This window comes from Leopardus geoffroyi, chromosome A1 (genome assembly GCF_018350155.1).
Source record: "Leopardus geoffroyi isolate Oge1 chromosome A1, O.geoffroyi_Oge1_pat1.0, whole genome shotgun sequence".
Lineage (NCBI taxonomy): Eukaryota > Metazoa > Chordata > Mammalia > Carnivora > Felidae > Leopardus > Leopardus geoffroyi.
In genome coordinates, this window is record NC_059326.1 from 171,229,002 (window position 1) to 171,301,090 (window position 72,089).

At 39.9% G+C, this 72,089-nt stretch overlaps 1 protein-coding gene and 2 long non-coding RNA genes across 4 annotated transcripts; 2 read left to right on the forward strand and 1 right to left on the reverse strand.

Annotated features, from left to right (window-relative positions):
- The first annotated feature begins 7,379 nt into the window (after nucleotides 1-7,379).
- On the forward strand, nucleotides 7,380-13,349 carry LOC123609609. Its single transcript, XR_006717857.1, has 2 exons — nucleotides 7,380-7,489; nucleotides 13,039-13,349. It is a non-coding gene; the product is annotated as an uncharacterized LOC123609609 (long non-coding RNA).
- Nucleotides 8,827-36,933, reverse strand: LOC123609591 (neuronal regeneration related protein). Its single transcript, XM_045500724.1, has 4 exons — nucleotides 36,822-36,933; nucleotides 35,429-35,492; nucleotides 14,892-14,969; nucleotides 8,827-10,573 (listed from the first exon to the last, which is right to left on the reverse strand). The coding sequence occupies exons 2-4, from the start codon at nucleotides 35,429-35,431 to the stop codon at nucleotides 10,448-10,450; spliced, it is 207 nt and encodes a 68-aa protein (XP_045356680.1). The 5' UTR covers nucleotides 35,432-35,492; nucleotides 36,822-36,933; the 3' UTR covers nucleotides 8,827-10,447.
- On the forward strand, nucleotides 13,514-20,336 carry LOC123609598. 2 transcript variants are annotated; one of them, XR_006717849.1, is made up of 4 exons: nucleotides 13,514-13,673; nucleotides 18,080-18,265; nucleotides 18,374-18,509; nucleotides 20,091-20,323. It is a non-coding gene; the product is annotated as an uncharacterized LOC123609598 (long non-coding RNA). The 2 variants fall into 2 exon arrangements; XR_006717844.1 differs by having other exon boundaries at nucleotides 13,518-13,673; nucleotides 20,224-20,336.
- Nucleotides 36,934-72,089: the final 35,156 nt, after the last annotated feature.

Below are 72,089 nucleotides of genomic sequence, written 5' to 3' on the forward strand. Positions count from 1 at the left end.
GTTTTTTAAGAAACTGCCAAACTGTTTTTCGGAGGAGTGTACATTTTTGCGTTCCTGCCAATGAAGCATGAATGAGCCAGTTCTTCCTCATCTTCGTCAGCCGTCGTGTGACTATTTTTTAGTTTATATTCTGATAGTGTCTAGTGAAGTCTCACTGTGGTTTTCATGTGCATTTCCCTAATGGCTGATGATGTCGAGTACCTTTGTGTCTTATTTGCTGTCTGTATATTTTCCACATTGAAATGTCTCTTTGTGCCTTGTGCCATTTTCTAATTGGAATGTTTTTTTACCATTAAATTTTTTTAAACTTGAGATATAATTAATGAATGAAACTCATCTCTTTAAGGTGTGTAATTCAGTAGTTTTTAGTGTGTTCAAAAGATTGTGTAACCATCACATTTTATGTTAATCACCCTAAAAAGAAAGCCCATATCTGTTAGCAATCAATCTCCATTCTCTCCTTCCTTGGTTCCTGACAACTTCTAATCTACTTTCTATTTCTATAGATTTGTCCACTCCGGACATTTAATAACAAACGGAATCATACAATATGTGGCCTTTTGTGACTGGCTTCTTTTACTTGACATATTGTTTTATTTTTTTAGCATTTTTTAAATGTTTGTTTACTTTTGAGAGAGAGAGAGAGAGAGAGAGAGAGAGAGAGAGAGAGAGAGAAACAGAGTGTGAGTGGGGGAGGGGCAGAGAGAGAGGGAGACACAGAATCCAAAGCAGGCCCCAGGGTCTAAGCTGTCAGCACGGGACGACATGAGGCTTGAACTTGTGAACCAGGAGGTCATGACCTGAGCCGAAGTTGGATGCTTACCCGACTGAGCCACCCAGGCACCCCTACTGGACATAATGTTTTCAAGGTTCAACCTTATTGTAGGAGTGCTTCCTTCCTTTTTATGGCTGCATAATATTACACTGTGTGGATAAACCACATTTTTTTAGCTATTTATCAGTTGAGGGACACTTAAGTTGCTTCCACTTTGGGGCTAATATGAACAGTGCTGCTATGTATGTTTGTATCCAAGTTTTTATGCGCACCTATTTTCAATTCTTTGGGCATATTTCTAGGAGTGGAATTGCTGAGTCATATGCTAAATCCATGTTTTAACTTTTTAAAGAAACTGCCAAACTGTTTTCCAAAGCTGCTGCCCCTCTTGACGTTCCCCCAACAGTGTATGAGTGTGTAGGAAATGTAACGATTTCAGGAAAAGGCTCTGCCATCTTAGATAAAACATTTCTTTCTGGGCAGTGAATTATCCCTCAGCTGAACTACTGATCTTGACCGCGCAGTGCTGCAGAGGGTCCATATGTTTAGTGATATAAATGATAGCCCCTCAGGCATCCTACGCACACAATGAGCAAGGACTCTTTCATACCCTTTCCCAGGGCCTGCCACCGCAATTTTCACATGTCCCTCTGAGCTAATCATCCTCCTTCAGGAGAACTCCCATCAAATACTCCCTCATTATCACATCTGACAAAGCAGATCCTAGCTGTTAATGACAAATTAAAGAGTTCTAGTCACCCCTCTCTCCTAGAAAGCAGTGCCCCTCAGTTCTGTAGGGAACATCTGCTTTTCAGAAACGAGTGTTGGCATTTTAAGGCGTGAGCCAGCAGGGAGATCACCCCTGCAGGGGCCTGAGGAGGAACTCTTGCTTGCTACCCTCTCCCAGAAAGCCAGCCCCTTAGGCACAAACAGCTCAAGCAAAGAGCAGGAGGTGGTCTAGGGCCTCTGAAAAAGAAGGCGCTGACTCCCTCCATCTCAGGGGTGATGGGAACAGCAGCACTGTGGTGAGGAGCATAGTGGAAACTCTGTGTAGGACTGGGTGGCTCCCTACAGCTGTTAGGCAGGAACCAGGACTCCCACTTTCTCAGCTTAGCTGTGTCATAGGGGAAGTCTCTGCCACGGACCCTATCATTTCTGAAAAGAAGCTGGGTCAGCTATGAACAAGCGTTCTTGGCCCGAGGGCATTAGGGGTGGTGAGAGATCCAGAAAATGGATCACAGGGATGCTGGCTGAAGGAACTGAGGCAGTTTGGCCTGGAGGAGAAACAGGGAAGGGGAGCAGGACGTGAGAGGCTGCTGTGCTGAAGGAGGAGCCTGCTTAGTCTGTGCAGCTCTGAGAGCCCAGCTAGGACCAAAGGGTGGGTGGAAAGTAATGGAAGGCGTTGGGCTCAGAAAGGTTCCAACTAATAATTAAAGCTGCCTAACTCGAAGGAATCAGCAAATTAATGCATTCTTAAAATTCTCTATTCCATGAGGCTTTCACGTAGCCACATGGGTCTCTCGGTGACATAGCTAAGCTGTGCATTAATGGGACTGTGCATTGTGTGAGGGAAGAGATTAATTTCGTACTGCTTCCAGTAGCTATGCTCAGGGGTGAGCCTAATGGACACACGCAATAAAATAAACGGTGACCCCCTTTTTCTGCCCTGATTCCAGAGCTGCTTGCTGCTCTTTGGGCTTTCCCCCAGGAGTGTTGGGGTCTCCGGGACTAAAAGGCTGGGAGTCTGCTCTACAAGCCCACTTCTCTTACCGTCCCACCCCCTCCTCCTGTGACCGTTAACCCAGCTCTTTTGGATATCCTGGATAGAGATAGAATGACATGTTTGGAAGAATCTGGGGGAATAGGATTTTACCACTAAAGAGATTTGACCTTGTGAGGGAATTAAATAAAGGCTCTAAGAAGAATTGCCAATCTCTACAGACTCATGGAATTTGCAGCTCAGGAAGGTTGATATCTAGGCTCTCCCCCATGTGGTCGGTTAGTGCCTCAGTAGACCATCCATCGATAGGCAATCTGAATCTTTTACTTGCCCCTCAAAATTTTTTGGTGCTATGTCTTATCAGGGTTTTACCCTTTGCAGTGCCTTAAGTTCATGGCCAGCTACTTTAAAGGCTTCCATCAGAACAATGGGGGAATTCAGGCATTGTGGCGGGGTGGGAAGAATTTCTGGCCAAGAGTGAGTTCCTCAAAATAACAGTGAATAGGTAGTTTTCTAGCTCAGAGGTTTTCAAACTTTTTGGTTCTTATACTAAGAGAATCTTAGTAAAGTCTGTATCATCATGCAATTTTAAGTTAATAAAGTTTTTCTTCATAAGTTTAAATATTTTCAAAGGGTATAATTGGGAGCATATTATAAATGTTAACATTTTAAAATAAAAGTTGTCTTTTTTTGGTAAGTGTATATAATCAAATCTAAACAAGGCAATTGATAATCTATCATTCTATTTTTAAAAACAAACTTACTAGGGGCGCCTGGGTGGCGCAGTCGGTTAAGCGTCCGACTTCAGCCAGGTCACGATCTCGCGGTCCGTGAGTTCGAGCCCCGCGTCGGGCTCTGGGCTGATGGCTCAGAGCCTGGAGCCTGTTTCCGATTCTGTGTCTCCCTCTCTCTGACCCTCCCCCATTCATGCTCTGTCTCTCTCTGTCCCAAAAATAAATAAACGTTGAAAAAAAAAATTTTTTTAAAAACAAACTTACTTAACTTGCAGAAATTTGACTTCCTTTCCCCTTGAACTCAAATTTTCATTCCATTTGTCCTCCAAAATTTTACTTTAATATAATTTTTGTTTAAAAGATTTTATTAATTACACATTTACCTTTAATAAAAATGTATCTAAATTAAATTTTTTAACTTTTATGTTCTGTGACCATAAAACTCTAAGCATTAAAAAAAAAAAATCTGTGTGACTGGGGTACCTGGGTGGCTCAGGTAGCCCCACATAGGGCTCTGTGCTGACAGCTCAGAGCCTGGATCCAGCTTCAAATTCTGTGTGTCCCTCTGTCTCTGCCCCTCCCCTGATCATGCTCTGTCTCTCTCTTTCAAAAATAGACATTAAAAAAAAAAAGCTGTGTGATTGAATTATCACGATTAGCAATACACTACTGATTAAAACAACATGAATACATTATACTAATTAATAAATACAAAAAAAGCAAATGCATCGCTTGATCTATTGCAAATGCATCACTTGATGAGATGAACTTTCTTCAGTTAGTTCATGTATCTGTAGAGGAATAGTATTTCTTGCTAGAAGGAGATTGGTCAACTTCAATTCTATTTCTATTTTTTGGTGTTTATAGATGTAAACTGCAGGAATTTAAAGTATTTTATTATAGCAATGCAATTCAATAATTTTGATTTCTGTGTCAGATGCCAAAATTCATCTACTGCAAAACATATTTTTAATCTTCCGTCACCTGACAACTTGATTAGGTTCTTCTTCGTTTTTCTTACAAGCGGTGAATTGGAAAGCACGTGACTTGCAAAGAGCTTTGTTCTTTTCATTAGCATAATTCACTTTCTTAATTTATGGGAAGTACACCAAAAGAGCTCTGCTAAGACTTATCACTGTTTTTATGCTGTTAACACTTTCACTTAGACTCACCTTTTAAAATTCTGTGTCTTCAGAAAAGATAGGAAAAACAGGTACATTATTCATTTCATTACACTTTTGCCAAAATAATGCCCTTTGATAAAATGCTTCGACCTATTTTTTGCTTTAAGCATGTTACCATTACTCGAGGGCTGCAAATTCAGCTCCTTTACAGAAAATGTCCGTCACAAACCTTATTGGCAGAACGAGGCTTTGTTGCCAAAACCAAGTAGCCAACTCAGATATGCTTTCTGTCAGAAAAAACTTTGACTTCGCTTTTCAATTCACATGGCTATTTTGAAGATTATTATACAAATCAGTGAAGATTAAAAGCATATCTTGTGAAACTGATCACTGGAGACAAATATTAAAATTATAAAGATCTAATGCAATTATTCCATGTTTAAGTTATTAAAATAAGACAATCAAAAGACTCTTTTTCATAGAAAGTAAGAACAGTGATAAAAGGCATGGTAGATCTCTGGTAAAACCGTATATTAAACACTGCTGACTGGCTTTGGAGAAGAAGAACTAGTATAAAAATCAGAACTACCACAATGATGTAGAAAGGTCCTAGGCTACTAATCAGTCTGGCAGCACATAATTTTTTTGTTATGAAAAAAATATTAAACATTTAATAAGATAGAATCTGATGAGAATGGACTATAACTGGAATGAATACTTTATGTTATGGTTTGATGCAACAGGTTTTGACAACTGTATTAACTAACACGCATCAAACCTGAAAACGCACAGGAAAGTTTATCCTTGGTTTTACCCACTTTATCTTGTAAAAACCAATGGTATTCCCTAAAGCCTCTCTAGTTACATTGAAAATAGTCAGCATTGCAAACCTATGTTGCTTTAGCTGCCCTAAGTTGTTTGTCTTCCCAGTTAAGATATATCCTAGGGATGAGTAAGGAGAACTGTGGAAAATAATTGTTTACGAGTACGTGAAGAGGCCATTTTTGGTATTCCATGTCTCTGACTGATTTTCTCCATGCTTCATTCTCTCAGGGCTCTCCCTCAAAAGCAAGGGGTTCTTTGACAAGAGAGTAAGCATGTGGAAGAGGAAATGGTATGATATAAAAATTGTTACTATTTCTATCACTCCACTTTACCATATGTATATGAATTCTAAAAAACCATATAAGCATCCAAACACCTTATTTCTGTTTTTCTAATGTATCACTTTTAACATGTGTTTAAGAAGGGGAAGCCAAAAGTTCTATGGATTTGTGATTAAAGGAACCTTTAAAGGACCACAAAGGTTCCATTAAAGGAAATTTTCTCTTTGCCACATTTGGAGATTTGTGGTCATATTAAGGGCAATGTGTTATATTAAGATTTGGAATAGGTGAAACTTATATCTTCATTTTTAGAATGTGGGGAAAGGGCTAATATGAATACAGACTGATTCTCAGTAGATCAATTTTAGTAAAAAGTATGATAGGTTTAGGGGATTTGGAAATTAATTCCCTTAGAACTATCCATGAGCATATACTCCTTGGAAACACTTCACATGCCCTGAAGCACACATACCCTAGTTTAAAAATCATGAACTTATCAGACCCCTGTGTAGCCTAACCTGACCCAGTCCAAGATTTTTTTTTTTTTTTTTTTTTTTTTTTTTTTTTACCATGGTCTTCTCAGTCACTGAGGCAGGGTCATCAGAAGTTTAAAAGAGGACCTGGGAGTGCAGATGGGACTGCTGCAGCCCCTGTTCTGGGAACAGTAAAGGGAAGCCTGTTCCCAGTCTGGTGTTCATACAGAACTACGCGTTCCCCAGCTACCAAACTAAAAGGTCTCAGAAGGTTCCCTGGCCCTTTGTTGGTGAATAAGCACATCACCGTTCCCTGAAACCAGGAATTTGTGTTGCAAACCCACAAGCCAACGGTGGCAGGCACATAGTATAAGAAAAGGAGAGGTTATGAGCACTGGATCTTGGAGGGGTAGTGGCCAAGAGGGCCAGAGGTGGCCCTCCAACCCCTCTGCTGCCAGATCTTCCAGTTTTCAAGGGAAGACAAAAAGCTGCATTTTCACATAAAACCTTCCAATTTGTACATGCTGGCAATTTAACGTTTTTATAAAGCACCCAGCAGGCAAAACAAGTCTACAGGTCCTATCTGATCCATGGCTGTTGGTTAGCTATCTCTGCCCAAAGGTGACATGGTTGTTTGCCTCCAAAGAGAGAACAGAGTGGTTCCTAATCAGAGTTTGTGTTTCCCGCATGGACTCCAGCTAGCGCGCTAGTTTTTTACCTCTGCCTCAGCAGTTATTAACCCTTAGCTTAGCAAGTCATAGTTGGGTCCCGAAGGTTTCAAGTGAAGCGAATCTTTCAAGCTTCATGGAGGCTGAGGGAGTTGTCATCAGCAAACTGAAGTCCACTGAGTTGAATAGAACTTTAGACGTCATTTATTCTAGCTTTCCTGTTTTTACAGTTTCCAATACATTCTCCAAATCTTCCCTTCGGGGGTGACAATACTCGTCTTAATAAATGGAGGCCATGCAACCCCAATATTACAGTTCTTGGATGCTATCCTTAGACACCTTCAATCTGGAAAGTTGAAACTTCTCTCTGGAACTCTAAAGACTGTAAAAACCTCTTCAGTGAAAGTAGCTATGATTCTATTTCAACCTTCTCACTTGCAGCCCCTGGCTTACAATTACCCTGAGTGCTTTAACTTCAGATGGTATGCTGCTTTTAAAATGTGGCCATAAACTCTTCAATATTTTTCTCCTTAGGAGGTAGAGCATAATTTCCTCCCTGTGATTGTGGGCTATATTTAGTGACTTGCTTCTAATGAATAGAATATGATAGATGATAGTGACTTCTGAGAATAGGTCACAGGCATTGTGGCTCACTCCCAGCTCTCGAATTACTTGCTCTAGGGGAAGCCAGAGGTCATGAGGACACTTAAGTAGCCTTGTGTGGAGGCCCGTGAGTGGAGGAACAGAGTTCTCCTGCCAACAGAGGATTCTCCAGCCCTAGTCAAGCCTTCAGACGACTGCAGCTTGGTAACATCTTGACAGCAAGCTCATGAGATCCTGAGCCGGAAGCACTGGCTAAATTGTTCCTGACTAGACTAGAATCTGTGAGGTGAGAAAAGTTTGTTGTTCCAGGATGCAGGGTGTGGATGTCACGTGTTACGTGGCAATAGATAACTAATAGAGATGGGTATAAAGCAGCCTGGGCCGTACCCCCTCCATGGCCGGCCTCATCACTTCTGTTTCCCCTTTAGCAAGGGCAGGGAGACAAGATGGATCCCCTCCCAGCTGTGATAACATACAGGTGATGGGAAGCTGTTGGGCAAGGAAAATGGCAGTTGTTTATAAGGTGGAAGGTAATTAAGTTTAAGGAGGACTTCTCTTATGTTCAGAAATAGGAACCTCTGGATGGAATTACCAAAAAAGGTAGTGGCAGCTCCGTTTTAAGACTTTGCTTTCAGATTGGACAAATTCTGAGTCCATGGAAGGCAGCTGGGATTTAGTTCTGCCCTAAGGCTCCTTTATCTTAATAAAAGTTGAGGGTAAATAGGACACTTCACCAAAATCTGAGATGTGCATTAATTTCAAAAGTAACTCCCCAGTGTAAAAGTCCTTCCTGACACACACATGTCAAGACTCGAGATTTCTCAGAGAGCATCGGATTGCCTCTCCAGAAACTGATCACCCAGTTTGGGGCAAGGTCACCTTCTGCCCCTCTCCCTTCTCTCTGGCCTTTATCTCAGAGGCCTGTTCCTTAGCCTCTGTTCAGGTGAAACTCAAGTGTCTGAACCCAGCCAGCCACTTTCGCACCTTGTGGTAAGGCAATGAAGTTTCACTGTCATTGGAAGGAGAAGAGAGCAGCTGTGTTTCTCATACAGGGAGAGGATGAACCCCCTGAATCTCTGGGTTTCAGGGTCACAGGAGACCTCCAGGAGTTGTGATGCCATTTTACCATGTGCTAGATTCCAGGTAGCTGGACCCCTATGAATTAGTGACTTAAAATCATGTCTCAAATTTGTATCTTCTTCCAAGCATACGCCTTTTATCTGTGTATTAAGTGCAAATATGCCATGAAGACGTGAGGGCTGGTATCTTTGGGATAAAGAATGCCATAAGGTAGGTCTTAATGGCAGGGAGTAAGAAAGAGTAAGTTTTGAGGTGTGTGGGAGTACCCTGAAAGGGGAAAGAGAAAGTGTAGAAATAAAAAGGGTCTTGGTTTAATTCTTCTTTGTATCCAGAGGCAGCTCTCCAAAACCATCCCGACAAGCCACTGCCTCACCCCTCATCTCATAAAACCTTCAGAAGGGAACGCACATGAAAGGCAGAGCAGATTCTATCTCTTTCCAGATTTGCCCTTCGGTCTACTTTTGGGGCTCTGAGGACACATGAATTAACATGAACCAGGGAAAGCATTCAAAAGTAGGCCTCTCCAATGATGAGCCAAGCCAGTTACCTTACAGCTTGCATATTTATTGAACAAAGACTACTAAAATAGCTAAAATACACTGGGTACTTGTGAGTGCATCAGTAAAGATCACATTGTTACAAAAGCCTGCATTTTCAGCAGCGCACAACTGCAACTCTACATAAATGCCACAGATGCAGAATACTGTTTTCTTGCTCTATTTACACAGCTGATATACCTATTCTAACAAAGGAGGGAGGAGGAAAATGCACAAGAAACTCAGGCCAGTGGGGGAGCAAGAAGAGAAAGAAGAAGTTACATGCATCATCTGTGTTAACAGTCAGAAGCATGACAGGGCGGGACAGAGCCTGCCTTGTCAAAGGAAGAGCTACAAGACAGTTATATAAAAATTAAGGTGGGCTTTCAGACTGGCTAACACAACAACAATCCATGAGAAGATGGTATTGTCTGATTTTATTTTTGTTTTATCCATTTCATTGGGAGCAAGGACAAAAATGTAAAATCTACACCTTGCTTCTCAAAACTGCCGGAAAAGAGTGCTCTGCCTTTAAAAAAAAAATTTTTTTATAGATAGGTTTTCCACCTTGACTTTTGGGAACGGTGTAATTTGCATATACCTACTCAGATGCCAGTGTTTTGGATTTTTTTCTGGAGGGCATGTATTTTAAAAGTTTGCCCTTCCCCCCCCACCCCCCCCCCATATCCTTTCAAACAAAAAGAACCAAAAGAGACACCTAAAAATGCCTGTCAAATTATTGCTTGTCTTTCTCTAAGCTAGGCAGGCGAGGCTACCGGAAAGAAGAGATTTGGTAAGTAAGTTACAGTTTTGTGATTGCTCCCGCTCCACTGACTGCATGTCCATGAGCGCCAGCCGATGAGACGTGAGTCTCTTACTCTCTCTGGTAGCATTCGCCAACCTACCACGCTGAAGAAGAAAGCCACACTGAAGACACGAGGAAAACAAGTCAATCCGGTCTAGAGAACAACATTCAGGGAAACAGAGTACCAACACCTTCTTAGAACATGGAAATAAAATATAACTCCGTCAGAGCTACCTCGCCAAGGAGCATGTTGAAAGTCCAAAATAGCACCATTCATCAGTGTCTCAGGTCCTGTGGCAGCATCTCGGTCACTTACCACAAGGAAACAATGAGTTTCAAACTACTTCTATACATCAAAAGAGTACATGGATAAAATATAGAGATATACAGACAATTGATGAACATAAACTACTAGGCTTGTTACATCTAAATGAAAAAAAAAAAATGGGGACTCTCAGCCTCTGCAAGAAGCAGTAGGGAGCTGTGTGAGTGAAAAGGCAGGAGTGGACCGGTTGTGTGACAGCAGAGGGAGTCTGAGTTGTGGAAGACATCGTCATCGAGAACCAGGCCTGAAGGCCCACCTGTAAGGGTTGTAAACGTGGATTCACAGTGTGAAATTCTGAGCGTTTTCATTTGAGTCAGAATGATTAAAAACTGGTTTGATGATACCTATTTGTCCACTGTAAATTCTCTAAAGCAAGGCTCAGAGTCCCATAGTTTCTTCTTATACTTGATGATTTACACAGAAAAAAATCCCATATATGATACCATGACCTCATCAATACCCATACACCATATGTAATACAAATGGAGGTGTTAACGATTAAAAAGAGTGGAGGTAACTGATGCCTGGGGAGTGGAGTTCACTGCTGCCAAGTGGAGTCAGGGAGGCAGCCTCAATCTTGTCATCCTTCTTGCGGTTCACCTCCTTGGGGACAGGAAGGCTTCCCTGAAAAGCAGGTGGACCCACACACAAACAGATGGACACACACACACACACACACACACACACACACACACACAAAAGGCACTTAGTCATGCTTGTGAAACCATTTGAAATTTTTTGCCTCTCCCTCCCGCCTTTTATCCTTGAACTCCCGATGTTTTGCAGAGTTTACATATTAAACACAGTTCACCTGAATGTAAATATTAGGTCTGTGGGGGCATGAAGTAATTAAACACTAGCTGCCTTGGCTTCAGTAGAATCAAGTGCTTCTCTGATGGCTGTGCCCAGCCATGTGGGAGGCAGCATTCCCCAGAGTCAGGTTTCTGAGGACAGTTTCTAGTATCAGACAGGGCCCAACATGAGGTTGGGTAAGAGGTGCTCATGAGCGTTAATACATTTTGCTTAAAGCATTCAATGGCTGTGGAGGTGGGTAATTGCCTGTTTGACAACATATAATAAAAAAATGTTTAAAAGAATATCACAGCTTGTACAGATGTAATTTATGTATGGTTCATTCTCTGAACACCTGGCCCAGTCCATGTGGGTCTGATAATCAGAATCACAAGTGGTACCAAAGGTGGGAGTGGGAAAGAGGAAGACAATGTGAAACCCAGGCCAGGAGAGAGTGAGATCAGCGAGTTTGGCCTGGGGCTATTCTAAATCTGTCCTCACAAGCCTGGTAAGTGAGGTGTTTGTGCTTCTGTCTAGAATAATCCAACTGCAATGTGACTGATGCTCCATCAAGCACCTGCGAGGAAAAGCTCTCCATCATAACCAAACAGCAAGAGGGCAGGTCAAGGAAGCCCGTTTGCCCAAGGTGTAATTGAAAAATACAGGGCTAACCCTGTATGCCCCAATCAGATATGAAAATAGTGATTTGACAACAGTCTGTCTGTCAGCCAAACCATTAATTACTGTAGTTGTCTCAGGTACATTATCCAATATGGTTTTAAGAGATTTTTTTTGCCCTTTTTGCTCAGGTGACATATTCCAATAGGACATTTATAACAAGCTATTTTGACTGGATATGAGTAAAGTAATAATCTTGCTCTGAGGTCTGTAAATTATGGCATTTGAATTTCTTTTTAAGAAGAATTCAGAAGTCAGGGACTTTAAAACAACTTGAAATTGAATAAATGTTTTCAGCAGCCCCAGGATGAACTAAATGTAATAGATAATTTAGCTTTAATAAGTCTTATTTACTGTATAGATTTTTCATGTTAAACATCTGGTATGCCTAAATTTGGGTTTAAAAATTTCAGACTCTGCGAGCATACTACATTTCCGGATGTATAGAAAATCCACTCGGTATGTACTTCAGTGTTCCAGTCTTAGACTGTGATTTAGAAGTTGTTTTGGCACAACTAAATAGCAATAGGACAAAATCAGAAAATTGAATTAAAATATAATTACCACTCACACACAATTAAGGATCTAGGTAAGTTTCCAAAAATCATTATATTGGGCAGTCTTTTACAGTTGTGAAAATAAATTTAATCATGACGTTTTGGCATACAACCCCAAGATTTTTTTTAAAAATCCACTATAATCCTGGTGCTTTTAAAATGTGTGTTCTTGCTCCTCTATCAGCCATCAGCACGTTTCAAGATATGGAAGACTTAGGTTTTGGATAAATGAAGAATTCAATGGCTGCTAATTATCACAGGCCAGGAAGGGAAATCAAAAGTTCTTAAGTGTTATTTCACTCAACTGCACTCTATACGTGACTGGCCTTAAAGTTGCTTACTTTAGTTCATACTTTGTTCGTTAATATAGAGTGAATACATAGAACATTTGTCTCTACGTAAGTCTCTGTCTTACTGATCTTTTACCTCCGTGGAAAATACACAGCAAAACCAAATGAAGAGTTGGGTGGGATTCTGGGTAATTTGGGGAGAGGTCTTTCCAGACCAAAAAATACGAAGGAGATTATTTCAGATTTGAAAGTACCATTTTTACTGTTTTTTTCTCTTCTGAGCCCCCCCAAACATTTATGTTTTCTTTAATTTTTCATGTTCTGAGTGCCTACTGTGGCTTGAGTACTCAGGTTTTAAGGCTACCAAGATTAAAACAGAGGCAGAAACAGTCCCTGTCCATCCTGCCCTTCAGCAACTTGCTGTATAGGAGATACCCAAGTGACTGGACCCTGCAAGGAAGTGGCGGTAAGCCATGCAGGCAGGTGTGCTAGCAAAGCACCCTGAGGGACCACAACCCAACAAGCCTAGGGGGAGAGGAGCTCCTGGGGAGAAAAAGTTCTGCACATCCTCCCTTTGGAGGCTGGAATTTACTAGATTTTAGCCCTTAATCCCTGTCCCTCATTTTTTGAAAAAAAGAATAAAGTCTGCACCCACTGAAGCAACTGTAGGCTTCTGCAGCAAGGGGAAGACTACAATGTAGTCTTATTTCTCCAGAAGTTAGGCCTTGTAAGAATTCAGGCAAAACTAATCCTGTCTTCCTCCATTATCCAGCACATAATGGCTCCCAAGGACTGAGGATCTTCAGCAATCTAGAAGGCTGGAGAAGCAGGAACAGATGTGTCCAGTGACTTCCACAGACCGGTGCTCCTGGATGCTCCTGTGGCTCATCTACCTCAAGCTGGGTGGTCCCTCTCTGCTGAGGACTGTTAGTGTATGAATCCCCCAATTACTCAGTCATGTGGCTCGGATCAAGTAAGTCAAAATTATTTTTCTCTATTATGCAAAGATATGCTTTTCTACAAAGAAAGTGCTTGGGAAGGACAAATATGCTTAAAGTACTCTTCACATATGAAGAGAGGAAAGAGATTAACAGAAGACCTGAATCTCAGGATTCATTGTGCCAACCTCCTGGAGGATGCCTCAATGGAGGCAAGGCCGATGACCTGGATGGGCCTTCTAAGAAAAAGGGACGCATTGTTGACCTCATTGAAGAACTTGCCTAGTCTTGTCACTCTGGTTGATGTCACCAGTATCAAGGACTTCTAGATGGCTGAATGGGACAGAAATAATGAAAACACTATACTCTCTTTACCCCTTCCATTATCATGTCTTACCCTCAGCTGCTCGGAGGAATTATGCCCTGAGCTTCTCAGTAAAGGATGTCGAGAGTTACACTACTGCTGTTGGTAAGGTGACGATGTGGCAGTGTGGTAGGGTTGCGTTGAGGCGGTATGGTGCAGGGGCTGTGCTAGGGGGGTGGTTGAGTGGTAGGTGGTGGTGGGGAGGTAGTCTGGTGAGGTGGGGTGTGTGTGTGTGTCGTAAGTAAAGCTCCAGTACACTAGCTCACCTCCATCCCAGCTCTATAAGACAGCACAAGTGTATCTAGAGCATGGCCAGAATCATTTTGTTCACCCACTTTCCTAATAGTGGTTTCACTCTGCACCGTCAGAAGTTCTCTGAAAGACTAAAAGTGATTTAGAACTGTTTTCTCTTAATGCAAACTGCCAGTTGACACAATCTCTTGAAGTTCTGCCTGTCAGTAAAAGGGAACTGCTGAAACCATTTAGTGTAAGTAAGAATTTCTCAAACATTAAAAAGTCAATAAGATCTGGGAAGGCCTCACCATTTGTCAATTACACTTATGAAACTTTTAAATGGAAATTTTATTTTCAGTGCACTTTTTCTTTCTTAATTGCAAAATCAACAGGTCAGTGGTAAAAAGTACAGTCCTCCTCCTTAAGGTCAAATTGATATTTACCTTAACAGGAAAGTCCAAAGGTATCTACCCTAAAAACTGTTGCTGTTGGAAATGGTGCTAAAATCCAAAATGTAAATTTGACAGATTTTCTTAAGGCAGAAAATTGTCATACCTAAGATGTCAGAACAATGAAAGCATGTTTGTAGAAAATATTTTTAGGCCTAAAAATTAGAAGAAAGAAAAATAATAGTTTTTACGTTCCTTCTGTTTTGTTTCTTGGGGAATTTCATCAGACATTTGGGCACTATTACCAGACAAAAGTGTCATCATCTTCTACCTTTAAGATGTTTTTCAGTTAATCACCATACAGGAGTCTATCTACCCAAGTATGGAACAAATTGAAAACCTGTAAAATGTACATTGGATAAATTGATTCCACGATTCTTATATGATATGTATAAGAACCTTATATATATATATATATATATATATATATATATATATACACACACACACACACACACACACATACACACATATAATACATATATACACATATTAGTATATTTTATTTCCAAAGTTATAACAGTATCATGTCAATGGATTATTATTGTAGACTAGATGGATATTAAAAAAGACACTGATTTTTTTTAATTGCCTTGAAATTGAAAAAAAAAAATAACAAAATGGTAGGTAGGGATCTTACCTTAGGAAGCCTTCCCTCCATTTCCTTATTTGGAAATGGTTCTTGACTGACCCAGACAGAGAGCTCTGGGTAATAAACCTACAGAGACATAAAAGCACACACATTCAAATTAAAAACAGCATCCACTCTGAAACCACGCGGGATCAACTTCATGAGCTCAATCCCCCTCAGTGTCACTTATTTCCTGATGGCAACTTGGAGCACTGGGGAAGCCCATCACCTCTTTCAGACTGTTGTGGGCTTCCAAATGTATACTGCACTCAGGAGAGTTCTGGCTCAGTGTCTCCCAGGACTAAGTCCCAACAGAACAAAGATGTCAATCAGTGTTACCTTTAGCATGCTAAATGGCAGCCTTATGACATGACTGGCTGAGCAAACTAAGGTACTGGGGAGGCCTAACTTTCAAAGCAACCTACGATAAGTATGCTTGCAAAACTCCGTGAGATAAATGTGCCACGCACCCATAAAACACTGTTAGGGGTTATTCTGATAATTGATTATAAAGTTCAACATTATGCACAAAGCATGAGGGCAGGAACAAGCGGCCTGCATTCTCCCCAGGTCCATGTGGCCCCTGGCAACACTGTCCCGTGCCTGAAAGTAGCAAAGTGTCCAAGAGAGAGGCAGGGAGATGGGCAGCATCGCCATGAATGACTCAGAGAATAGCAGCTGATGAATCTGGGGGTGGGGGCAGAGCTGGGACAAGGTGGAGAGCGTGAGTCAAACTGAGTAATTCTTCTCTAAATATACAGAGGGTATTATCATAAGAAGGTTGCTGACCAGCTGTTCTCCATCTCTGGGAAAGACAGGAGTAGGGGGTTAGGAATTAAATTACAACATGGATTTAGGTCAGCTATAAGGAAGGACTTGGCATAAGAATTGTTAAATTACTGAAAGAATTTAAAGAAGAAAAACTGTGAAATTTCCTTCAAGAAATTTAGAAACAGAATCTAACAGCCATCTGCCAGAGTTAATTCACATTTGATATAGCCTGGCTTGAAGGGAGGGGAGAGGACGGGAGAAAATTAGATAAGATTCCCTCCAGATCTGATTCACTAAATGCTCTAAATAAGCCTCACATTTAATAAATAATATTGAGAATCACATCTCACTACTAGGTTAACAAGCAGAGGTAACATCTTTGGTTTTGGAAGCAGAGATGTGGTAGCCTAGTCACTGGGCTAAGTGTAATGTTTTCAGTGTCCCAGGTAATCCGCTTGGTCAGGGGGCCTGAGGTAGGAGCAGTGGATGGCTGTGTTGATTCATTGGGGGTAGTTTAACAGTACCCATCTTTGCCATACTCCAGTAACGTTTATGGCACATCCCAGTTAGTTTTGCATATATCACCCTAATATATCCTGACAATAAACCTGTAAATAGGTCTTCTCATTTCAGAGATGAGAAAACAAAAACTCAAAAAGGTCACCCACTTGCCCAAAGCCACAAGTGAGTGGAGGATAGGACATGAACTAAAACTAGATTTCCAGATTCTAAACATCAGTTCTTCCCACTACCCCGATGCTCTCAAATCACCCCAGAATGCAAATTGCCTATCACCTCTCTTGTATCTTAAATATTTGAGAGCTCATCCTGCAAGAACTGGACCTGTTTTCGTACTTTGGACAGGTCTACTTTCTGGGCCACGTGGTTCCCCCAGCCTGAACCTCCTTTCTTTTGTTCAGCTTTCCCCTCCTGTGCTCAGATCCTTCTGGGAGAATTCTACCACCTGCCTCATTTGGGACAGACAAGTCACCCCTGACACTCCCTCTAACCGGGAATGGGGGAAGACCACAAAACTGCAATCTAAAATATATAAGCTTTTTTTAGGGCTTAAAACAATGTCACAGCATACAAAGTACCAATTAGTGCTTAATTTAAGGAGATTCCCAACTGGAATCAACTGTAGATTCACTTAATATAAATATAAAATGATTACATTTTTACATTACTACCTTTAAAAACAGGCTTTAAGTACAATTTCAAATATTACACATATAGCGAGAAATGAAGTTCCATTGCAAACCAAAATGTTGACACAAATACATGTAAAAACTTAGGCACACAGACACTATGAGAAGTAATATCAAGTAAATGTTATGTCTCTGTTCTTGAGCTTTTCTGTGACACTCCATCTTAACAAAATGACACTGCTTCCGCATTTAACTTCCCAGGTTCAAAGCATCACTATGAAAGCCGCTCAAGTCCAATCTGCAGGGATAAATAGCTTGCCTCATAAATCATTTTGCTTGTTACTTTTACAATTTGTTTTTTCTAAGAACTTTCCTTTTTTTTTAAATAAAAACAATGATCTTTTTTTTTTTTTTTTTTGCCAAAGAACTCAGGAACATGAGTATCTGATAGTAAAACCCACAACTAAGGAAACTTCCTCCCCTAACCCAAATTGGTCCTTTTGAAACATATTTAATTTAGCCACGAATTGACCAAGGGCATTTTTTAGTGTTTGAATCATAAAGTAATCATTGTATTCTTTAGGAAAAAGAAATGTCACTTTGGCCTTGTGGTAAATTCTTCCAGTCTCCTTGAGACTCAGAACTTCAAGCCAAAAATGGCAAGGATAGAGAAATCTTAGTTACATTCTTAAAACTTGCTTGGTTGGTCTCTAAGAACTCAGCATACCCCTGGCTATAGCATCGAAAGTGGATATTTAACCTTTTTTGGATTTGGAAAAAGTTGGTAGATTACTGGAAATACACTACCTACATTACAGCTTGGTTCTTTTTCATACTAGTGGTGTTTTGAGACTCTAAAACAAAGGACTTAAGGGAAAAGATCTAGGACGACCATTACCCTTGCTTTCAAATACCTCAGAATGCCTTTGCCCATGCATGCATTCACTTCAAGTATGGGAAGCACCTGCAGTGTGCCAGGACACTGCTAGATTCTAGGGATTGCAAGAAGAGAAATACAGTTCCTGCCTCTTAGGAGCGCAAATCTAGTTGTGCCGGCGGTGGGGGGGCTTGATGACAGACCTTCAAAAAAGATCATTTCATAGAAGGGTGTTCTACGGGCCGAATCGTGCATCCCTCACATACAAAATTCCTGTCAGAAACCTACCCCCCCAGTTGGAATGTGGGTATGTTTGGAGATAGGGTTTTTAAAGAGGCAGTTAAGTTAAAATGAGTTCATCAGGGTGGGCCCTAACCCAATAAAACTGGTGTCTTTATCAGGAGGAAATGAGGACACGGACACACATAGAGGAAAGACCACGTGAGGACACAGGGAGATGATGACCATCGACAAGCCAAGGAAACAGCCTCAGAAGAAACCAGCCTTGCCGACAGGTTGACCTCAGAGTTCCAGACTCCAGAACTGTGGGAAAACAAACTTCTGTTGGTTAAGCCACGTAATCCTTGGTACTCTGTCTTGACAGCCCTAGCAAATTAATAGTGTGCTTTAAGTGCAATTAACAAAAACGTATAGGTTATGTCAAATACAATAGTTGTTGGAACCCGTCTCCACAGGCTAAAGAAACAAAACCAACACTCAGCAAACCATCCAGTTGTGCTGTCATCAGAGGAAATGGGGATGGCAGTGAGCAGATCTGGGAGGGCATCCAACGGTTACCAGACGCAAGCCAAGGAAGATAGTGGGTTCAGGGTAAGGATGTAATGAGGTCCATGTGGGAAAGCACCTGATGGCCAGGAGGTCTCACATGCAGCTCTCAGTGGCCATAATAGCAATAGCACAAATGCAACCCCACAGGCTGCTGTACCCAGTCTTTTACCTGGTTCTGAATATCAGGTGCTGGTAATATATGGGTCAGAAAACAGAGGTAAGTTGATCTGTCTTCCTGAAGTCCATCTGTTCCTGCTGGACCCTAACCCTGTTCATTCTTTTTGGTCCTGGTCAGCTGATGCTCCAAAGGTGGACACATGGCTTCAACTCATTCTATTCATTCAGTTTTCTGAATTCAAGTTCATGTTTTTCATGAAGGCCAATTAATCGAATTTTTTCTTTTTTAAACTTCATTGAGTTCTCTGTTGTTGGTAGTGGTTTACATCTCAGAAATGTAAGCGTTCTGAGTAATACACATGGCAGTACAAAACTATTGTTTTATTAAACAAGTAAACCAAAGTTTGCCATAATCTTCCCAATAGAAGACTGCGTTCTTTTATCAAGAAGATACATATTCTTTTAAATTATTCTATATATTCCATATTCTTTTAAATTATTCTATATATTCCATACTTATTCTTTTAAATTATTCTATATATTCCATATATAAAATAGTTGTTCGCTCTTGCTCAAGCAAAATCCTCAAAACCCTCTGGAATACTATTCTTCCAGAAGTCAGGAATCAGAGAAACAAGCCATATCCTCAACAATTAAGAAAACCTGAGTGTTTGAGAAAATACAGAGGCAAGGAAAATTTTACTGTTTTAAACTGGAGAACATACAAAAGTTTTGCTTGAATTCTGGGAAAGGCTGAGTGTTCATGCTTGTCACTGAATATATTATTACTTGGTATCCAGATTAGAAAAATAAAATGTGGGGGGAGTCAGAGACAACTCCTGCAAGGTCCTAAAACCACACAAACTAGATTATCATTTAAATTCTTTAAACCTCTCCTAAGCTTTTCATTTAAAATCTTGCAGCGTGTTTTCCAATAGTATGGTCCACACACAGAATCAAACAAATTGACATGTTTCCTGGTTCTAAATTTGTATTTTCCTCTCTTCACTTCTCTCTTTAGCAGTAGCTCTTTGAAGAGCCTGTTATAGGAGAATGACCCTCAAAGGAAGTGTTCATGGCCATTTCAGAGCCTGAACATCATATATGTGTATGGAGCTTACTTATTAATTGGTTAACATACCTTCTTAGCAACCTGTTATGAAGATGTTGCATGGCTTGGTTGTTAATGACCACAATTATTCTATCCTTGGTGGAGTTCTGTGTGCTTAAGGAATGCACACACATGGCCCTTTTATGACTTAACAAGGACAGGTGCCCACCCCCTGCAATTAGGAAAACAGACCAGGGCAGCAGGTGTCCAACCTGCATAATTAATTCTTCAAACAGCAAAGTAGCGTATTTCGTAATCTCTGCCAACTAAACAGTACGTGTGTGTGTCTGCGTGTGTACATGTTCTGTTCTGACTAATTGGCTGGGAGGTCATGAAAGCGGGTACTGTATTACAAGGAGAATTTATATGCATATACATGTACTTCATTTCTGCAGATACCTTTTGAAGTGGTGCTGTTAAGAATCTCCCTCAAAAGCTAGTCTGCTCCCAGGTGTTGTTGGCCATGTGAGAGGGCAGGATGTAAACTGAAACCATAAATGAGTTACAAGGATCATTTTCTCTGAACAGCATTACATCAAAGATCAGATGGTGCCAAAAGATGATGCACTCAGCTCCCTCTCTCTAGAGACCTAGTCTTAGCGATCCGCCTAACCCTGCGAGTGCTGTCTGGAGATGGAGCACACCATGGAGGAAATGCCCTGCAACCAGAAGACAGATAAAAAGACAGAACACTGGGCCACTCAGATAACATATGTCACCTGTGCGCACTCTGGAAAGGAGAGTAAGTGTTAGTTGGTGCCCAGGTTGGCAAACATTCTTGTTTGGGAACGAAATGAAACATGCAGCCACCTAAATGCCACACACACACAGAAGCTGGCTGCGGTAACAATGGGTAATTACAGAGAAAGCATTGCAAACACCTGACTATTGCACTCAGCCATAAGTGCCGTCCTGCTAGAAAGGAAACCAGGACCTTTTAGGGCGCTGCTGTATTACAGCACCTGCTGACACTCTCAGCTTTTCTGTGGCCCGACAAGTTCTTAACCTGTAGAAACAGGGGTAGAGGAGACAACTGGGTCTCAAGGAACAAGATGATGAGAGCTCACACTGGCTAAGCCCACTGGCAGGAGCTTTGCTTTGGGTGCGTGTGTCCACTATGGGCATGGAAAACGTCCACGTTTTATTCCCATGCAGCGTGTTACTACCTGTTACAGGCAGGCGAGAGATTTAGAATTCTTTACTTTGTGAGTTGGGGTGTCTGAGACAAGCTCTGTAGACTTTCATAGTAGAATTCTTTAAATTCACTCTGCTCGTCATGAAGCCATCTTGAGAGGCCGCTGATGAATATGTGGGAACCTGACAGCTGTGGAATTTTATTTCTAGATTTCAAGGAGGCAGAGAAAGGAAAAGGAAATCTCCTCGCTGGCAACAAAACGAAAGTGTTTACATGTGAAATTAATCGTCAGCGCAAAGAGCTTTCCCAGTCACTCTGTTCCACAATATAATATGCTGCTTGTTTAGCTGCTGAGTCTTTAAAATTTTGATTTCTAAGAATAATAGCAAAGACTTTCGAGAGGAGGCACGAATCAAGTCGGGAGCAAGCCACAAAAGGTTACCACAATGATCCAACTTTGCTTTGCCACCACTATCTGAGACTGTTGTGTGATTTTTCAGGCTTTGATGGTGCCTGGTTTAAGGCAGGCTGCAGCGGCAGCTGGCTAATTTGAGCGTGGTGAACACCGAGGTCAGCTGCAAACGTGTGTTGCGCAAACTCCTCCTCTCACCCCTGCCTCATTCCTTTCCAACAGGAACATGCTCAGCACAAAGCAATCCACCTAAAGACTCCATAAATCCAAAAAAGGGAGTTACTGATCGAGGAATTCTCAGATTTCTGCCAAGGCACCCTCCCCTGGGCTGGAGGTCAGCCTGGTACAGTAATCCGAGCCAAACTGTGGACTGGACTCAAGGAATTAAGTTGAATGCTTCAAATCTTGACTTTTAATGGCCGATTTTTCTTTTCGGTGATGAAGACAAAACAAAGTACAAACAGCTGATAACAGCCCAAAGTAAACCAGAAGAGTAAGTACGAGAACAAAGCTTGGACACAAATCTCATAAGGGATATCTAAGGAGAGATTTTTCCAAACAAAGGGAAAAAATAAAGCAGCTTTTTTAAAGCTCTGGTTTGAGATTAAGCAGTTTGTGAATGAACAATAAGAAAGTAAAGGCCACAAAACAAGATATTTGCTCTTTTCAGCAGAAAAAAAAAAATACTGGCCTTTGTTAACTAGCAGCAAAACAAAAAAAAAGGGGGGTCCCTCAGGCATTTAAGCACAGCATAAGTTTTTCCTTGACCCCATGACCTCAACAAATATGTTAATAAAATCTTTTACCTCCCTGGAGTGGAACCAGACTAAATATTTACTTAACACATTGGGTTTCTAAGTCTGGACCACCTTATTCCTTCATACAAATTGGGTTTTACTTGTAATTAGAAACACTATATTTTGCAATGTTTCTCCTACTTTTAAGATGAAAGATGAGAAGGGAGGGGAAGTAGAAAAAGAAGGAAGGCCCCGGGGGTGGGGGGAGAAAGGGAGAAAAAGAAGAAAACTATACTGCGCTCACTATGACAAAGGGCACTTGTGAATTTCTGCATGGTATTTTCTGTCACAAAAGAGGGTAATGCTGCTGATATGCTTTCCAATATCAGACATCTGGAGCTAGCAGGACTTTTTCCAAGCACATTCCAAGGTTAATAGGAAACATCTCGTCTTGCTTTTATTAGCTGGTTTAAGTAATGTTAGGTATGCTGAGTTTCACCTTCAAATAACTATAAGAAGTCTGATTTCTACTCACCAAGAATGCCATTTTTTCTTTCCTCTTGTCCCAAAGTATGTACTACTCACGAAAACCTTATGAAAATTTTCACCAACATAAAAGTCCTCCAAAATCAGTTTCTTTTGTTAAAGTCTTCAAAGACTAGTATTTTTTTTTTTATCTAGACCTAAGAATTTTAGACTTTTCTTGCTCTAGGTGGATGATGAGATAGCCAGTTGCTTTTGAGGAGTTTGTGGAAATATCAAAGCATTCCTTTTGCTGACAAGTTCAAGACTGAGTTTTCCAGAAAGTGTGCATTTTGTCCCCAAGTGCTCATTCCCAAAGAAATCACTCATTCTTCCCATCGGTGTGCCCTCTTCTACTGGCAACTGCAAGTAAATCCCCCAGCCCAAGCCACTCTGCAGCTTCACGCTTGCCCCGCACTGCCTTGGTCATTTAAAGACTGCTACCTCTTCAACAGCATCATAACAGATCACCAAATTTGGAGGGAAAAAGTCATTTCTATTGCAAGAGGCTATAATTAAAAGTAGTTTAAATCAGATGCTAGCTGATTGTCTTATAAGTTTGGCTTTTAAAAAAGGAAAAATACAGTCAGATCTGTACCCACATGCTGTAAGTGCTCAGGTCATAGAGAGGCCACTAAGAACTTTCCATAACCTGTCCTCTGCGAAAACTGGCAAAAAACGAAAAGTGCCAGAGGATAAGAGTAAGATTAGGATGGATGTGCCCCCGTGCACCACCTGGATTTTCAACCTCACTGGCAGGAGGCATGGTCTGATTTAGGAGGGATGAGGGCTCAGTCAGGCAGTACTGGGGGAAGCAAACAAGACCCAAAGGGGCAGCCACCCACCCAAATTGATGTAGGGTTTCAGGGCTGGGAGTCACCGAAGACACACATACATCAAGAGTGTGAAGGTAACTGCAAAAGGAAGAGGAATGCCAACTTGGGAGGCAAAATTACCTCACTTATATTCTAATGGACATGAGTTTCTAATACTACCTTTCTCAAGGGGTGCCTGGGTGGCTCAGTAGGTTGAGCGTCCAACTTCAGCCCAGGTCATGATCTCAAGGTTTGTGAGTTCGAGTCCTGCATCGGTCTCTGTGCTAACAGCTTAGAGCCTGCAGCCTGTTTCAGATTCTGTGTCTTCTTCTCTCTCGGCCCCTCCCCAACTCATGCTCTGTCTCTCTCTCTCTCTCTCTCTCTCTCTCAAAAATAAACATTACCAAAAAAATTAAAACAAAACAAAGAAACTCAGGCCTTGATTCTAAGTCCTGACTACGTTCTCCAACAACACAATACTTTGACCTCATGTTTTTGGTTTTTTTTTTTCCCCCTCAGTCTCTCTTCCCTTGTAAACCAATCATTAAAACTTGACTTCTCCAAAGGAAGAGAACTATGAACAATACACAGGAGTTGCTGGAACCCACACAGGGAGAGTATGTAAATCTGGAGACCCCAGTTTTCTGTGGAAATGCACACACGGGTTCACTATAATGTCTTTAGGCATGTTTCCCAGGTGTGCTTATTTAATCCTCGGTGTGGTTCCAAGGATGAAATTCACCAATACATCACAGTGCCGCAACAGGTTGAGGCACACGCGTAAGGGGATCTGGACTGGCTGCCATTTCCATCATCCTCATCATTTTACAGATGAGAATACTGAGGGAGACACATCAGGGAGCTTGCCCACAGAACCCAGCAGTAGAGAAGGCAGGATGCAAACCCAGCCTCTCCTCTCATAGAATACTGTCTGTCGACACGGACCTCCTCTGCGGTTCCCCAGGGCCACCTAGAGTGCCGACATAAGCTCCCCCGAGTGCCGGGGCCGGTTTTCAATACCCCAAGTACAGGAGGCGCTGAGCATCTCTGCTTAGTGCCCTAATGCTGAATTTCTGACACCTACTATCAAGAGGCATTTTCTCAAAAATATTGTTGCTCTGCTGCCTGTGTTGCCCTTCAAAAATAACTTACCTAAAAATCAATTAGCACTGTCTGAGGGCAGAGAGGGTTTGCTCTCCAGTATCCATGTGTTGCCACAGTCCTTGAGGAAAGACTGCTTTTAGACCAGCAACTCTGGCTTGGTTACGTTAAGACTTTGGATCTAATTAAACCCAAGCTACACTGGTCATCACACTTTTGTCTTTTTTCAATTTTCCGTGGAAGGAAATGTTTAGAACAAAACAAGTATCTAGCAATGGCTGCAGCTAATTACAAAGGGCATTTACTGAGAAACCAAATTGTTTTAATATGACCCCCAAATGAACTCTCAAACAACTTCGCAGAGGGCCTAGCAATGCACAGTCTAATTCAGAAGATCTTTTATCAAATATATTTGAAATCATGTTCACCGTAACTTTGCTTTCCAGTATTTCAATTTAAAAACAAACTGCTTAAAGGAGAATTAAAACCTTATCTTTATCAATGATCTTCAAATATACAAACCATATATAGTTGACCCTTTAACAACATGGGGTTCAGAGGCACCAACGGCTTGTGCAAAAATCTGTGTGCAATTTTTAACCCCCCCCCAAACTTAACAGCCATAATTAACACATTTCATATGTCATATGTACTATATGCTGTATTCTCGCAATGAAGCTAGAGAAAAGGAAATGTTATTATGAAAATCACAAGGAAAATACATTTACTGTCCTGTATCTATAAAAAATCTGCATGTAAGTGGACCAGCACAGTTCAAACCTGTGTTGTTCAAGGGTCAACTCTACTACATAAAAATATGAAATCATCCTAGTGGAGGAAGAAAAGAAACACTCATTAGCCCAGAGAGACAGTGTATAAACTACTAAGAATGGTAATTCAAGAAAGAGAAACAAATTTAACCTGACTCCGTTTGGAAACATTTAATTAATGCAGAAGAAATGCAGATATTCCTAAAGTCAGAAAAATGGAAAAACAGAGACGGGGTAACAAGCCAATTAGCTATTATCATCATGAAGGCACTAAAGAGCAAATAACAAAGCAGGTGATCCTCAGATTACACTGATGCAACGTATTCCATCCCACTCAAAAATACAGCGTCCCTCTGGCTTTGTCTAAACAGTGTAAGAACAGCTGATAAAAATTCACAATAATCAGATGAATTGCTCTAGGATGCCAAAGAACAAATTTAATTGAATCCCTGATTGAATTGATTGTGACAGTGTAGACAGTTAAGCTTCATATAATAAAATTAAAACTTTAAAAGCAGTCATCATGAAAAAAAAAAGGAAAAAGCATATGCTTAATAAAGATGAAAAGATGTGGAGACTTGGCTCCCAGACCTTGATAACAAGATCAGAACAATTTAAGATTCTATTATCAAGAAGTGAGCAAAATATGCAAGGGCCTGGGGCATTTCATGATGTATGATTAGACCCAAGTCTCCACAGGGCAGCATGAAATGGACACTCAGTTATGGTCCAGAGCATCCAGGCTTCAGAAACAGTCAAATCCACTTAAGGAAGGATCAAAATTATGAACATGAGGAGGACTCAGAGAAGATGTGGGCAGAATTTCTGATGCTGTATTAACTGAATTGGTTGGGTATATAATCTCAATTATCCAACCAATTAATCAAAAAATATTTGCTGTGTCCTTAATTTTGGTGAGGTAGTCACTATTTGGTAGGTAGCTTTCAATCCTATAGAATGAACATCTTACCAAGAGTACATCCCATTACTTTGGGCTGGAAGTGCCAAAGCAGCAAGAACATTTCTTCAAAAGAGTTTTTTTTTTTTTTTTCCCTTGGAACTAAGCCATCAAATCCTGGGGTGTCTGTGCAGGAAAGGACTGGACTTGAAATTAAGTCATGTTTTCAAAACTGAATTATCTGAACCATACAACAACTGGAAGTCCCTGATAGTGCATGTTTCAAAGAGTGGTTCCTTTCCCTGCCCACTCTTCATTCCTTCAGCCAGCATTCACCGAGTCCCCCACAATGCAGCAGGCACTGGGCTAAGTGTTCAACCATGTGCTGCCAAACCCACACAGCACACTGACAGGCTAAGATTCAGCAAATGCCTGGCAAAACAAGAACAGACTTTCAGATCATGATCCCAGTAAGCCTTCTGGGTAACTTTCACTACCATCATTTAATGAAGGGCATGAAACAGTACTTCTTGGAAAAGTACTTAGTACTTAGTAGCAATCCCTTACTTGGGATAAAACTTAGTAAGTTTTATCCATCTGACTACCAACTCTAGCTTTTCCTTGACAGTTCTGAATGTCGGTTGCCTAAGATGCAGTATCTTCTAATTTCTCTTCTTTCCTGTCCAAGAACAGGTTTTCCATCCGACACTGACTTTATCCAACAAAAGCGTCCTCAAAATGCCTGGACCCACTTTAAACACAACAACTTTTGTAGATTTCTCCCTGTTCAGCCACCAGACTGCAGTACTTTTCCCCGCTGGAATTGTATCAAACGCAGTTCAGACAGGAAGGCTGTTACCTGCCCCAGTAATCAAAGGACAGTGGCGTGTGATGGTGATCTGAGTACCGGTTGGAGTGGAGAAGGGAGAGGAGCTAGAACTGGACAACCACACCAGAACTTCTGTGCACATTATGAATCTCCCTCTTGTTTTAATTACTTTTTGGTAGGAGTCTTTGGCTCATATTATTACTGGCAATGACTGCTGAGCTATTCTCCCTTTCTTTCCAATCAATGGCTCTGGTTCCCAATTTCAGCTTAAAAGGGGCAAACAGACCTTCCTTTCATTGGCCACGTTCTCTTATGTATCTTCTCTTTCTCCTTTTCAAACACGAGTCCCATTTGTATTTTTGTCTATGAAAGTAAGGATGAATGCTGAACAAGCACAGCCTAAAGTGAAGGGCTTCAAAACATCTCCAGCTAGATAATCCTAACACTTTTAAGGCACAACGTTAAAATGGGAGCCACTCGAAGGTAATAATAGGCCATGATTATATTTATGAAGATTTCATTACCTTGTGAAACCAAAGCTGATTATGCTTTACCATCATGACTGCCTCAGTCAGGTTGCTGAGACACAAACTGTGGACCTGCTAGAAAAACAGCATTAATAACCCAGCACATAATGGCTCTCCACAGCAATGTTGCAGATGAGACGGGTGACTCTACCCTGAGAGGAGATTCCTCTTTCAGCAGGCCATTCCAAGTGAACTTTTTGGACTCTTTTAGGACCTCTTCCGTCAAAAGAAGTATAAAAGAAAGGAGCACCAAATGTAGGAGTTGTTCCTGTACTGTGTGTAGGTTTCACTTAGCTATCCCCCTACCTCCCTACCACCGAGCTACCTTTAATGATTATTGCGAGGGGCTTTTCAGTAGTAAATTCAAAATCTACCTGTGCTCATCTCATTTCCTGGGCCATAAATTTTATAACCTGAGCTGTCACAATTCTGCAGAGTATTAGGCTGTTACTAGCTATAAATCTCAAGGTGAGTCGCCTGGTTCTGCCCAGAAATAACAGATCTCCATGTTTCCCCAACTACTGACTCATTCATTTATTCCACAGACATTTATTGATCACTAAGGATGTGCCAGATCCTGGATAGGTACTGAAGCAACAATCAGACTGGTTCAGAGACATGGGATCTGTTCCAACGTCCCACTAGGACATGTCAATGAAAGTTAGGGTTTCCTTCCACTGTGCAGAAAGAGAATGCCAGTCAACTTCACTAGCTGTTCTAGAGTTCCCTCTCAGTGATGAAACTTTTCCACATCTGAATTCACCATCCTGACTAGAGAGGAAAAGGAAACAAAACAAAACACAAGGCATCACAGTCTCAACTGCTACCAAAGAGAGAGGTGATGATGCCCATGTACTAGTGGTCAGTGTTCTTGTTTCAAGTTTACAGACCTGGAGGGTAGAAAAATAGATGGACAGAAATAAACCAGCCAATAAGTAGAATGTTGTGTGATGACTGTATAGAGAAAGCATGAGATTATTCCTACTGGATATGCAGGGGTGAGTTTCGTAGAGGAGCTGTTATTTAAACTCAGTCTTGAAGAATGGCTTTATTCTGTCAGAAGGAGCCTTCTTTCTAGGATTGAGTAAGCAAAGGCACAGAGGGACTCCTGGGGTATGTTTAGAGTAACAAGTGCCTGGTTCCTCTAGGAAAATATATTCCATTGTGGCCAGAAATAAGATTCGTTTACATGGTTCCTGACATGACTGCCCACTGACAGAAACTAAATTTATGAAGGTCTAAACACAGAAATTAAAAAATAAATTATTTAAAAGTATGAGGTGAGAGTAGGCATAAAGAATTCAAGGAATGACGTTTACCTATGTTACTTTTACCAAGAGAATCAGGTAAGTCCAGCCTCATCTGAAGGGACTAAAAGAGTTAGTAAAGTCATTTCACATTGAAAATCTTGAAGCTGATGTATTCTAAGCTACGAGTCTAGGCTGTAACCAGAAGAAATTCAAGGAAAATCCTTCTCAGTCGTGGCTTTCCCCAACTTCTGTGTGTCATGTGATGAGATTCCCTTCAAATGGTCACTAGACTATTGACCAACTTAGTAACAGCCTGTAGGCCTCAAACTGTAAACAATTTTATGATGATGATGTCAGTGTTGGCTTGAATTTTGAGTAAGTATGTCTGACTAATCAGGAAGAAGTGGAAAGAGGGAACCAACCGGGTACATGTGGTTACAACTGATTAGCACGTGGCTCCACCCAGTTAGCCTCATGAAGGGAAGTGTGGTGCCTCCTCTCAGGCAGCAGTAACGCCCTCTCCGGCCACATGGGCGCTAATGAACCTGCTGTAATTGGCCAGTGGAAGTGGTGCTACCTTCTCAATAGAAAGAAGTTAATAGTGCTCCCTTCTTCTTTCCCAATTCCTTGTAGCTAGGGGCCAGCCTTCTCTCCACCACTCCACCCCAGCCTGAGGACAGGGAGATGCAACAACAAAATAAGTTACCATCTAGCCAGGAGTATATAGAAGTGCGTGTTCCTTTCTCTTGGGCACAATCAAAAGGCAAAGAAGTGGACAGGTTGGAACCCGAGTGATGGCCTTGGGCCAACTCTAAGATGCTGGCTTGGTGGCTTCCTATAGCTTAGCACATCAAGTCCTTGGCTTCTAGATCTAGTTTGTGAGGTCTGTGCTTGATGGCACGGAGGCCCTAAACAGGACAGTCTCTATTGTGTACAAATGCATCGTGCTTACTCTTGCAAGCATATGTTTCTAATGTATTTCCTTCATCTGGAATACGCTTCTCTCTCATCTAAATCTATCCAAATATTCTTAGTTCTTCATTCACTTAATAATTATTAAGGACCAGTGTTAAGCCCTAGGGATAAAAGCTTAAGAAGGCATGACACCTGCTGTCAAGGAGCAAATAGTCCACTCCTAGGTTTTCAGTTGAGTGCCAACTCCAACCAATTATTAACGGAACTCTATACTGAGGATTCTGAAATCCGATTCAGGCTGAATAATAATAATGGGTATATCAAGCTTGATTAGCAATGTCTGCCACATGGGTAGCAAGAGTTCGTGATGGCATGCATGCCATATACTTGCCATCTCTGGGTCTGGCTTAATTTCTACCTCCTTAAAAAAAAATTTCCCCTACAATCCCCATTCCCCAGTGTTCAATAGTATCATTCTTCTGCATCTTACAATTTAGAACTAGATTCTATTGCATTACATTAAATTTGTCACACATGTTAGCCTTCTTTCCACAACTAAAATCTAAGCTGACTGAGGGCACAGGTCAAGTGTGCATCTTCTGTAATGCAAAGAACCAAGCACAAATAAAATGCTCAAAAAATACTTGTTCAGTTGACATGGGAATAGATGCACAATCGCACCAAGAACTTTTCTCATTTTCTTCAGTACTCTCTAGTCATGGCACCTTTGTGTTCTCGAGGTCATTTCCATAATATCACAGAATCTGATTATAAAGTGGGGGATTTAAAGTTCCAGTACTGGGATCAAAGCTCCTCCTGGATCCTGGAGGGGATTTTTATGGCTACAGGAAAAGTTACTGTTAGCACTAAGTTACCACAGCTGGATCAAACCTAGCATATCACCAGGTTGATCAGAGTGTGGCTCCAAAGCTGGTAAATGTGAGCAATTGCAAGCCACTCTCTTTTGGCAAGTGGCTTTCTGGACTAACCACAATTTTTTTCTCTTGTTAGTAAATAATAGAAAATGACTGACTGTGAAAACTAAAATTATATTCACTTCAACTTCCTACCTCTTAAGAAGAAGGTAAGGGTACAAGTTACTTCCAGATCACCAAAAATAAACATGATTAAGTCTTAAGGATGAATTTTTAAAAGTCCAACCCAATATTTATTGAACTTCTAACATATATTTAAAATTTTATTAAGCGCTCTATGTGAAATTTATAAACCCTCTGGGAGCCTGTAATTTATTTGGTTAATGAAAGAAATGAGTATGATCCAACCAACCAATAATGCAGGAGAGTATAATCTAGTGTTACACCCAGGTTAACACCATGTCATGGCTACTAATAACTGAATTGATACTTAGAATTTAGTTGAGAGCCATGTTAATGCTTAAATCCCAAACCATTAGAGCTGCTAAACCATTAGCTGCTGCTAATCATGCCCTCACAGATCAATTTCAGGGTCACTGCTATTTTTTAAACCAGTAAGGTAGAAATCTTTGAAGCTGTCCCTACCTGCAAAATATGTCTAGAAATACCCATTTCAGATAAATTTAGACCCAATAAATGGTATTTTTAGCAACCATGATTTCTACAGATGTGGGCTGAGATTTATGGTTAATCTCTTTTCCAGTTCAAAGCAAAGGAGCAGTTTAAAATTGGAGGCTTTTAATATATCGTGATCAACCAAGATGACATAGTCCAAGTACATTCAATACATTTTCCTCTGGTATATTCAAATTGGATTTGCGGATATGATTTCCTTATCCCTAGTCTTTTCCCGTAGAACAAAGGAATTACACAGATAATTCAGGCAAATCCTTCCCACTCCTACATCACTCCAGGAACATTCTGAATAACCAAGATGAATCAGATGAAATCAAGCTTTTTGTTTTAAGCGTAATTATTCTGATAACTATGTCAGTGCTCCATTTCACTTTGGCTGTGAGGATAAGACCTTAGGAGACTTTTCAGCCAGGAACAGCACTAAGGAAAAACATGTGGAAGACCAAGGGAGCCGGTATTTCACCCCAAGGCTCCCCATCCCCAGTGTGGATGAATACTTAACGTATAACGCTTGTAATCTAGAGGTTCCTCATCTAATTCAGTGAAGTATTCACATTTTAGAAGTTTATTTTTCTACTTCAGAAGTACTCATTTCAGGATTTCAAATAAAATGAATGTCTTTAGTATTTTATGATGATCTGCTTTACATACAAGTTTTTAAGAATTCCATCAGGTTAAAATAGAGTGAGACTCTAAATAACTGTTTATTCAAAGATTTCTGCTCAAATGCCTTCTACCTGAATTATCTATATAACTCAAGATGAAGCTGGGCTGGGGTTAAAGCCGGATAGATCATCCCTACTGTCCTAATTCCCCAAACAATCCCCAATCTCCCCCTTACAGTGCGCTGGAAGGCCTTGTGTAAAATAGCACCAGATAAAATTACCCTCCTAGGTACTCTTCAGCAACTCCACAATCAACTGAGCAACCTATAAATTTACATTCCAAAGCCCAATGGCACAGCGACCAATAGTACCTCATTCCTCCTCAATCTTTGTCTTTCTCCTTTAAATAAGAAAACCTTATGTTAATGGGGAGATTATTGAAAGAGTCTCCTTGTAAGCCATGAATGCCACTTCACAGACTGTACAAAAAGCAGAGCTCTATGAACAGTACAATAGAGTCAACTCATCTTTGTGAAAAGCTCAGCATCAGCCTTACAGAGAACTTAAATAGTTCCAATTCCTAGATCTCTATTAAAACATAATGAGTCCATGCTTATGCCACTGTGAGTCCATGCACACACATACGCAAAGGCAAGTTTACTGCACAGAGGGTACTCATATTGTAAATCAGGACTTAACCTTGACATTGGATTACATTATTTTTTCAAGCTATTCAAGATCATCTGCTCATTCTGAAGTATTTTCTTCTCATTGATGTATCTGAAGCAAGTACCTTTAAAATAAAACACCTAAATACCAAAAACCCATACAAAATATATCTTAGATATTCAAATTTAGCAAAAAGCCAAATATAAATTAAATACTGAAAATCTCTGCAGACTTGCAATATCTTGTTAATTGCAATAATCAATCAATCAATCAATCAATCAAAACAAAACAGGCAACTGGAAAAAAATGCACATGTACCAGATAACCTAAAAAGTTTGGGAAGGAGTTATTGAAAAGAACACTCTGGTCAACTAAGACACAGCAAAGTAAACTCAAAATTGCACCTTTGACAGTAGTCCTGAGTTGTATAACAATATATTTTAACTATGTAAATGGTGCCCCCAGAATTGCCCTCCGAGAGTCCTCTACACAGAATACACTGTGATCAGTGCCTGGGAGAGTTAACAAAGTGGTTGTATTTTTCTGGTAATGCAAAGACACTCTAGGAGTCTTAAGTGTCTTGAAATTATTGTTGTGAAACATCATCATTTTAGGGTATATGTAAAATGTCTAGATACTGAATCGTTCTGTTTTGAGTTCTGAAGTCTACCTGTAATTTTGTACCCTGGAATGAGCTGATTATAAATTTGTATTTGGCATAAGCCCTTAACTAAACCAGATAAATACACTGAAATTAGATCCTCTTTAGTGTTTTAAATTATGTAAATGGAAATACATGTTTAACAGAAAAGGCATGTTCATATATTTTGCAGAGGTGGCCAGGTATTAAATCTGCTTCCCTAGAAGAAGTTTCCATTGTACGTAGGCTAAGTCTTCATGTAAGCTAGTTACAGAGATCAGCAAAGTAATTCCAGTTCTAATCAAGGAAAGAAAATAACTCCATTTTGCCAAAAAGGATAAAAGGAGGTACAAGATGCCTCTAATAAGTTTTTTAAAGAATATAATGAAACTTTTTTTTTTTTTTAACATTAATAGGTGCAGAGACTTTGAAGGGCTCAGGCTTCCCAGAATAAGCAAATTGTTAGAAAGTTACTTGGAATCGCCCACAGACAATAACTGTCGGTGGTTTCATTTCAGGCAATGGGCTTGTGCCAAAAGGGACTGACATCTTGATGAAAGGGTCACCAAAAAGTTGTGAGAATTTTTCCACGAATAAAAATCCTTCCAAGAGCAACACACTGTGATTTCTCATTCTGCCACCATACATAAAGGACAACTGTAAGAAATTAACAACATGTAATAATAATTCAGATTTACTCTTCTGCACTCAAATTGTTCCAACTTTCATTCTCGGCTTTGGCACACACGCTTGCCTTTCACGAAGCTCATTCCACTCACTAATACAGAAACACGGTATTTACTCTTTGAGCCTGACCTATAGTCAGTTTTTGACCTACAGTCAGGTCTGCTAGTTTTGGCAGAGTCAGTGGTCAAATTTATGTTTAACCAAACTGGTCACCTGACATATTACAGCATATGTGAACCTTTGTGGTCTGTCCACCTATGGTGGCACAGAGGGTAAGACTCTGGATAAAAAGCGACAAGACAAAGTGATGCGGCCAGTCTCAGTAAAAGAAAAATAAACAAAAATACTGTGCAGCGGTTCATTTTATTACCATCCTAGCACTCTATGACAGTGGCTAATTGGAACTTAATAGGAAGTTGGGAACCATTTGCACAAAACCTGCTGATCAGTTTACTTTTCTGTTCATCCCTTTTGCCCATCCACCTCAAGTTCCTTAATTTGGTCACTATCCGCTAAGTCCGAGCAAGAGCTACTTTCCACAAGGCTTTGCCACCCACCTGTTGAACTGACAGGTGAGGCACACACAAAAAATAGAGAGCTTACTTGCTAATAGGATTCAGACTGAACTCATTTAATTGCTCTGATTCATTCTTCTCCCTGGAAGCTTATACTTGGGTTGTTCTCAAAGAAAACACCAAGTATATCAGATTTAATTTTGATTCATTAAATTCCACCCTCGATTAAAAAAAAAAATAAAACCTGAAACTAAATTTGGAAATCACACATTCTGAGTGGCAGAAAGGTGTTTTAAACAGTGTAGACATCTGCAGTAGGACATGTACTTAAAAGTTGCCTGACATTTCGATTATTTTCTTCGCAGTCCAATCTTATTTCCAAGGAGGAAATTTTTCATAGAAGATCAGTATACTTATTCAGCTGTTTTTAATGTGTATTTCATCTGTTTCGCTCTTTCCACAGTCATCCAAAATGAAACTGCCTTCTGTGTGTATCACAATGCTTGTCACAAATAGTCACCCTTTCATTCAGAGGTAATGTGCTTGACTTCTGAAACGGAGCAGATGCCTCTGAGAAGTGAAGTTATACATCAACAAAAAGTATCAAGGCTAATTACATCTGAGATACAATAGGCAGGGTATATGAAGGTAAAAAAAAGTCCAAGCTCTTCACATATATTGCTCTTAAGGAGAGCAGACTGTCCAGGTGTTTGATGAGCAGGACACGGACCCCTACTCTGAGGGTGACTTCTGGCGAGCTCTAAAATAGGACCCATTGCTTTGTTTGAGCCCTACGACTGCCACCTCCCTCCATGCATGTCACAACACACCGCTCTTCTTAAAGAACAGAGCGGTTTCTGTTGTTCAAGTTAAATAAATCTTTGCTTCTGAAAGAGGAATTTCAGTTTCTGTTCAAAATGACTGCAAATCAAAAAGATCTAATTCACCACATCCAATTCATATCAATTGCTACACTGCAAAGCTCCCACATGCCGGACGGAGAAAGACCCCTTTAAAGGTCAAATGGGGTAGGAACAATAAGGGGTTGAGGCGGGATGAAGGCGTGTGGTTGATATTTATATGAAATCAAGACACTAGAACCTACTGAGAATTGCCTCTGATGACCCATTCTTACCATTTTGAGAATCGTAACAGTCTTGGCCTTGCACCCTCCCTCTCTTCAGTCCAGGGAGATCAACCTGCAAAATATGTTTAAATACAGAAGACAAATCGCCTCACCGCAGGTCAGGAAATGAAAAATGCCGGTTTAGAGGTTACAGACAAATAACCATTTTCTGTGGTTAAGATAAGTTACATGCAAATTATTGTAACCACTGGGGCTTCTCAGAGAGCTTTCCAAGGGTCTATAGGCTTAAATAGGGGACAAAGAAATTCCTGGTACCTGGCTCTGCAGAGTCCTGGGCTATTCTTAGTGTTTGGTTCCTCTTTAAATTGCGGGAGTTCAAAAGGTTTAGTAACTTAAAAGTAGAACCAAGCGATAAAAATAGATTGTTTTCTGGCTGCTCTTTGTTCCCAGACATACTACTGGCAGTATATTTGCAATCAAGACAGCAGAATAGGAATCAGCCTTCCACCGTGTAGTGTAATGCCTCAGAGTGGGTATTTTTGGAAATGGCACTGCATTACATAACCTTCCGTGTCTTAAAAAAAAAAAAAAAAAAAAAAAAAAAAAAAAAACTACACTGGGGGGGGGGGGGGAGTCAGGAATATACACCATTATGCCCTTCTCTTTATACCAAATAAACATTAATGTACATGCTGCAGTGATTTTCCTCTCCACCTTTATGTCGTCAGAACACGGTTCTTTTGTTAACATAAGTTATGGCAAAAATTAAGATGAATGGAAAAACTAAAAGTTCTCCAACAGGGTATCATAAGCTCTTAGAGTTTTCCTATAATGTTATTATAGATACACATAAATGCAAATCAGATTGTTATCATCATCATCCAGCAAAAAGCAGTCATGTATTTTTAAACCCTCCCTCCCCCAAAGTTCAACTGCTTTATAAGAAAATGCAGAAAAAGTGTTGCAAGATCGAATGCCTGAGAAGACCCTTGGCGGCGGCAGCAGCGCTGAGAGAGTAATAAAGTGTATGGATGGAGGGATACAAATTCATTTAATAAAGGGGGTGGGGGTGCATGCACCAAAGTGCATCTAATGCAAAGAAACAAACCAGTCCCTAAGAATGCTATATGAGCAAGAAGAACAAAAATTAACCATACCAACAAGCAAGAAACCCCACCCCTTCCCAAAAGAATTCTCCCTCTCAACTTGTGCATTAAAAAAAAAAAAAAAAAAAAAAAAAGCTCAAGTTAAATTCCAGCCTTAATGCACCAGGACCAAAATGCCAGAATTTCTTCAAGGTACACGCTTCAGCTCTTTAAAATTTAGAGGGAAGAAGCATGAACTCTGCAGGGTTGAAGGGTCCAGCTAAGAGCAATGGCAAGAAACCGACACAAAAGAGAAAGCAGCGCTCCCGGCCGGGGATGGGAAGGCATATACTTACAGACAAAAGCCCCGCTCCCTGTTCACTCTCTCCTCTCTACACCTGAAACACAAATGTGGATGAAAAAGGGCATCATGCTAGAAAGACAGCTGGGAGGGGGAGGGGGAGGGGAGGGGGAGGGGACAGGGGTGGAGGAAGAGGAGAGAGGAGGGGGAAGGGAAACAAAACCCAGACCGGCTTCACTTCCAAGAAGTACAGCCGTGGAAAAAGGAGGGGAAGGTCTCCCTGCCTCGCGCGCTCTCCAAGAGTGTGTGTGTGTGTGTGTGTGTGTGTGTGTGTCTTTCTCTAAGAGTCTCAGTCTCTCCCTCTCCTCTCTCTCTCTCTCTCCCGCTCTCCGCTGCCAGTGTGCTAGTGAACAATGAGCTAATTCTGATGGGGCTGGCGCTGCGCCAGCGCCCCAGCCTTGCTGCCACTGTGCGGCCGCAGCGGAGCCAGACTGCTTACTCTGCAGGAATCGGCGACTCGGGGCCCCGTCGGCGAGCGGCCAGCAAGCGCGCCCCGGCACCCCGCACCCGAGCACCCCGCCGCCCCTACTGCTCCTGCCGGGCCCCTGGGGGACAAAAGGGCCCGCAGACCGGCGCGCCGCCCCGGCCCCGCCCCGGAGCACGGCACACACACCCCGGCCCAGCCTCTCCCGCCCCCCGGCGGGCTTCTCCGCCTCGACGTGCGGTTGCTTTTCAGACAAATAAGGAGGCGGAGGAGGCGGTTTGGGGGCGCGCCAGGCGTGAAGGCGGCCAGGGCGCTGCACAGCCCGGCAGGCCGCCAGGCCGCGGGGAGAGGCGGCGCGGCCCGTACTGTAATAATAAACCTGCAGCAAAGGGCATCTGAGGGAAAGAGGACGGCGACGGGGCGGCAGCCGCCTTCCCTTTTATGTGCCTGTCCCGAGCGAAGCAGAAAATGGTGCCCGCGGCGGCGCGGGGGCGCGCGCGCGCGCGCGCGCACACACACACACACACACACACACACACACACACAGCGGCGCCGCATGCGTTTGCGCACGCCCCCGGGTCTGCCCCGCAGCCCCGCCAGGGCCGCGTGCCCGCCCCAGCCCGCAGGAAGCCCGGGGTCGGAAGCACCCCCAAGGCCCGGCCCAGAGGCCCCAGTGGCTGCGCGCGCACACTGGGGCACACACACGTGTGCACACGGCCATAGGTGTGCGGACAGCCGTGAGCTGCGACCTGGTGTGATCAGCCCGAGACACACTCCCCTCTTGCTCCCTTTTCCTTGCAGGATTTAGCCTGTTCCTGCTGCTCCTCGCCCTAAAATTATACTTTTTAAAATTGGAGATTGCTTTTTTGAAAAGTGCTTTGTGTTTCTGATTTTTTTTAAAAAAATTGGTTTATTTAAAATCTGTCTTCATAGTAGTGTAACAGCTCAAAATTTTGCTACAACTTGGTTTTGTTGCCAACAAAACAGGATATCATTTTATGGTAAATGTCAGATGTTAGAGGGAAAGATTATTTCCTAATTAAATTGCTTTGCCAAGAAAAAAAGATATAAAAGATTATAACGTCTTCTAAATTTACCATCCACATTTTACTTCTAATCACTGAAAGCAGCGTTTTCCCATCATAGCAGTCAGGAAAGATGAGGGGGGAAGGGGAGAGGGAGAATTTACAAAAACATGTTTATAGATTGTCTTAAATCAAAAAAAATAAGTTTTTTGAGGGTACAGAAATAGCATACCTTAAAAAGCAATATTTTACACTGTTAATTCTAAAGAAAAAATTCTCTATAAGCTTGTTGCCAGCACTATAGATCTCCTTTCACACTACAAAAACCACTGCAGCAACAAATACTTCTTGATCTGACAGTGGGTGTAACATTTAAGGGGCCAGCTAGGAGTTTTCCTGAATTAATCTAAAACATCACATTTTTCCTGCAAAAAAAACTTACCTTGGAGCCATTGCTAGGAACAAAGGCAAGACACAAAACTCAACAAACTTCCCTAAATGCCTTCAGGGCCAGTGTTCACCAGTGTTCACCAGGGAAATGGTCTGAAGAGTAAGTGGGGAGGTGAGAGCGGGCAGAAACCTGGGGGCTGCTTCTGTAGGTCCGAGCCCCAAGAGGCTAGTCAAGGGCACCTCAACATTGAGATCTTTGACCTCAGAGTCAGGTTCAAAAAGAAATCCAAGAAGACACTGCCACATCAACCAAAAATCTATCCCAGAGAGATAGATTATTTCCAAAAGTTATTTCTACAAGAAAACATACACACACACACACATACATACACACTGACTTTTGTATTTATACAAAGCTTCCCTCAGATGTCTTTTAAAAACACAGGGAAATTTGGGATTTATTATGTGTTAATTTTTCTTCATTGTAGCCACAAATATTTGGGTGACATAGTTTTGTGTGTGTGTTTGTTTTTTTGTTTTTTTAAGAAATAAGAACACTGGGTCAGAATCATAGTCTATTTACTGTGTTCCAGAAAATGGTTATAATCCAACTATCCAAGAAACATTCTTGAGTCCTTCTGGGTAGAGGAGACTGTACTAACCACTAGGGACATAAAGGAACTCACAGCATGCCACCTCATTCAGGCAATGTAGCATTCAGGAAATGTCTTAGTGCTCCAGGAGAGCACCCTCTGCCCTGCTCCCATCTGCCCTACAGGTTGTAGGGTAGACCCACTCTCCTGAAATATCTTTCTAATCATCGTACCCCCTTGCTCCATTGTAGGATAAAGACCACACTTTAGCCTTCTACTCAACTCTCACCACAATGTGACCACAATCCAACTTTCTAGCTTTGTCATCCTCATCTGTCTCTTTCCCAGTTATAGGAGTCCTTTGATTCAGTCTGATTACTTAGGGCATTTATTTATCCCTAGATCATTCAGGAAACAAAGTCACACAAAGACTGACTTAAACCAGGGTGTCTCCACCTCAGTGCTATTGACTTCTGGTGCTGCATAATTTTTTGACGGGGCCAAGGTGCAAGGTGGAGGAAGTAGGGATATCCTGTTCCTTGTAGGATGTTCAGTGGCATCTCTGGCCTCCACCAATTGGATGCCAGTAGTGTGACAACCGAATTTGTGTCCAGACATTGTCAAATGTTCCTTGAAGGGGCAAAGTTCCCCTCTTTGAGAACCATTGTCTCAAACGATCAAATCCATGGTTTGAGATGGGAGAGGTGGCCTCCCCTGAGTCACGTGGACTACATGCAAAAGAGACAGAGACCTGAACAAAAGCAAGGTTCTCTTAGGAAAGAGGAAAAAGAAGTAGGCAATGTCCTTATCTTCATGGAATCTATGGTCTGGGGTGAGGGGTGGAGACACAACCACAGCCAAACTTACATTGCAGTGTAATAAGGACAATTGCAGAGCTCTGCACCAGGGTACACTGTGAGAATGAATAAAGCCTCCTTTCTCAATCAGACTGGGGTTTAAAAGAAAGTTTTGTAACGGAGGTGATGCTTAAACTGAACTTGTAAAGAATGAATAAAAGCCAGCAAACTCAAGAAGGGGGAAAGGGACATTTGGGATAGAGGCAGGGGCACATTGTGAGCTAAGGAATTTGATCAGTGCCTGGTGACAGCCAGGTGATACCAGAAAATAAGAATCCCGGGTCAGAAGCTGACCCTTGTGTTCTGTCCCTTACATGAATGTGAATGCCAAAGAAGAGTCCATCCATCAGAGGATTTGGTCAAAAGGAGAAGGTACTTTAGATACAGGGTCTTTCTTCCACCTCCCTTAGATAGACAAAATATATCTTCATATTTTCAAATGTAACTCAAATATATATTCTGACAATTTTATTTTCAGTCTGTGTCATTCACTGCTTCTGGTAACAAGTTCCATGAATCTGAGCTCTGTGCAAAAGGCTGCATGTAAAGTGGTTAGAAAAACAAGTGGTTAGAGCCAGCTCTATGTGACCCTGAAGAAGTTATTTAACCTTTTAGTCTCTGTTTCTTCATTCTTCAACTGCAATTTATATGGTAGTACCAGAGTGCCGTGTTATGTGAAACTGCATACTGTACTAGGTAGCCTTACACACATGGAAGTAATGGGTATTATAGGTAACTTTCTAGAATAAAACTTATGCACCATATCTTCTCTGAGCTTCACTTCCAGTCCCCCTCTGCTCAGCCTCAATGATGTGTGGCTCCCCTGTGAGTGATTCTGCAGCATGACTCTTGGACTTTTTCACTTGCTGTTCTGCCACCACAATGCCCCTTTCCCTTTCTTCAACGTTTCCTGCTCCTTCTTCTTCATAAATGTAGGTTATGTATCACTTCTTTTAGGAAACTTGCTTGGAACCACTGGCCCAATTTAGAAAGGAGTCTTTGTGCTCAGAGCTCGCCATGGCCTTTATCACACTGCTGTAACTTTGGCTTTATTTTCCTGTCTTCGCCACCAGACTGTAAATTCCATGAAGGAACAGACTGTAGTAGACGTTTTTGGTTACTTGCCTAGCATGCATTGTCTCTTTCCTTCTCCTTTTTTTTTCAAGTTTTTATTTAAATTCTAGTTACTTGACATATAGCATAATGTTAGTTTTAGGAATAGAATTTAGTGATTCATCACTTACATATGACACCCAGTGCTCATCACAACAAGTGCCTTCCTTAATGCTCATCACCCATTAAACCCATCCCCCACCCATCTCCCTTCATCAACCCTCTGTTTGTTTTCTATAGTTAAGAATCTCTTATGGTTTGCTTCCTTCTTTTTTCTTCCTTCCCCTATCTCTATCTATTTTGTTTCTTAAATCCCACATGTGAGTGAAATCATATGGTATTTATCTTTCTCTTTATTCTAGCTTACCATAATATACTCTAGCTCCATCTATATCATTGCAAATGGCAAGATTTCATTCTTCTTGATGGCTGAGTAATATTCCTTTAGGTGTGTGTGTGTGTGTGTGTGTGTGTGTGTGTGTGTGTGTGTACTACATACTACATCTTCTTTATATGCATCAGTTGATGGACAGTTGGATTCTCTCCATAGTTTGGCTATTGTTGATAATGCTGCTATAAACATCGGGGTGCATGTGTCCCTTCCAATCAGTATTTTTGTATCCTTTGGGTAAATACCTAGTAGTGCAATTGCTGGGTTGTAGGGTAGTTCTATTTTTAACTTTTTGAGGAACCTCCATACTGTTTTCCAGAGTAACTGTACCAGTTTGCATTCCCAACAACAGTGTTAGAAGTTTCCTCTTTCTCCACAACCTCACCAACATCTGCTGCTTCCTGTGTTAATTTTAGCCATTCTGACAGGTGTGAGGTGCTATCTCATTGTAATCTTGATTTGTATGTCCCTGATGATGACTGATGTTGAATATCTTTTCAAGTGTTTGTTAGCCATGCAGGTGCCTTCTTTGGAAAAATGTCTATTCATATCTTCTGTCCATTTATTAACTAGATTATTTGTTCTTTGGGTCCTCTTCCTCTTTGTTAATGAAATCCTGTCTTGTCCTAGTCTCCATCCTTTCTACCTTAGAGCCCTCAAGTTCCAGGGAAGGTGATCCTGAGGAGTAGATCCTAATTATTTTAGCCCATTACTGAATTAAGTTGTTTGGCTCTGATAATGGGCTAGAGATGAGCATGTGACCTAAGTTCAACCAATCATACTGAAAGCAAAGAATTATAGTACATGCTTGAACTAAGAAATTTGAATCCTATGCTTAAAGCAATATACAACTATTGAACACATTTAATCTGAACATGACATGAACAGGTATTTTTTTTCCTAGAAAGATTATTCCTAGAGCAATTCAGAGGATGTATTTGGGTAAGAAGAAGGTAAAGAATTGAAGTGAGATCAATTAGGAGACTATTATAGTAATCTAGGTGAGTAATCATGAATGGCTCATGGGAAAGAAGAGAGAAGGAGTCAAGTTACATTATGGAGGTAGGGTTACATTATGAATTGCAGGGGTCCTTGGGGGCTTGATGGAGTACTACAGATTAACTGGAGAAAAGAGTCTAAGGTGATCCCAGACTTCTGACTCTGTGATTGCTTGGATGATCATGCTTCTTCCTAAAACAGAAAATACTAGACGAAGAGTAGATTTGGGAGGAGAAGGGGGTGATAATGAGCTCAGTTGTATATCTGCTGAATGTAGAACCCACATAGTCTATTTTCCAACAGCAAGCCTTGAGTAATTTTCTTATCATTTCCCTTTTCTTCATGCTTCCTTCCTAGGATGGGTTGAATTGTGTCCCCTCTATGTTGAAGTCATAATGCCCAGCATCTCAGAATGTGACTGTATTTGGGGACAGGGTCTTGAAATAGGTAGTTAGGGTAAAATGAAGTCATAAGGGGAGCCCTAATCCAATGTGACTTGTGTCCTGTAAGAAGAGGAGATGAGGACATAGACACACATGGGGAAGACCCTGTGAAAACATAGGGAGAAGACAGCCATCTACCAGCCAGGGAGAGAGGCCTCAAAAGAAACCAGCCTTGCTGACACCCTAATATCTAGAACTGTGAGAAAATAAATTTCTGTTGTTTCAGCCACCCACTCTGTAGTACTTTGCTATGGCAGCCCTAGCAAACTAATACACCTTCCCTGCACTGAACATTCAGAAGGGTAGAGGTTTCATAATATTTCTATTCATTATGAGATTTAGGGTATTGTAAGATGTAAAGTCCAAGAAATATGTTGAAGCTGAAGAAGTAATATGTCTCCAAGGGCAAGGCTGTGTCTAAATCTAGAAAGTCACATTAAATAGGTATCTGAAATTTGCCATTGTGGAGGCTCCTCTGAAATTCAGGGTCCGTGGTTCTCAGATCAGCATTCCAAAACGCATAAGGAAACCTATTTACAATTTCAACCCTGTCTGCTTGCAAGTTTCCAGCTGTATTTACACAGCTGCTGAAGGCAGCGCAGATGAGAAGGATTCTCCACTTCACCACTTAGAAACCCACACTGAGAATAGTTCAGAAAACGCCTTCATATTTGAGAATTCACTAAGTCTCAGGAAGGAACACAAAACATCAAGAATTAAGCCACTGACATGGGGACTTTGGCAATGAAAGGAGGAAAAATAGTGTAAATTTAGCAAAGTATGAAATACGAACTTAAAAGTGAATACAGGATGACTTATAACCTATGTCACTCTATAAAACATAACAATGAACATAGTATTCAAAAGATAAAGGACAAGGACACCTGGGTGGCTGAGTTAGTTAAGCATCTGACTCTTGCTTTCAGCACAGGTCATGATCTCATAGTCGTGAGATCAAGCCCCGTGTTGGGCTCTGCACTGGGCATGGAGGCTGCTTAAGAGACTCTCTCTCCCTCTCCCTCTGCCCCTCTCCCCAGCTCGCTCTCTCTCTCTCTCTCTCTCTCTCTCTCTCAAAAAATAGAAAAATAAAGGACAAACATAGGAGGTGAGGATCTTCTGAAAACCATGGCACCCTCAATCTTGTATTTTGTCCAACATCTGGAAATAATTGAAAATCCCTGGAAAAGTCAAGTGAGCCCTCCTGGAGGTGAGGAACAAGCTAGCTGTTGCAGAAACAAAGAGATAAATGGAAGGAATGTCTCAAAGGAAGATTTATCCAGATTATTCTACCAGGCAAAACAGACCATATGAAACACATTTTAAAAATTAGCCTTCTGCTTGCCTTAAAAGTTATCTGAATGGTGATGCAAAACTTTAAAAATAATACCGGTGGTGAATGCTGTTCCAAAACAAGTAAAAGGAAACTATTTTAAAATCCCAATGTGTGTGCACCCGTGTATATGTGTGTGTGTGTGTGTGTGTGTGTGTGTTAGCTAATTACCCTTAACAAAGAAGAATGTTTTTTTTCCGTGGGAAATTCTGAAGTTTAAAACTGATTAAAGTAATCAACGAGTATTCTCCACAGCACTAGGGAAGTACAGAATTGTGCTCTAAGAAACTGACAAACTATATACTATTACATGATATGAAGGTGGTGTTTATCATTCAAGAGGTAGAGTAACAAAATGTCCCTAGATGTAAATATCCCTTGATCTTGTGCTGTGTTTACAACATTCTGTACATACTAGCTCTCATTTTGAAATTAACTCAAGCACCTTGTGAGCTGAGCAAAATTCTGTCCCATTCTCCAGACTTTAATAGAGCCTGAGATACCCAGGATTAGAGTTTAGGGCACCCTCACTGAGGCACCTTCCTCACCTGACCACTCACTGGAGACGAAAGGAGGAGACTGACCAAAGAGAGAAACAGCTGATTGGAAGACAGAAGACTCTTTGCCTTTAGAATGAACTTCTGCTTTTCAAAATTTGGGGTAATGTACCTCTTCTCCTTGTGGATGCAGTCAAGAAGGTAAGCCCTTATCAGAAGCTTCAGATACAGATTCCCCTGGAATTCATAGAAATACACATGCAAAGAATAATGAAGGTGCTTAGGCTTAACTAATAATATCACATATATTTGTTGTACTTTTAAAACATCTACACATAAGATTGGGGAATAGGTAGCAAAAACAAAGGGAGTCACTTAGGATCACAGCTCAGTTAGCAACATTGATTAGCTTGTCTAAATCATGACTAGATTGCATTACTTTTCACTGAAAGCCCACCGTTTTACAGAACATAGCATTTGAAACAAGCATAGCTCATGTGCAGGCAGTTGGCTTATGTAGTCCTTATATCGATTCTGTGACATTCTCATCTCACAGATGAAAAACTGAGGTAGAGAGAGGGTAAGCCCTCTGCTCAGCACAGTGTAAATAGTACAGCTGGGACTTGAACCCAGATCCGATGGACACTGGTTAGTCCTTCACTCTTCGACTTCCCCTAATTTCTTGGCCATACTCTCTGGCTTCCTCTCTCATGTTTTCACAGACACGTCTTCCTTCTTCTACCCCATACATTTTTGTGACTTACAGAAATGAGATGGTTCTTCAGGCAGAACAGTTTGTTGAAATGGCACCTAAACTGTCTCTAAAACAGCTTGTGATCCTCTGAGGTGATCAATTTATTTCAAAAATGGTTTTGAATGACACCATGTGCTAGTTACTCCACTCCATACTGGTAATGACAAACTGTCAGGAAACACCCCTGAAAAACCAAGATTTTCTTCCCCCCTTCCACACACATGTATTCATTTACATACACACCTATTATTATAGCTCCTTTTAAAAGTGCACACATATCATGACTTCATGTTCACCTTGGTTTTGGCCTTGTATGTAGCCCTTTCATTCTAAATTCAACACCTTACTGGAGTTAGAAAAGGTGTCCTAATCATTTCTTTTAAACCGTGTAAAGTTTTATTTTTGTAGATCCTCAAAGGCATTATAATAAAATAGTGAGAATTTGACTCTGTGATTAGGAAAGCCCATGAGACTTCCCTGAGAATTCTGAGAATGTGCACTTGAGAAGCTGAAATCAGGACAGTTCCAGGACAAATTGCCAGGTTTTCTTTTGCATGGACTTGCCTAAGTTTGCACCAAAAGGTCAGCGCCTTAAAGCACTGTAATGTCTCAACTGTACCCTGAAGAACTGAAAGGGTAAGACACCTCAGCTCCTCACTAAAGAGAGAAATCTTCAGGAAATCGAGAACACAAGTGTAGAAGGGCGTGCAAGGTGGTGCTCTGTTATCCTCCCCAACACTGAATCCGCCCAGGACAGACATCTGAAAACTTCTCTTCTTGGGTCTGCCTCCCTCATTGTCTACTGGGTATTTTCAGCCTTGTCTCTCCCCCTGGACTTCTGTTGCTTCTTCCCCCAAACCTCAAGTTCAAATGAGCAGTCCATTGATTTCTCCTCCATGGAGTTGGGTGCTTTTCTAGTTTGAATGGGAGACAAGAGCCAAAGGCCCAGGAAAAGGGTGACTAAGTGCCTTTTCCTGGAAGAGTCTGATGAGGGGCAGGGGTTACATTTCCTTCTGTCATAAATCCTTTGGGTGGTAATTCTTCACTGGTTGTTAAGTTCAGAAACTTTTTCATTCCTCTGTCAACAAATTTACAGTTTTGCAGTTTTAAATGTCCTGAATTCTTTCTGTCCACTTTCCACAAATTGCAATTTACTTTAACATCTACGCTACTCCAGGGATTTAAGGATACACAGGAACAGAGCCTCTGTTGGTGATATACCATCACATCCTTGGGAATCTAAGCAGCCAACAATTTTGATGCTTCAACTTGAGTTAGGCTACACAGAGATTAGACAGAACTGTATTTTTGTAACATACATGAAAGGAAGATTTTATGAGACAAATTAATGAGATAAAGATTTAACCTTCCAAAAGCCTAGCTCACTGTTTTAAAGACTAGCTTCAGCACATTTTCCATAATTTTCATAAAATGTGCTGTAAATTACAAAAAAAAAGAACTTTATTTATTAAAGTAGTCCCTGAAGGATCTATGCTTAGGAGTAGTTAGCACACTGGCAACTCTCTTGGTGGCCTCACAAGGTAAAAAGTAGCAGAAATCTCCATTTCCTATACAGACCTAGCTCTTTTGACTAAGTGTCCCTGACGCATCCCTACCTGAATGTCCCATGGGCATCATAAACTCACCTTATCCCAACCTGAAATTATCATTTTCTTCAAAGACTTTGAATAGCTTCAGTTCTCTGTTTATGCAAATGGTCACAGCTCCATGCATTCACTCACTCTAGGTGGAAACCTTCTTCAACTCACTGTTCTGATCAGTCTCTGGTTGGTGTTAATCCTTTATCTTAAACAGCACCCTTCAAGCCTCAAGTAAAACATGACCTCCTGTGTGGAGCTTCCCTGATGGTGCCTGTGATACCTCATGGCACTGTTCATTTGACTAAGTATTTGTTGAGCACCTTCTTATTGGGCACAAAGGAAAGTGCTAAGCACTGGAGCTAGAACAGTGAACAAGACAGACCCTGGCACTGTCCTAATGGAACTGAATTCTACAATCACAATCACAATTCATGATGCAAATCAACAAATTATAAGATAAAGAAAAAAATGTTTTAAATGATGTGCCAAAGAATGGCTGGGGGCAGGGTGGGGGAAAGGATATTTAGGGAAGGTGTCTTGGAGCTGGCACTTGAGCTATAAGACCTGCAAAATGAGATGGAGCCAGAAACTGAAAGACATAGATGGTGAGCATTCTATCAGAGGGGAAGAAGGCAAGTGCAAAGGTACTGTGGCATCAGTCTATGGGGTATTTAAGGCATAAGAAGAGTGTGATTGAGATCATATGGCTGGAGTGTAATGAGTAAGAGAAAAGAGTAGTGAAGATGAGATCAGAAAGGCAGGCATTCTTCTAGTTTAGCACATATCACATTGTATTGCCCCTCCCCCACTCATGCTCTGTCTCTGTCTCAGAAATAAACATTAAAAAAAATTTTTTTTAAATAGAGTTTCAAGAGTCTAATAAGTTCACAATAACGAAGTTTTACTAAATGTTTGTTCCATCATCAATATTCAACTTCAAAGATGCACAGAATTTGTGGAGAATTATATAAACTATGGTTTCCCTCCTTAGGTTATCAAGGCATATCTTAACTTTAAATTTTTTTAATGTTTTATTTATTTTTGAGAGAGAGAGAGAGAGAGAGAGAGACAGACAGGCCATGAGTGAGGGAGGGGCAGAGAGAGAGGGAGACACAGAATCCGAAGCAGGCTCCAGGCTCTGAGCTGTCAGCACAGAGCCCGACATGAGCTTGAACTCACAAACTGTGAAGATCATGATCTGAGCCAAACGTGGGTGCCCAACCAACTAAGCCACCCAGTCACCCCAAGGCATGCTTAACTTTAGAATTTATTTGAGGCATTATAATTATTTTTTTAATCCTTAACCATACCAAACTCAAGTATAATTTAGTGCCAAAGTTGAAGTCGAGTTGATGCTAATCTGACTGGATGTCAGGAAGAAAAGATAATGAATTATTCCCAATCCCCTCTCCCTGGGCAAGCAAGAGAAAAAAGTGGGACAGCTTGACTTGAATGACTTCTTTCAAAATATTTTCCAAAGCTCATGCACAGAACCATTTTTCTCCCAGGAAAGAAACATTCAATACGGAAAATTTTGGTTTCGCTTGAAGAACAAAAAAGTCTTCAAACTTCTATCTCTCATCCATGTTAATGCCTTGTTTTCTTTTCCTCTAGCTGTTAGGGGAATAGCACCGATGCTTCATTTAGAAAGAATGAAATGATGCAGACTGCATGTAAGCAGTAGGTAAAGACACATGAGGGGGGGCATAAGTCATAAGAGGGGCAGCTACTAATGTATATGTTTTTAGAGGTTCTGTGTTAGCACATTCACCTGCATAATCTCCCTTAAACTTCCACAAATTCTTTGAGTTAGACATTCTTTAACTGGTTCTAACAGATTTTAATACATTTTAACAGATACGGGATTACTGAGTAAACAATTTGCCTGAGAGCACACACAGTTACTAAATGACAAGAGACAGGATTTGAAAGCAGGACTGACTGGCCAGAAGCTTCATTCTCTTTTACAGACAACTTTTATACACACAAACATGCATACGTATGCATGCACAAGTGAATATATATTCCTTACATAGCTATATCCGCCAACGGAAAATTTAGAAGCAGGGTTTTATCGTGCCATCAAAATTTAGTATTTCCCCATCCTTCTAATGTAAACCAAAAATTACACCCCACTCCCTAAGAACATGCTGCACGACTTCAGTTTTAGCTCAACAATTGAAGCAAACGAACCAGGATTACAGAATGATTTAAAAATATCTATCTGTTGTTACAATACCTTAGTTATGAAGGCCACTGTAAAATGTCACCATTAAAGGATAGGTTTTAGAGGAAATGGAATTATTAGGAATTCCATGGTCTGTAAGACAAGGAGTTTGGACTAAAAGTGTCTCCAAATCCCTTCTGGTTCTAACATTGTAAAAATCCTATGACTTTAAAGCTTGAAATGGAATGGTTGCGTGAAAATTTACAAATGGGATCTCCTGCTTAAATGCATTTCTTTAGTTGCCCTCCAGCTGTGCTGACTTGTAAAATTATCATCTCACTTGCACTCTACTTGGTCAAGGGTCTCTCTTTTGCACTCCTGGTAAATAGTCAGAGGTGATGGATGGAGACTGAGCCTACTTGGTCTGGCTCCACATCTAGGAAAAGGTGAAAAGCCTCAGTGTTAGCAACCAAGTCATCTCTTCCAGCTTCTCACTGAACACGGGGACAAGGATGCCTCTGGGTCTTTATGGGAACTGGAAATGCAGCTTTGACCGTGGGGCAGTATGTTTTCCATAAAGAACATAACTGGAATCACCTTAGATTCAGCACCTGAAAGATGTTATTTTCCTGAAATGTTCCTTTTCATGAATCCTCCTTACTACGTATTATTAATCAGCTTAGCATAAACGATGCTGAATTTCACAGCATGAAGGTTTAGATGAGGTAATGTTACCTTGTTACTAATGGTTACTGCTGCTTAGTTTCTCTTAAATAGCAGAATGTTGATATTCAAATGATTTATTTTAGATTCTATGTTCATCTGTATTCAACTAAAGTCAACATAGTATTGATAATTCCAGAATTTTCCTCTATATAAACACACTTTCTGTCAACTATTAAGCAGGTTCATACATTATCTATATGTCCTCAGTTGCAGGTTACAGCAGACAGTAAAGCGGGCAAATTATAGTGCGTATAATTTTCATTTGATTCTATCAGTATTTATTTAAAAACAATTTAGGAAGCTACCATATGCCCAGCACTGTACCATGTTCTTAGATTCAAGATGAATCCTCTGCTCAAGAAAGGTGCAGCCTAGTCGGGTGGACAGAATTATAAACATACATAAAGACACTAGTCAGTATCTACTTCTCTAAAACAAGTGTAACAAATGGTATTTGGAGGTTACTCATTAGTCCTTGACCGCACAAAAAACGGTAATGATGTATTATTTTTATTTCATTCAGATCAAGAAGTGGGAGCTGAAGTATTAGTCAAAAGCTCTTTGCTCAAGATATTTGGGAATAACTATTTATTCCACTGAGAATATTTAACATAATATCTTCAGTGAATTTATTCGGAAAGGGTTAGAATCTGTCCTTTTCAGTTTTCCAACAAAGATCAATAAGAATTTGCCTCTGGGTAAATTGTGATCAAAATTATCATGCCAAGATGTCTCTTTGCTCTTTACCAAGAAGACCCATAACCAAAGATAAGGTTAGAAATGATCTAAAGTTCTTCCCCTATCACAAGAGGATATCTCTTTGTTCAAAAATATGTTGCCTTCTACAGAGTGCTTAATATTCTTTTCTGTTTTTCTAAAAACCCTGGTGAGTCCAAATTCGGCTTGTGTCATCATGGAGCCCTGCACGGCACAGCAACCCCGAAGTGCTTGGGGCAACCCCAAAGGTGAGCTTAGACCAAAAGACATAGAACCACACTCCTGAACCAGGCAGGCCCTTCACCTCTAGGCCATAGGGAAAAGGTGATGAAGAGCCCCTTGTGTTTTTTTCTACTCTGTTCTTCTAGGAAACAAGTTCTTGATTCAGTATATATTCCTGGAATTTACTCTGAAGCCTCAAAGATGAAGAGCTCTAAAAACATCATTCAACTAACCAGTATTCAGTTAGTTCGCCTTGCACTGCGTGCCTAGAACTGTGCTAGATGCTATGGATGAGAGGGAGGGAGAGAGAGAAGAGGAGGAGGAGGAGGAGGAGGAGGAGGAGGAGGAGGAGGAGGAGGAAGTAGTACAGAGGAAAAGAATAAGCCAGAGGGTAGATTAATGGTCCCCCAAAGATGTCTATGTCCTATCCCCACAACCTCTGAATATATGACCTTACATGGTAAAGGGGACTCTGCAGATGTAATTAAAGTTATAGACCCTAAAAGAGGAAGATTATCCTAGATTATTCAGTTGTGCCCACCTAATCACATGTGCCTATAAAAGCAAAGAAACTCCTCCAGGTGCGGCAAAAAGAGATGCCACAGAAGGGGGCATTCTGAGAGACTGAAAATGTGACAAGTCAATGCACTGTGGTGGGCTTGAAGAAGGAGGGGCAATAATGCGGGAGTGCAGGTGGCCTCAAGATGCTGAGAGACGCTTCCGGCTGACAGCCAACATGGAAACAAGGGCCTCAGTTCTATGAACTCAAAGAAGTGAATCTGCCAACAACCTGGAAAGCCTGGAGATGGATTCACCCGCAGAGCCTTCAGAAAGGAACACAGCCTACTGACATCCTGGTTTGTGTCTTACAAGAATCCAATCAGAGGATTCAGCTGAGCTGTGATGATCTGGACTTCTAACCCATAGAACTTTGAGATAAAAGAATGAGTGTCCTTATAACTGCTAAATTTGTGATAATTTGTAATGGCACCAATGGAAAACTGATACAAATAATAAATGGTTCCCAGCTGCAAAGAATCTGATGGGGGAGAAAGTGAGTAAATGTCAAGCTTATAATACTATGATTTTAATGGAAGGGGTCAGTGGATAAGGCAAAATCATCCTTATGAATGAGATCAATAGTCTTGAGCATCTCTGTGATATCACCTTAGGTCTCTGTCTATATACCAGTCCTCATTTTGAGGGCATTTTATGAGATCCTCTAAGCAGATCAAGTCTTTGGGCATAGTGGTTAGTGCCTACCAATCTCTCTGTGACTTATAGGCTGTCCTAGGGTTGTGTGAGCAATCTGATCATCACATATAAAACATTTCAAGGGCGCCTGGGTCGCTCAGTAGGTTCAGCATCTGACTTTGGATCAGGTCATGATGCCATGGTTCATGAGTTCGAGCCCTGCATCAGGCCCTGTGCTGACAGCTCAGAGCCTAGAGTCTGCTTCAGATTCTGTTTCCCTCTCTCTCTGCCCCTCCCCCACCCACACTCTCCCTCCCTCCCTCTCTCTGTCTCTCTCTCTCACAAAAATCAATAAACATTAAAAATGTTTTTGAACACATCAAAGTTGAACAAATGACTCTAACATAGAATATTACTAAGAATGTAACTTGCCTTTTGCTTTCTTGAAAAAACTAAGATAGCAACCATACTTATGTTTTATATGCAGGCTTCCTTTTAATTCTCTAGAGTGTGCATTAGGGCAAGATTATTTTTAATAATCCAGAGAGTGAATTTACAGCATAAATTATTGACTAACAATGATCAAGACACATCTTGTGGGTGGTGAAAGAAAAAGTAGACAAGGGCTTTGTAAAATATGCTTTGGAAACCTGGTGTAAAGAAAACATCCCAAATTATTCTCTCAATTATTAATAGAGATAGAAGAATAGCAACAATCTGGGGGAAATATTCTCATATCACAGAGAAAGGTCTCATTTTTTTTATTATCCAAAGAGCTCCCATAAATCAACAAAGGACCAACAACTCTATAAAATAATAGATTAGGTATATTAAAAGAGAAATTCTGGAAAAGGAAATACAAATGCTTTTAAACTTTTGAGAAGAGACTCAAAGACTCTCAAATTAAAACTACAAAGAAACATGATTTATACATATTGGACAGACATGTTCAAACATTTGCTGATTTACTGTGGCCATGTGTATGAGGTGAAACAGTGTCAGATTTTGCCAGAGGTGTACATGCTAGTTGAAAACACTTTGGAGACAAATCACTTCTGGACCTTTTGGCTACGATCAAGTGGAGACAATTTATTCATATCCACTAGAGATTTCTCTAATGCTTACTTATTTGAGAGAGAGAGAGAGAGAGAGAGAGAGAGAGAGAGAACGCATGCATGTGCACAAGTGGGGGAGGGACAGAGAGAGGGAGACAGAGGATCCCAAGTGGGCTTTGTGCTGACAGCAGCGAGCCCAATGCAAGGCTCAAACTCATGAACCTTGAGATCATGACCTGAGCCAAAGTTGGACACTTAACCAACTGAGCCACCTAGGCACCCCTATTCATATTTACCAACATTAATAATGCACATATCCCTCTGTCCAGCAACTTTATTTCTTACACTTCTTACACTTGTATACATGAAAAGTGATCTATGCACAAGGATAATATTTGGGACACACTTTATAAAAGCGAATGTTTAGAAACAACTTACATTTCTGTTATCAGTGGGCTAGTTTAAATAAATCATGGAAAATCCACTGAATACCGTACAGCAGTTAAAGAGAATGAACAAACTTGGAATAACCATTTTGCAAAACTGTTTGGCTATGTTTCCTAAAGCTAATGAAAGGGCAACCTCATAACCCAGTCTGCACTTAGATAAATACCCAAGATAAATGAATACCTGTATCCACTAAAAGATATGCATAAGTCTGTCTATAGCAGCTTTAATCAAAATAATCCCAAACTAAAAACAATCCAGGTGTCCATCAACAGGAGAATGAGTAAATAAATAGTGATCTATTCATATAATGGTATAATACTCAGCAATAAAAATAAATTGATACATGTGACAACATGGAAAATCTTTCCAACATGTTGAGGGAAAGAAGGAAAATACAGATATGGTTTCATGTATATGAAGTTTCAAAACAGGCAAAACTAATTGTAATGATAGAAGTTAGAGTAGAGGTTGTCTCTGGTGGCATGGGGGAGCATTCTAAAATGATGGGAATGTTCTGTATCATGATCTGAATTGTGGTTGCATGAATGTATACATATATAAAATTATTCCTGATGCACACTTAAGACTGATGCACTTTATACACTTTCTGATTTATGTTTCACTTCAATAAAAACCTAAAAGAGGAAGAATAGGGAAAAACATGAGGATGAGTAAGAGGACAGCATACTTATACATATCTGTGTATTTAATTTATATGCTAGATTATTAAGTGAAAGCATTTCTCAACTAGAGTTCCTCATCTGAACCACAACACACAGATGAGTCTTTATAACTTTTTCCTCAAATCTCCCAAGTATGGTACATAATACTGTTCCTGAGGCCTAGGAGAAATGTTAATTTATTACATGCCATGGATACCTTCATGTGCCAGAACTTAACTTTCTCAAGGAATCCTAGCTGAGAATGTTTACATATGCTACATTTTGTGTTGTTTTTAAAAAATATATGTTTATCACAAAAAACAAATAGTGATTGTCTGGGGCAGGAACTAGGTAGGTCATTTCTAGCTATTATGACCAATTGTACAATTTGAATTGTGTACTATGTGCATGTAAACACACAGATTTCTAGATGGGGCCGTTGGAGTGTAAGAGAGCTGGGATACTTAGGAATAAATGTATGGTTGTATGTTAACAAAGAAATATATGCTAGCCACATTTTGCAGCAAAAAATGTTTTAGGCTCAAGTTTTAAATCCAAAATGCTGTTTTTATTACTTTGAATAATCTAAGAAAGAAAAAATAAGAATTTTGATGGCAAAGTGTATGATTGAATATTTCCAAACTTCCAGAAATTGTAGATGTAGAGGAAAAAAAGAAATTTTTCAGGGGCATAATTAAAGTATGGCAAGGTTCCAGTAATATTCTACTAGCAGTTTGGGTCTCTTTTTCCCACCTAGCCCAACTGTCATCTGATGGCCTGTGTGATGGCTTATGTGAAATAGTTGATGATTGAGATAAATAGGGGAGGGGAGGCTCAGCAATTTGACTGTTTTCCTGGTAATTTTAAAGGCTAGACAGCAAAATATCAAAATAGCTCCTGGTTTGCTGGTGGGTCAAGGTAAGTAAAGCCAAAGAAAGACAAAGAAACTGAAGCCTGATGGCAGACAGTATTGGATTTTCTAGAGACCAATTTAACGCGCATGTGCGCGCACATACATTCACATACACCAGAAATGGGAGTGGTCTTGGTGAGCAGAAGCAAGTCATGTTCCAGTCTCCAGCCAACACATCAGGCTCTTGATATACCAGGAAAGTCGCACCAGAATTCCCAGATACATTTGTAATAATGGAGATAACAGTAACTACTATAGAATAAGAACTATGAGATTTATTGAGCACATCAAGGCATGTGCCAAGTGCTTCAGGTACACTATATTGTTAAACCCTCAGAGCATCCCATTGCAGTAATGATGCTGTTATCCTCATACTACAAATGAGGAAACAGACTCAATGAGTTTAAGTAGCTTGCTTAATAGTTGAGTGTGGAACCTAACTCCTTTCCCTGAGCCATATCCTGTTTGTGTATTACATGGCTCAGCATCAGTCAGTTCTCTGAGTTCCTTATGTCAAGAATTACGCATGCAGCTTTACACAGAGCCCAACTCCTTATTTATTTCATCATGATGTAGATTTTTTCCACAATCCATTACATTTCTTAATTTGCTAATGCATTTGACCCCGTTTCTCGAAATGGGCACTAATTTCTTAGAAATACTTTACAAATTTGTTTTTATTTGTTTGCCTGTTTGTTTTGCTGTGACACTCATCCTCAGGAGCAGATAGAGATTTCTTGAAAAAGGCTGACAAGTAGCATATTCTTTAGCATCTTGCAAAGCCCTGTAATGGAGCCCTCTCAAATAAAGTTTGTTGTTCGAGTGTTAATAAATGTAAAATACCTTCAGAGCTACTTCAATAGCATATTGTTTCTGGAGAAAGCTCTTTGATTATCTAGGATAAGTTCACAATGGCAACATCTCCTTCAGTATTAAAATATGTTTTTATCCTTTTAATGGTCCTAGACTATCAGGGAGGAACATCATTTACACTATATGGAAACTCCTTGATTTAAAATCCTTCACTGCTTACAGCATATATGTCCAGAAAATATTAGGTAAGTAAATTAATGAAAAGAGGAATATCTTTCCATTTTCTTTCTCAGATTCTGTGTAGAATAATCTCTGTTTGCTTGGTTGCAAAGTGGTTGAATAGGGTCAGTTTATTGTTTCGTTGTGGTATCTCTCAGCCCGCCCAGGGGCAAGAGGAGTAACCAGACTTCTCAAGGACCTGGAAGCAGGAACTAGAAGGCTTTGGGGAACCACATTTCTTTCTCTAGTTCTGGAAGCTAAATAGATTGCATCCACGTCAAATCTTTTAGCATCTACTTTGGGCTTCTGCCTCAGCTGACAGGTTTGCTCTGCCTTGCTTAGATTTTTTGAGCTATTATCTTTTAGTCCTGTCCCATTGTTCTGCAGAAACCATCTGATTGCATTAGTCCAAGCCAGTGGGCACCATGATCCATTCAGCTGCAGGCAGGTGTGTGGGATGACAGGGTACCCACCCTCTCAGCAGGGCTGTGGGAGTGGAGAGGAGTGAGCCCAGGGAGACTTGCTAAGAGGATCAGGGGAGCAGTGAGGACCTGACTGTGGTGAAAAGAGTTACAATTTGTAATATAGCTGCCATGTGGGAAGCAATATTCTTCCAGAATCTGCCTATTTAGGGACGATGCAGAGAGCATCTTTATCATATTTAGATGTTTCCATAAAGGCCTCTCTTGAGTCAATCTATTTCTGAAAGTTCACAGGCTTAAGGATAGGCTTTGGAATTGGGCTATAGGAGAGAGGACAAAAGTGGATTTTACCTATTTGATTTAGATTTTAATGGAGACTTGAAGGCTTCTAGATTGTAGGATGATTTTTGCCTCAGAAGCTCTGTGCTTAGGCATATTTATAATGTCTGAGGCTGGAGCTCTCCCTGAATGTTTTGGAAATCAGAAATGGAAAACTTAAGTGGATAGTGCTGGCTGCAATTCAATGCATGCTAGTGCAATGCAGAGGGGGGAATGTTATTTAAAACCACAACTGAATGTAGCAACTTCTGCCTTTTCCATGGAGAAGACAGGGGTGGGAATAGGGAATAATTCATACAGCTGAAGGATTGAATCTCCTCACTGCTCCTTCCCCTCACCCAAGGAGGTGGAGAAGGGAGAAAAGGTGAGGCTGAGATTTAGACGGCCTGTGTGGTTTAGCAGAATACATTAGTGGGTCTTTGCACAGACAAAGAGAGCCTATTTCCTGAGTGCAGGGTATGGAGATTCAGTGCAGCCAAGGTGAAATACTACTTTTTATGAGAAAATGGAAGGTATTTTAAAGTTTTTACTCCTGAGAGGGAAGAGGCAGACAAAGAAACAGGGAAATAGGGAGAGAGGAAAGCCCTGGAACACAGCAAAGGGTCCATAGAGCTTTTCAAATTAGGGGTTTCCAATGTTCTATTTTGAGCGATTTGTTTGGCTACAGTGAAAATCCCATCCATTACTGCAAGTGTCAGTCAAGTCAGCTATATGGAGAAGACTATGAGTGTTTTTATTTGTGAGAGTTTGGTGGGGTGTATTTCTTTGTGTGTGTATATCATGGAGGGAGGCTGGATTTCAAGTCTTCTAAGTGGTAGAGAATAGGAGAGAGCATATAAAACAGACTATTCATTAATGGAACTAACTCAGTAAAAGCAAGAGCTAAGGGTCATCAGTGATGGAAAGCTTTTTAATACCTCACTATTGCTTCCTGTAGGAACCTTTACTTTGCAAAGAAGGCCACACCAGTGTATCACCTTTTTTTTTTTTTTTTTTTTTTTTTACAATGTGACACTGACACATCGCCATCAAGGATAGAGCCTAGGATTCTTCTCCCTGAATCTGCTGGATCCTCATGAGTACCTCAATCAATAAATAAGGTGGAAGTGATGGGGCATGACTTCTGAGGCTAGGTCAAAGAAGGCAATGCAGCTTCCACCTGTCTCTTGCTTTCTCTCAGGATGCCTGCCCTTGGAACCACACCTCCATATGTGAGGAAGCCCATGCATTATAGAAAGACCATGTGTGTATATTCTAACCAGCAGCTCAGCTATGCACCCAACCAACTTCAACTCCTAAAAATGTAGGCAAACAAGCCTCTGATGATTCCTGTTCTCAGTCTTCAAGTTTTCCAGCTTTAAAGCCCATACACTGTGCAGCAGTGGTAAGCCATCTCTGTTATATCCTACTCAGAAGCTATAAGAAATAATCAATAATTATTGATTTAACAATAATTATCGTTTTAAGCCACTAAGTTTTAGGGAAATTTGTTATGCTATATTAGATAAATAATATATCCTCACTCCCAGAATCCCCAGAAGAAAACTTACAAGTTTGTGATGAAATTTGGACTAATTCTACTTGAAGCTTAAAGAATTGGGTCATATCTGTTTTCATAGCACTTGCTAGATCTCAAGTACTATTCTTTGCACTTCAAGAGTCCTGTACCCTGAAATAAAAAGTATATCAGGGCATAAAAGGGATGATCTGAATGTTTGACTCCCCACAAAATTCATTTTTTGAAATCCTAACCTCTAAAGTTAATGGTATTAGGAGGTGGGGCCTTTGGGAAGTACTTAAGTCATGAGGGTGGAGCCATCACAAATGGGATTAGTGTCTCATACAACAGGCTTTGGAGAGATCCCTGGCACCTTCTACCACACTGCAACAAGAAGTCTGCAAACTAGAAGAGAGCTCTCACCCAACCATGCTGGCGTCCTGATCTCAGACTTTCAGCCCCCAGGACCATGAGAAATAAATTCCTGTCATGTATAAGCCACCCTGTCTGTGGTATTTTGTTATAGCAGCCTGAACATACTAAGACAGGAGGGGAGTTATTTCATCTTTTAGGAATAAAAAGGCACACTCCAAAAATGGTCAAGGAGAAAACAAGTGGCTCAATACACTAAAGAATTAATTCCTCCAGTTTCAGCTACTTACTAACCATGTTACTGGAAAACTACTTTGGTTTTTGTCTCATTTTCTTCGCCTGTAAATCCAGCTAATCCATGTTTATAATTATAAGGATTAATAGAGAATATGCATACAGTGTTTAGCATAGTATCTGATACAGAATAAGCAATCTATAAATACTAGTTATTGTTATTAATAATATGCTTAGTATAGTACCTAACACTAGGTAATGGCTTAATAAATGGTAGATGCAATTATTGTAGTACTCCAAATATTTGGAGCTACTGCTACTCCATATCACTAAATTCTGCCTTCCTATTTCCATGGCTATATCCCTGGAATTTCCACATGAAGAGGACAGAAAGTTCCGTAGTATATTGAATGAACTATACCAGTATGATTAGTAAGCACACAATAAAATTGAACTCATTCAAAGTATCCTAACCTAAAGCAATTTGTTTGTTAACTACCAGCCTAAAAAGGCATTGAGTCATCTCTACATGTGTTGGAGTATAAATGGCAATCCTTAGAGATGTGATCATATATTGTGCCAACCTTGGAACATATTCATAACTTGGAGAATCTGTGTTTCAAATTAGACTCTTACATTTTGAGTAGTTAATTCCATTTACGCTTAACTATATGAAACTTTTGACTCTTCTGCAAAATAGAGCTGAAAATAGCTTCTCTGGGCATCTGATAGTTCTAAATTAACTCTATAAATAACATTTTGATGAGTAAAGCAGAGAAAAGCCAGAAATTTTCCATAATATACACAACAAGTGGAAAATTCAACTAAGTGGGTGTAGGAAAACAAAGAACCACATGGTATTTTTTTAATAGAGACCTTTTTTCAGACTTTGGGTGAACTCACAGTAGGAAGGCCTCATTGTTCTACAGTATCAGCAGGAAACAACCCCCAAACTGTAGGTGACAGACACTTCAACACACTTACCAACTACATAACTGGTCATAATTTCTCCACCTAAAATCTTCATGCTAATTGTTCCCCCTTGAGATGGAGCAGAGAAGATGCACTGACTCCCTGAGGCAACACAGCTATATTGTGTAAATTCTTATTTTATTTTGCAATATGGAATTTCAATTTCCTTAAGAGGTTAAAAATCTTTCCAAGATAACTTTATATATTCTTCAAGTTGGGGAAAAATATACATTAGGAGATGACTTAGCTCAAATATTCAAACCAATTTGTTGTTGTTTACCTTAACTTTACCAGCCAGGCAGCTACAACAAAATTAAAGAATTAGCTAAGATGTCTGTTGGAGGTGCAATCAGTTTTGCCAAAAAAATGTCTCAATGTGTACAAATTCGTACAGATTTTCACAAAGCCTAACAAATCAGTTTTGAAACACATGAGGTTGACTAAGGTAGAAAATTGTCAAGCTAAACTTTTTCATTTTTAAAACTGTTTCAACTTACCTAGTATAATTGAAGTACATTAAAGTGCACATATGTAAAGTGTACAATTTGAACAATCTTAGCATATGTATGTACCTATGAAATCATCACCAGAATCAGGATAATCATCATCTCCATCACCCCTAAAAGTTAACCTGTGACCCTTTGTAAAGCTTCCCTCCTTCTACTCCTATCCACAAACAACCACAGATCTCCTTTCTGTCACTACGGATTATTTTGCATTGTTTAGAATTCTATTTAAATGGAATCCTAGGGTATGTGCTCTTTTCTCCCTGCCTTCTTTCACTCAGCATGATTTTGAGATTCATCCATATTGTTAGATACATCAACAGTTCTTTCCTTTTTATTACTGAGTAATAAATATTACATTATGTAAATAAAACACAATTAGATTATTCATTTACCTATTGGTAGACATTAGGGTTGCTTCCGGTTTGGGGCAATTACAAATTGAGCTGCTTTGAATATCTGTGTACAAGTCTTTGTGTAGACATAGGTTTTGTTTTTCCTGGGTAAATACTAAGGATTAGAAGTGCTGGGTCATAGGGTAGATGGAAGTTTAACTCTTTAACAAACTGAGGGTTGATGGAGGGAGGTGGATATGGGATGGGCTAAATGGGTGTTGGGCATTGAGAGTACTTGTTGTGAGGAACACTGGGTGTTATATGTAAGTGAGGAATCAATAAATTCAGTTCCTGAAACCAATATTACATTATATGTTAACTAACTAGAATTTAAATAAGAATTTGGAAGAAAAAAAAAACTAAACCTGGAGTACTGGAAAGCTCCAGCTGCTCCACAACTTTGTCAACACTTGGTATGATCAAAGTTTTAAAAATTTTACCCGTTCTAACGGGTGTGTAGTGGTACCCATTGTATTTGCATTTCATTGATGGCTAATAATGTTCAGCATCTTTTCATATGCTTATTGGTCATTCCTATATCTTCTTTTGTGATCAAATCTTTCGATCCATTTTCTTACTAGGTTGTTTGTTTTCTTGTTTTAGGCTTAATATTCTTTAGATATATAGAGCAAGTCCCTTGTCTGATATATCTGTGGCAAACGTTTTCTCTCAGTCTTTTCCTTTTCAACTTAAGAAGATCAAAAATGTTTTTTATTTTGGTGAAGTCCAATATATATTTTTTCACTTATGGTTTATAATTTTTGGATTCAATCTAAGAAAACTTTGCCTACTCCAAGGTCACAAAGATTTTCTTCTAGAAGTTTTATAGTTTGAGGTTTTACATATTGGTCTATGATATATTTTGCTTTAATTTTTGTGTATAGAATAAGGTAAAGATCAATGCCTCCACACCCACTGCCCAAACGTTAACAAGCACAATTTCTTGAATAGACATTTGTTTCTTCATCAAACTGCCTTGGTTTCTTTGTCAAATATCAATGACCATATATAAATAAGTCTACTCTGGGCCCTTTCTATTTATCTCTATTGTCAGTACTTTCACCAGTACAAAAATGTCTTTATTACTATAGCTTTAGAATGAGTCCTTAAATCTGGTAGGATAAGTCTTCCAACTTTACCTTTATTATTTTTTTTAATGCTTTATTTATTTTTGAGAGAGAGAGAGAGAGAGAGAGAGAGAGTGCATGAGTGGGGGAGGGTCAGAGAAAGAGGAACAGAGGATCTAAAGCAGGCTCTGGGCTGAGAGCAGGGAGCCCGATGAGGAGTTTGAACTCATGAACCAACCATGAGATCATAACCTGGGCTGAGATCAGATCCTCAACCAACTGAACCACCCAGGCGCCCTATCAAATTTACCTTTAAAAAAATTTGAAGGGGCACCTGGGTGGCTCAGTTGGTTAAGCATCAAATTTACCTTTAAAAAAATTTGCATTTGTTATTCTGGTCTTTTGCATTTCCACATGAATTTTAGAATCTGTTTGTCTATCTCTACAAAATTAAACTGCTGGAATTGTCACTTGACTACATTAAATCTATACATTAATTTGGTTAAAATTGCAAATTGTGTCTTTTGATGCATGAACGTGGTATATCTTTCCATTCATTTATGTTGTCTTTAATTTCTCTCAGTGACATTTTCTAGTTTTCAGTGTTTAAATATTAGACTTTTTTTGTTCAGTTTATTCCTAAAAATAAATTTCTGCTGAAAAGTTTGGTTTTCCTATTGTTTGCAGATGGCACATAAGAATACGATTCATTTTTTTTGCATATTTACCTTGCATCCTGGGATCTTGATGAATTAATTAGTTCTAATTCTAGCCAGTTTTCAGGTTCTCTAGGGTTTTTTGTAGCAATCATTTCTACCGATAGGGATACTTTTAAATCTTCCTTTCTGACCTTTATGCATTTTGTGTATTTTTCTTGCCTTAATTCACTGGATAAGACATCCAGAACTGTGCTTTACAGAAATGATGAAAAGTAGGCACCCTTGCATTGTTTCTGATGTCAAGGGGGAAACAATCAGTTCTTCAACATTTAAGTATGACATTAGCTGTAATTTGTTTGTTTTTTTCATGGATATTCTTTATCCATTTGAGGAAATTCCTTACTATTCCTAGTTTGCTGAACATTTTTTATGCTGACTGGGTGTTGAATTTTGCCAAGCATACAAACATCTATTAAATTGATATATGGGTTTTCTCCTTCATTCTAGTAATATAACCACTTGGAGGAATTTCCAAATTTTGTGATATATTTTGTATAAATATCTGTTTACCTTTAGATGGAGGCTGTAATTTAGTCATATTTATATTCTTAAACTTAGCACCTTGTGCATGACCAATAAATTGTTTGTTGAATGGCTGAATAAATGAATTAATGACACTAGACATATCAAGTAGGTGTTGGCTTATATTTCTGTTTAGCAATGATAAAATCTTCCTATCCAAGTAGCAGTGAACTCAGTAATCTTCCTGGCCAACATAAATTTAAGATAAGGCACTATTTTTTTTCTCATGTAAAATCCAATTGATATGTATGTGCGGTGGGGGGTAGATGACAGAAGGGAGGGCTCTGCTCCACAAAAAATTCAGGAACTCAAACCGATAGAGGGTTTGCCATCTTCAACATGTGGCTCTCAATGCTCTCTTGAGCAATATACCCAGCCGGTAGGCTGGGGAAGTAGGAAAGAATGTCACATTGGGTGTGTGTGTGTGTGTGTTTGTTTTTTACAAGCTATGCCTATAAGTGCTATGTTTAATTTTTATTCATATTTCACTGGTCAGAACTCTGTATATGAGCTCACGTAGGTGCAAGGGAGGTTGGGAATGTAGTTTGTTTCCCTGCAAAATTACAGTAAAGAAGAGCAGCATGAATTTTTGGTGGACAGTTAGTTACTCCTGCCTTGAGAAACAAAAAAAAAAGTTGTATTTATTAAGCACCCATTTAAGGTCAGGTAGCAGGCTACATACCTGTACACTACACTACCTTTGGTTTACTATAATGTAGCATTCCTCAGACTGTGTCCAACAGGGCAGTGAAGTCTTGCTCCACTGATGTTCTTTGAAAGAAAGGTTTTTCGTGGTCGAATAAGTTGAGGAAATGTTAAGTCAAACATGTCTAAACAAGTTCTTTCCTGCAGGACTTCTCAGAACCTTCAATATACTGATATCATTTTGTCTCTCAAGAATGCACAGAATGTGAAGCATTTCCAAACCTTATTTGGTTGTAAATTACCTATGAAGACAATAGGACTTGGTTTGAGAAATATTAAGGCAATGGTATATAGTAATAAAAAAATAAATGATAATAATAAAATAAAAAGTTATATTTTTCAGCATTCCTAGCTGTCACTCATTCCACTCATTTTTATAAAGAATGTACAATGATATCTGGCACAAAATTACTTTCCACAAAGTCAGGCTGGGTGTGCCTGGGAAAAGGAGAAACTGTTCCATCCAAGAGAAGGCTTGTATACACAGGGCTCCTCTGGTGCCATCATCGGGTTTGGAGTTACAAAGTCACTGAGTGTCTTGCCTAGAGAGGACATCAGATCTGTATACGAACTACAACCAGAATCTGTGTTCCATTTTCCTGGAGGGAAAGAAGAGGACGTGTTCTCAGCTAGTAATCCATCACTGGGACCTTGTTTCATTTCTTCCTTTAATATAGATTCTTCGGACCACAAAATATCCATTATGATTTTCTTAACAAGAAACATGGCATTGTTAAACAGAGAGACGTTGATCTCAGACATGACTCATTTCTATCTTAAAGTGAATAATCATTACTCCAAGTTTTGCAAGCTACTGTTGGTAAAAAACACATGCATGCCATGGTAACTTCACAATTTATATGTAAGAAGTGGCTTGGAGTAGTGAGTTGGTGGGAGAAGAAAGAGGTCTTGAAGCTGTGTTTGTCTAGCACATTTTATCAGATAGGGGAAAATATCAATTATCAACAGCAGTGAATGGGAGGTGAGGGGGATGAGAGAGGCAACTCTGGGGCAGGAGTGAGGTTTGAAGCATTCCTACATCTTCCTGAGTCCTTATAGTTTATAAATAAGCTATTAGAAGGAGATAGGTAGAGGGAAGAAGATGCAGGGAGAGGGTGAGGGCAGGGTAAAAGCTAGAGAGAAAAATGAAGGAAGATCACTATTTTTCATCGAGTTGTCTAGGAGCCAGAAAAGGCCATCTTGTCCAATTTCCTCTAAAAGAGCCCCATCTTTCATTAATGTTCATTCAGCTTCTGATTGTTTACTTCTAACAACAAGGTGCTTATGTTAACTGTTCTCAAAGCAGCTCATTTGATTTTAAACAATTCTAATCCTTAGAGGGTCCTTTCTTATTTGCTAAGTTATCTGTCCTCTGTGCTTACTTTCATTTATTGGTTCTAGCTCTGCTCCCCTCCTGGCCTCCTAAATGTATGGAAACCAATTTGACAATAAATTTCATATATTGAAAAAATAAATAAATAAAATAACTTTTTAAGAAAAGTCTTTAACATGATTGCCTTAAACATTTAAAGATCCTTGGTACCAACTTACTGTTGTCCTCAAATACCACCAAGTCTGTCACATGTTCCTCAGGTACAATGATTTGGGAAACCTTCTTTGTTCTTGTCACTTCCCTCTGCATATATGTCAGGTTTCAGTGCCTTTCTTAAAATCCAGTATGAAGTAAAGAAAATCAATGTACAATGGAGAACTAATGCCATTGCATCTAAAGGTGGCACTTTCAGGGAACTAGGATTTTTAAAGACTTGACAAATGTTAATCTCCCTAGCAGGGGGAAATGATCAGAATTTTGCATATCAGAGTGGACTACATGGAGCCAGCAGCAGCCGTTAGACCTGTCAGTTTAGGAAATGTCTCTGTCTTATATTCTCAGCCCTGCTGGATATGTCCTCACCGGGCTTACTCCCAAGCCCCAGCCAGTAGTATCTTCTGCTCTAGGTCCCCACGACCACTCCTCACCTGACACTGGTATTCCTCAGTGGTCTTAGTAAAAAACATTCTGAAGCCACACATATACTTCAGCTCCAATGCCCAATAGCGTGTGTGTGTGCGTGTGTGTGTGTGTGTGTGTGTGTGAGACAAAGAGACAGAGAGCACGAATTATTTTTACTACACAAATAATTTGCTTTAGACCAAGGTGTGAAGAAACTACTTGTTTCTCTGGAAAAATATATTAATTTTTAATTGACAATAAGAAATTCACATTTAATTGATTGCTTAGAGCCCATTCTATGACCCAGGTTTTGTAATTATATAAGCTCTTATGGCCAGCATGAATGCATCCTTACCTGCCTCCTGATAGTCTCATTCTCCTAGTCAAACTTTTTATTTTTTAATTTCTATTGTCTTGTTTAGAGTCTGATATACTGCCCTAGATATCCTGTTAGAATGAGATAGACCATAATTAAATAACCAACTAACCCAGTTGTTTAATATTTTTGGAAAAAGTTTAACATATATGTAGTCACCAACATCTTAGAATTAAAAGAAAACTATTATAAAGATTGTGTAAATTAAACTTGGATATACAATAAAAAAATAAATTGCCTGATTTTCCACAAAAGGTCTTCGCAGGCCAGATAAAATTGGATTCTACTCTTACAGCACCCACATGGAAAAAGGGCAAAGCAGTTTTCTCTGAGATACTTCACTTATATAAATACTGTCTATCGTATTCTGAAAAGAGAGATGACTAGATGTGACAGAACCAGTAGAAAACACATTCTGGCAATCTTTCAGCATGTGAGTAAGAGAAAGAAGAGAGGAGAAAAGACCAAAGAAAGGAGAAAATAGAAAGAAATTATTTGAATGCAATGAATATACAAAATTCAGTTCTACCGGTGATTCAACCATAACTTAGTTTTCTGTGTGTTATTTATACAGTGGATGGCAATTGACTCAATTGGCATATATTAAAGCCACATCAGAATGTGAACATTCCTTTGTGATAATGTTTCTTGTTATATCTAGTTTTTCTAGCTCTTCCAAGTTGAACATTACCATACAAAGAATACAAACAGGTCTTTGGAAAGGAAAGGGGCCATGTTGTACTGATTAACAATTATAACCAGGCATGTGAAATGACAGAGCTCTCCCCAAGCCACTCACTCAAGTTGAGTGCTATGAATTCAAATAAAATATGGGCGGTTCCCAAATGAATTCTCTTTTTCCTTATTTTGAGAAGTGTCAGGTTTTAGGAACTCTCCTCATTCTTTTGTGTAATGCTTTATACTTAATGAATGCTGAGGAAAGTTGATGAGTGAATGTCTACTGTAAAAAGCTTCTAAGATCTAAGTGTAATCTATAGCCTCTTTAATAAACAGAGAAGAATTAATGTTTTCATTAGCCAGCTTAAGTATCTTTGATTAAAGTAGTATAATAATGACTTCTATAAGGAGACACTGATATTCTACTGTGTTGTGTCTCTATTTTGCTCTTCTTAAATCTTTCTACTTTGTATAAGTAGATGGGGAAGTACAGATGGATGATTACTAAATGAATACACAAAAATAAATAAAATGAAGATGTCAGTGGCCAGGGAGTGGACTGGCTACCTCATGGTTATATTCTATTCATGACTGCTGATTCCTGTAAGAAACTTCAAGGTGATTTTGCTGACACTGCTTCACAAGGAAGCCCTGCACGGCAGAATGTAGTGGAAACTTGGCCTTCATTTGGCAAATTCAAGCTGTGTGGACAATCAATCTGAATTATTCTGAACCATTTCCCTTGACACCAAAATTTTTCCACGGTTGCTTGAATCACCCTTTTGATTAGATTTTGCCTCTTTTTTATAGTCTGTGAATTTTAAAAAAATGTATTTAATTTGTCCAAATTACATAGGAAGTAAAATTTCTATTACTATTAATAATCAAATCAGAGAATTTATATCCTTTAACCCTGAAATCTAGCCACTTATGTATTTAAGAAACTATTCATGCATTAAAATATACTAAGTACTTTGAGAATACATTGCTTTTGTAAAATTTAGCTAATTCGTCCAGGAATAACTAATTAAATAGGTAAACAATATACAAATAACAGTCATAATAGGTATTTTAAAATCAACTGAAAACATGTAGAACATATAGAATAAATGGATATTTATTAATCTTCAAGCATAGCTTAGCAAACAACTTATGAGGAATATGCTTTCATTGTTCCCATGTTGGAGGTAGAACTACTGAAGCAAAGCCAGGTGTTTAAACAGGAAAGCCCGAATTAACCACCATGTTAGTTTCCTATTGCAGCTGTAATAAATTACCACAAACCTGAAACCATACAAATATATTATCTCACAGTTCTGGAAATCAGAAGCCCAACAAGACTTTCACTGGGCTAAGATCAAGGCTTGCATTCCTTTTGGAGGCTGTAAGGGAGAGTGTGTTTTCCTGCCATTTCTAGCTTTTATTTTTTTTAAGTTTATTTATTTACTGAGTGAGTGAGAGACAGAGAGAGAGAGAGGGAGAGAGAGATAGAGAATGAGCAGGGGAAGGGCAGAGAAGACAGAGAGAGAGAGAGAGAGAGAGAGAGAGAGAGAGAGAGAGAGAGAGAATCCCAATTAAGCTCCAAGCTGTCAACACAGAGCCTGACACAGGGCTCCAACTCAAGAACTGTGAGATCATGACCTGAGGTGAAATCAAGAGTCGGCCTCGACTGAGCCACCGAGGTGCCCCTGCCCTTTCTAGCTCTTAGAAGTCTGTGTTCCTTGGGTCACGGCCTCTTCCTCTATCTTCAAAGCCTCAGCATAGTATCTTCAAGTTTTTCTTTCTCTCTCCCTCCTTCGATCTCACCTCTAGCTTTTGTCCTCACATCTCTTTTCTCGGATTCTTCTGCCTCCTTCTTTCATCTTCTGGGGACTCATGTGATTATTATGAGTCCACATGATAACCCAGAATCATCTCCCTATCTTAAAATCCTTAAGTCCTACTTTTGCATGTAAAGTGACATATTCACAGGTTCTGGGAATTAGGATACGGACATCTTTGAGGGACATTTATCCTACCACAAGTGCTGTATTGGTTGGCATCCCAAAGTCACTGAACCAAGAAGGAAGAGCCAAGACTCAGGTCTTCTGCTTCTTTACATAATTCTTATTTTTCACCAAATTGTGAAACAGACATTACAAGGACAGTCATGACAAAGGGAAAATATTTTTAAAGAAACATCTGCTTGAAGCTTTCACTGGTGTCACAGTCTGGCTCAGTAAATATTTAGTGAATGAATGAATAACTGCTAAGAGCTGACTCACTTGACTTAGTCAATCAAACAGTCAGGATATAATGACCACTTATTAATCACCTAATATTTGTATATAACCTGTAGGTAACACAAAGGGACTTGTGGCATTTTTCCTGCTCTCAAGAAGCTTAAAAAAACATTGTGGAGACACTTTTACCTTGCACAAAACCATTAAACAACTACCAAGCCAGTAAATGAGAACTAAATTGTATTTAGGGTTGCTGTTCCTGCTGTAAAAATGGGTAATAGAAGGCAAATGTGAAGAATTCATAGTACTCATGCTGCTAAGAGGAATAGTAGAGTCTTGGGAATGAAAATAAAACATGACTGTAGTGTACACAAATACAAACAAATAAAAGTAAACAACTTACTAGTGGAAAATACACGTGGCCTGTGGGACAAATTAGAGAAGAAAATTGAGATTCAACAATTCATCCATTCAACAAATACTTATTTATTGAGTAACTATTATGTGCCAGGAACTATGCAAGTGCTGGAGAAAAAAATACTGAAAACTTACAGCTTGTATTTACACCGTGACATTTCCTTTTCTTGCAATTGCCTTTTCTGCTTATGCCTTAAAATTGATGGAGGAATACTGGCCCCATCACTAGCCTATAAGAAATATGAACACTTTTAGGATCAGGCTTAGATATACCAGAATTTAGAGAAGAAAAGACAATTTGAACAACAGACCAGATCTTACAGGTATCATGTTCTGCATGGGCTGTCTTCCCTTGAATTTATGGAGTCCATCATTTAAATATGCACTTTCTGATACTAAATATAAAGCTGATAATCTTGCTGGAGCTTGTAGAGTCTCTGGAGCTAAACTGGGAAGGCCAGCAGACAGGGTTGCTGGGTTGCAGGGTCTCACATGTCAAATGAGTTCAAAAGTGTGCCAGTTTTATCTTCAAATGAAATGAGTCCACTAAATGAGATAATTGAAATGTGAGAACTGGGAGCGGCCTCAAAGAATCAGAAAAGCCTTCCAACTGCAAAGGCCCTGATGAGGATGGTGTTTTTATCCTCTATAGAAAAACTGGTTTTCTTTGAAAACTGAGTGTACCAGCATGAAGTAAGTTTTAGACAATTCAATAGAACACATTTATGGAAGAAGGAGAGTAGACTTTAAGAGGAAAACAAAGAAATGTGTAGAAAGTACAGAATGTAAAAACTGTTAGGAAAGACCACCAAGTCTACAAGAACCAAGAACTCATTCATATTTCAGCCCTCACACATTGTTATTATTTGGGACTTTATACTAAGCACAGATTACTGGGAATTAATTAGATAATTATACCATTTCCCACCTTAAATTTAGTGACCTAACCTGGATATTTTGACCTAAAAATTATCATTATAATAGTTATTGGAAAAGGATACTATACTTCCTTTGGTAGAGCTGGAGTTTGAGTGACAGGTCAAATTTAATTTTAACAAACATGATTAAAGTAAACTTCTGCTTTTTTAAGACCATAGAGAAATGGGCAATTAAATTGTTTAAGCCATAGACTTTCTAGAAATGAAATAAAAAAGAAAATGGATTATATAATTCCATACCTTGGTCAATATAGAGTTCTATAGCTATTTTAACATTTCCTGGGAGATTTGGCATTATCATTGTTAAATTCCATGTGGGATTGATAGGTGTTAAAGAAGAATTTTTGCCCTGAGATGGTTGATTCTATTATACAATCCCTTTAACATCTTTCTTCGTTTCCTCCCTCTGTTGTAGTCTTGCTGTTTATACGGCCTACATTTCTCATATGCTCCTAATCTACTCTTGTAATGTATATACGAATGTTTGCAACAAAGTCTGAGATTGGTTCCATTTCCCCCATTAAGGAACAAAATACTTGGATTTAATACCAGTTATTTCTGACTCAAGGTTGTCCAAGACTATAGTCACATATCTCTGGTTATATAAACTCTGAACCAGGTAAAGGATGATGTTATTTGCTTGGAAAATTATTTGTAAATAAAATGTTTCTAAGACTTATCCAGAAGTCCACTTCTCTAGGGTAAAGGTAGATATGATGAAATTTAGAAGAATTTTGTCTTTTTCTTAGAACTTGTTGGTAATGGAATTTTATATTTAATGAAATATAATTTAAAAAGTAATAAGCATGCAGAAAAATTACTGGCATTTTCATTGTTTAAGGTATTTTATTAGAACTGAGGATCAATGGTTTGGATAGTATTTGCTGTAAGCCTGTGATTGTTAATTAGGGGTCCATATTAGAATCGGCTGATGCCGTCTTGAAATTTTTTTTTTAATTTATTCATTTTGAGAGAGAAAGAGAGAGAGAGAGACACAGAGAATCCCAAGTAGGCTCTGCAATGTCAATGCAGAGCTTGCCACGGGGCTCGATCTCATCAACCATGAGATCATGACCAGAGCTGAAACCAAGAGTCGGACGCTTAACTGACTGAACCACCCCAAGCACCCCACCATCTTGAAATTCTTAATAATTTCATCTTACAACCTGTGTTTTGTAAATGAAGTCCTATGGAACAACAGAGCATGTGCATGACATGTATATCTACAGTCATCCCTAGCTTCCCCTTTCACCTACAACATTCATGGTGGCCCAAGAGCATAGAATTCTGGAGTTCATGGGAGTTCAGAAGGCTCAAAGTAGATATTACTGGGGAGATATATTTAGACAAAATCTCCTTCCAACCCAGGCAA

Excerpts from the sequence above, each read along its gene's own strand:
- LOC123609591 (XM_045500724.1), bottom strand. Across the intron at positions 10,574-14,891 it reads TGGAGGGAAGGCTTCCTAAG|GGAAGCCTTCCTGTCCCCAA; the intron begins GTAAGATCCCTA and ends CCTGCTTTTCAG.